The following is a 72089-nucleotide window of genomic DNA, read 5'->3' as shown; positions in this document are numbered from 1 at the left end:
CAAAAGAAATTCATTGTTATTATTTTCACTTCATAGAAAATGAACATGCTGAGATATTCCTATAATGATGATTTATTTTAATCATATTTTCAACTTTCATATCTCCTGTCCCGTGGAGTACTGATTTCTGAAAAATAATTTATTTTTTAATTTTATTTTATAATTGACTAAAATGTTTCTCTTATGTAAGGTGTTTGAATATACTTTTTGAAATTTTAAATGCCTAAAATACAGGGAATATATGACTTAGCTTTACAAAGAATGAGGAAATCTTTTAATATAGCATTGAAAGAAAGATTTGGGCAATGCAGTCTGACAATAGTCAATTTCCCAGAACTTCAACTTTAATTTCTATAATAAGGAAACAATGTCCTAATATACACTGTCTGTGTTGATGATTATAATCAATAATAAAGGCATTGTGTATGTATGTGTGTGTGTGTGTGTGTGGTTTGTTACATGTATGACAACAAATAATTAGAAATGTTAATTATCTGTGATTTTCATTCACTTCTCTACTTCTACATGTGCCTTTCAGTTTACTTTCTAAATTGATTTAAGACCATTTTAAAACAGGATCTACTAATCTGTTCCTCCATTACATCTACATTTTGGATGTCTCTCTGTTTTAATAAGATTGAGCTTATTCAATACGTATTTTTTTAAATGCCCTTATTTCCAAGAAACTAATTTTGGATCCTACCATTATATGGTATTCTATTCCAATCCTGTCACTAAATCAAATTCCTTTCAACTTTCAGATAATAACTAAGTTGGATCATCCTTTTTTCTCATTCCTGCATGCTTGGCATTTCAGCATTTGAAATATAATTCAGATAATGATGAACTTACTCTAGAAATGAATAAAATGGTCATATGTAGGTCTTTTATTTCTAAACTTTTAGATATATATCAAAATGATACTTGATATTTCCTCCTTGATACTATTCTATAAAATCATGTTGTTCCTGCAAAACTTTTCTAATATTCATAATTTTAATAAAGTTAAAATTTACATAATTTTAACATCTAAGCATATCACATTTATGTAGGTACTGCTGTAATCACTTCTATAATATGAGGAATATTTTTCTTTGTAATCATCTTATTTTGAAACTTTTTAACCATGTCACATAGCATAAACAAATTCTGTCAATATACAAATAAGAGCATGTTAAAATACACATAAGAGCATGTTAAAATACTGACTATATAATAAAGATTTTACCAAGAGTACTGATTTTTAAGAAGTTATTTTTATATAACATATATAAAATATTTGCAAGAAATTATTAAAATATTTTATTGGTATTCACATTTAACAGATACTATGTAACCAAAAGCTAATCAAATCAGAAACACACAGTTCGTTTATAGTTAGTGTTACTTACATGTAGTGTATATATTTATGTATTGTTAAATATATTATGTATATGAATTCCCATTTCCATGTTTTGAATTTTATTTCTTATTTCTAATTATGGGTATTTTTAAATACAATAAAAATGGTAATGTTTTCCAACTATATATGCAAAACACTAAGATCCAACATAAATTTGATTAACAGCTAATAGGAGAAATGAAACAGCAGTCCCATTGCTGAAGTACAACATAACAAAACTTTTTATCATGTCAGTTTCCATTTCAATATTGCTTTAATTTTATATCCAATTCTATATGTATATTTTAATACATATTTATTTCTCCTTTTCTTTAAATATATGTACATATATACACACATACATATATATGTATACATACATATATATGTATGTATATATATGTATATATATACATATATATACATGTATATATACATATACATACATACATATATATATACATACATATATATATATGTATGTATATATATATACATATATATATATATATATGTGTGTGTGTGTGTGTTTATAGCTAATCTTACTAAGGTTGTAATCCAGGTATCACTAGCTCTTTCATCATTTCTCTGAAGCAGTTTGAACTAGAAAGAAAATTTATTTTGCTTGTATCTGTTACCTGTTTCTCATAGGTTGGCATGTTGTCTGAATTAGTGAATAAACAGACCAACACTTGGAATTTTATCTTAACAGCTCAAACTTCTCAAACTTCTCAAACTTCTTAATGTGCTTCTTTCATATTTGCTATTCATTAAACTTTTTATTCTTTTTTTTTACAAAGACTTTATATTCTCCTTATAAACAAAGAAAAATTACCTACTTGGGAGCAAAAATGACATGAATCTTTATGCAAAATATTATATTGAAAAACACAAACATAATATTCAAGAACTATTCCTAACTCCATTGGCTGTGAACTATTAGAGCCTATTTAACTAAAGTTTTAGTTAAAATGTGTAATGATTAAGAATATTTCTTTTAATTTAATCCCCTTCCAAGGTTAATATGACAAACATTTTTAAATGAAAATGTTGAAACCAATTGCTCACAGAAACATTATTCATAATCATAATGCAAGCTAATTACTCCATATTATACATTACAGCCAGTTCTTATATTGTTATCCTTCTTCCAGGTCTAAGATTATAGAGTTAGGATTTTGCTAATCCTTCTGTAGTTTCATCAAAATAAAACAATGTACAGACTTAAGAAGCATTAAATCCATGTCTCTGGTCTTGATGAATACAAGATCTATAACATTTCTCAAGTTTTTTTTTCAAATAACTTTTTATTTGACAATCTTTTCATTAGATTTGTTTTATTTTTTACTTGATTTTCAAAAAACAGAGGTAAGAAGAGATGAACAGAGATCAAAGCCAAAATACCCTTTCTAAGCACTTTTATCCCTTCTGACCTCATCTTTTCATTGATTTATTTACTTATGTATTTTATGGGTGAGATTGAACTCAGAGGCACTCAACCACTGAGCCACATCACCAGCCCTATTTTGTATTTTATTTAGAGACAGAGTCTCACTGAGCTGCTTAGCACTTCACATTTGCTGAGACTGGGTTTGAACTTGTGATACTCCTGTCTCAGCTTTCCCAGCTGCTGGGATTACAGGCATGGGCCACAGCAGCGGGCTCCATATCTTTAGTTAAATCAGGTTGCATGTGCAGGATGGTCCTACATTTTAGAGAGGGGTGTTAAGGACTTGAAATTTGACCTAAAGCATTAAAAATGAATCTGGATTGTAAAAATGGGTATCTCTGAAAGCCATTTGTTGTCTTCTTATTTCTTTCAAACTGTCAAAAATATTTCTCAGAGAAATTATAAGACCGAGATACTTTGTTGTTTTTCTGGAACACATAGGATAATATCAACTGTATAGTTAAAGAGTCAATAAATAAATAAAAATAATAATTAATTATTTTTTTAGAAAGTCAACAAACTGAAACAGGCATGTGCTGACAGAAAAAGCTTCAATGATGATGGGGCACAATTGTAATCCCAGCTACATGGGAGGATGAGACCGGAGTTGCACAAATTTGAGACTAGCCTCAGGAACCTGTTAGAAAGTAATTTTTTTAAGCAAGCTTTTATTGTTGTTGTTGTTTATTTTTATGTGGTGCTGGAGATCAAAACATGCCTCACACATGTCAGGAAGTGCTCTATCACTGAGCCACAAACCTGGTCCCTCAAAGTAATTTTTGTAATAGGGGATAGGGGTAACTCAGTCATAGTGTCCCTAGGAGAAGAACCACTGATACGTAAGTTTTATTCATCAAAATGAAGAGTGGTAAGTTGAGAAAGTGGTAAGAAATCCAGATGGAACTTCAAAAAATGACACATAGAAACAACTAAAGTAGGGTAATGGAGTATGAGACAAAATGAAGGAGAAAACAGTAAGAAAGAAAAAACTTCCCATTATTCATATTAGTATTTCATGTGGTGTTATTCTTCTGAATTCTTCTTCTTCTTCTGAATTATTTAATTTTTACTATCCATGGATTAACTAAATCTGATGCTCTTCCTTATAGGCACCAACTAAAGCAGACATCTATCTTTCACTAGTCTGGCATAATTTCTAATAACCATTGATGTTACACCAAAAATACTGCCACTTTTTTTCAAGTATTATCTGTATATGCATATATCACTGAATGTGGACATTTCAGAAACTGTAAATCTTAGAAATTATTGCTTTACTTTTTGGATAAAGAATAAGCACAAAATTTTATTATTTTTACCCATTTGTTCATATATTGAACTAAAATGTTGAGTTTATCATCACACAATGAGTATACAAAATCATTTAAATTGTAAGTAATAGTAATTTTTTCTTTCTTTTTTTTTTTTTTTTTGAGAAAGAGTGAGTGGAAGACAGTGGCCATATTACAAGACTGGGGGAAGTCTCTCTGAAGTGATGGCATTTTAACTGAGGAGACCCATGGTATTTAAAGAAGAAAATGATGTAAGCAACATTGCAAAATAATACAAATGTAAAAAAAAGGTGGGGAAAGAATTTGGCATCTTCCAGAAGTCAAACCAAAAGAGAGAAAGGGGCTGAATGAATACAAATTGTCTGGTCACAATCAGATGTTAAAATGCATCCTATGTGAAATAGGAAGCCTTTGGAGGTTCACAGTGAAATAGTAACTGTATCTGATTATCATATTTCAAAGGTTTTAAGGTAGACTCTGTTTTACAAGTTAAAGTATTAAAGCCAAACATTATGGTGCATACCTGTCATCTCAGTGACTCAGGAGTCTGAGGCAGGAGTACAGCACGTTCAAGACCAGTCTCAGATACTGAGTCAGCTTCTGTCTCAAAACAAAATCTAAAAAGAACTTAGGGTGTAGTGCACTGTAAGAGTGTCCCTGGGTTTGATTACTAATACTATCTTAAAAAAATATTTTAAGAGACCAACTAATGGTGATAGTAATGGAAATGGGGAGAAAACTTAGAGATATAATAGCAATAAAAATCATGGATAAATATTGGCAATGGTAAGAAATCTGTACAAAAGCATCCATGTTAGGTGAATTGTCTATGAATAATCCAAACTGCATATCCCATTTATTTTTTATTGCATAATACATTGATGAATAAATGTCATAAAGATTGCATCTACTATAGAGGTTCTGGAACACATAAATATTTTTTCTACCTCTTAAAAATCTTTAAATACAAATACCAGTACAAATTTCACGATTCAGGAGCCTACAGAAAAGAAATACTAATGACATATTTTCTGTATGCTTAACCAAGCAAATATTTTGTTATAGTAAATAAACTTTTCTCAAGATCTGATCAATATTCTAAGATTAAATATATTATCTTCCTGTTTACAGAAATTCAAAATAATTGTGTTTTATTCACATAGAATAATATAACTGACTAATAATGGGGAACTTAACTACAACCCTTCAAAAAATAGTACATGTTTCTTGTCCCTCACCAAGAGTCTGATTCAGACACAGCTTTTACAAAGCACTTTACCTCAAAGGCACAGATTAGGCCTCTTCATTTCCATTTGAAACTGTTTTCTTGAGGATTCCCAAAGGAATGCCCCAAGGCAAACACCTCCCTGACATTCAGGGGAACAGAACAATAGGGAAGAAAGAAGCCTGGAGAAAAACTTGGCTTTAATTGAACACTGTGGCACTGACAGCTCCTAATCATGCAACTTGGGTTGCCATCTATCCAAGCAGGGATTCTCCAGAGAGATCCTTACCAGTCATGCTAATTTTTGAGTTTTCTGAGATGCTTGGCATTCCCTTCAGCAATCCAGTCCATGGGCAGGTCACACAGCTTGAAGGTGGTACACATCTTGGACACAAAACCACGAACCCCTTCAGAGAGTGGTCAAAATTCAGGAAGAATACAGGAACTTAGGATCTTGGTAGGTGTTGCCCATCTGCAAGGCAAGCAGCAGTCCATTCATTAATTGGCCATGAGAAGTCCTGCAAAGATTTCCACTAGAAAGGACACATTCATGGCTGCATTCTTCTCTCTACTCTCTGTAAACACAAACCCAGTGGGATCCACTGACATAGAAAGACTCACTAGTCTACAGCCCATTTTAAACCAACAACAACAACAACAGAAAAACTTTTTTCCTTCATGTTCTCAGAACATGAGACAAAATGACAAATTGCAACACACACCCACTAAGACACACAAACTGCCCCTGTATTTGGTCTGCATCTATCCACTCTGTCCTCTGAGTGGTGGGTGAAAATATGTTCCCCAGCTGTGGCCTGCCCTTTCTTAGCTCTGGTCTCCTTGGCCATCTCTGTGTAGTTGTCAGGAGCCAGCAATGAGCCAACACTTCTTTCTCAGGAAAGGTCCCTGTTCAGACCATTTAAGGCATTTGGCTCTCCGCACATCACTAGGTGCCAAGAAAGGATGACTCTGGCCTTGGTACAGACAAACAAGTGAGCCCACTGAGACTGGAACTGCCTCTGGGTGCCTTGCCTTCTGGATCCCAAGTTCAGAGAGTTCCATCACCAAGGAAGTGAGGTGAGGTCACTTCTTCAGGGAAGTGAATGAGGTCACTGCCTTGGCAACCACTTTGTCCTAACAATTGTTTTCAAGGGTCCCATGATATGGAGGCTGCCCCACCTTCCTGTGACATTTTCACAAGACATAAAGCTCTATGTACCCTAGGAGCCTGGGATCAGCAATCCACACAGGCCTGATTGTGTCCATCTTCCCTGCATTGAGAAGAGAGAGGCTGATTCAGCCACATCCCTTCATCCTGACTGGGTTGTTGGCCATGGAAGAGACCTCACAGGTCCTACCTAGCTGCCTACATTTGCTCCAGGAAGCATTTCGGCATCTACCTTTGAGCTTCTCAGCAGCTGTAGGATTCCCTACATACCCGTGTGGCAAGATCAACTCAGGACCTGCTGTTATGTGAAAATAGATTGAGGGAACAGAGTATGGTTAAGGGTCATATCATGTTCGATTTGGGTTAGGAGTCATTCTGCTGGATGAATACGGGTATTGGGCAACTGGGATATTTGTAAGAATGTAAGGTGAAATGTAAGTATGAAAATAGAAAAGTAGGTAAGATCTGAAGCACAAAAGGGTGTTGGGCCCTTGATTTGGATACATAGTTTTTAATTATGTTCTGCAGAGATGAATCCTGTAAATCCATATACAATGGCATAAGATCTTGTACCTGGGACTACTGAATGTAAAAGAGAACTTCCAGTGAAATAGAGAGAGTAGGCAGGATTCCAGACTAGGGTAAGGAAGAAGAGTGAGTTTTGGATTTGGACTAAAGGCCCTTTTTGCAATCCAATGAATTTCCATTGGAGTGTAAATGGGAATGTCAGCACACAAGAAGAGTCAGTCACAACAAGGCACTTGGGGAAATAGATATCCATAGGGATGTTAGGAGATCGGGCAACGTATAAAATGAGTGATGAGATCAGGGATATTTTCAACAGGGAGATGGGTGAATACACTATTCTAGGAAGAAACAAGTGTATACTCACCGTAGGATTGAAATTTGAAAACAATAGGCAATGCAGATGTAGATGATTTTAGTAATTCATGCCTTCATTAAAATTAGGCTTTAGTAGAAATATAAGTGTGAGTTTTGCATTTTGTGTCCAGAAGATGATGTGATGAAAAGAATACATGGAGCAGGTGACATGCATATTTCTTCCACCATTTCTGGGAGCATGTTTTGATACCCTATCATTCAGAGTTCGGGGATAAAAATAGGTGTACCCTGGGTCTACGTATATAGAGATGATGCATGAATAGACCATATGGTGAATAAAAAGTATAATAGTTTACTATTTTAAATAATGGATTGAAATGATATTTTCAAAAATACATGAAATCTGGTATTCACATACAAACATTCAATCCAAGTAGTCATACATCTACTGGTAATATTAGGGTTACTAATTACAACAAACTGTGTTTGAGTTTTGCTTCGAAAATGATATTAGGACAGTACGTGGCACATCAAAAATGCTCACAAGTGTTAGCTATTTCTTATTTACATAGCAATTGCATGTGGAAGAACATTTCTTCTGATCTTTGCTCTAGATCTGTGAGCAGATGATCTAGCTGGAATAGCACAGTTTACACTGGATTGTGTGTAGTGATTTCTTTCTTATCCTTGTTAGTCTTTAGATTTTATGAATTTACTTGACTTGTTCTCATATTACACTATGAAATTGGATATGTTAATTCTTCACTTAGAAATCTTCCTTTTAATGCATTGGCTCAATTTACAACTATCATGGTTTTATCTTTGATGCAAAAACATGCAACCTTTTTCATCTAACCTGGGAGCTATAGATGGTATGGTATTATTTTAGTATTTGATCTTCTTTTATGTTTATTATTTCTTCACTCATTGATATAGATTCTCTAGCCATTTGTTTACTAGAGCATGATAACCACTAGAACTGGAAATTCAGTCATTCATTCAATAAAATATTTCTTCAACAAAGATCTGTTTATTCCTTGTGCATACTACAAAAGGAACAGTTCCCACATCTTTCAGTATGCTTATTGTGTAGTCAGCAAGACAGAGCCAAAAGCACATGATTATGATTAGAGATGTGCACCAATGTCATAGGTTGGCAAAATGAAGGGCTGAGGGAGTTCAATAAATCTAGCCAGATTTAGGACTCACTGAGTATGTAGAATGTTGACCATGCAGAGAGAGAGAGCACATCATAGACCATTCTGAAACACCTTAAATAGGCACCTTTCTATGTAATCTATGATCTTAATTATAGTCAGCTTCCTTCATCATGGAGCACAATATTTGACATTCTACCTTGAATTAAACAAGAAATTCAGACTTGCAACCACTGCCTCCATATTAAATTATTCGAAGCATAATGATTACATTAAACCTTACTGTGTAGTCTCAGGCAAAAAGATTGTTGGTAAGGAATGTAGCATCAGCCCTACCATTTCAACTGAAAGATCTAGATGATCACAGGTTATAAAATTGACTCACCCCAAAGTAACAACAAGTTTAATATCAACTTGGAAACAAATAATCTTAACATCAAAAAGACTTTGAAAGCTGTAAAGCAATCGTCTTTTGACTGTCAAAAAAAAGGGTAGTAAAGAGGTAAGACATAAAAGAGGTAACATTCTTGGGGGTTTTGGGGGGTGGGGTAGGGTGGGTTCTTTTTTTGTCTTTTTTGGAACTAGGGGTCGAATCCAGGATTTTGCAAATGCAAGGCAGACACTTTGCCACTGAGCTACATCCCAACCCAACATTCTTAATATATAAAGAAAAATTTTAATTGTAATAACCAAAGCGGAATACATGAGAGGAACAGACAACATGAGTGAGTGTGCACGTGTGTGCACACACACACACATACACACACACACACACACACACACACAAACATTTAAAAATACCCGTTAAACATATAAAAAGATACTCAACTTTATTTTTAATAAAAAACATAAATTAAAGCTACTGTTGGTGAGTCTTAGGGGAAATAGGTACTTATTAATCACTGGTGGAAATAGAAAAATGGTACAGTTCCTTTGGAGGGAAATTGAGCATTCTCTAAGAATATATAAGTACATATTTTTTCCTTAGCAATCCCATTCCTGAGAATTTACTCTGAAGATGCACCCGCAAAATACAGGAAAAAGAGGGGGAAACACTTGCATATATACCAGATTCTCTGTTGAGGTGTTTTTTATAATGATAAAAAGTTAGAAATAATGTAACTGCCATATGAAGATTGACTGAATAAACTATGATACATAGGATGCTGTAGAAAATAATTCAGAAAATCTCCATGAACTAATGAGTGATTTTTCAAAATATATTATTAGCAGAATTTATCAAGGTAGTTCACATTAGCAGATTAAGGGGAAAGATTTCATAATGTTGTCAACAATGCAGGAAAAGTTCCCAGTTAAGTTTGAAATACAGCCTTGATTTTAAACAATTCTTGGCAAAGAACAGAAAAACATCCTTAACTTGATAAAACATGGCTACATGACATTTACAGCCCAAAATCATTTAATGATGAATTTGAACAAAACAAGAGTGTCTATTACTTCTTTTCATCAGAATTGTTTTGGAAGCCCTAGCTACTGCACTAGGATAAGAAAAATGAAATATAAAAGGGGGATGTTCTTTATTTGCATATTTATGAATATATAGAGAATATGCAAAAAAAAAACCTATTCATAACTCATTAATAAGATAATGCGGTTTCTGGATATAAAATCTGTACAGACAAATCAATTCTATCTCAAACAAGTAATAGTTGCTTAGAAAATGTACTATTATAATATTTACAGTAGTATTAAATAATATCAAGGACCTTATTATAAATTCAACAAAATAAATATAAGAATTTTATGTAGAAAATAAACCTTTGTTGAAAGAAAGAAAAGAATATCAAAAGGAAAAGGAAACTGAAGTAATCTTGAAATTAGGGAAAAAGATGAAAGAGTGACTTAATAATTGTTATGGTTGGTGAGATGTTTAATTGTACGTTCTCTTTTACTTTTTTCATTTCTCTTGATTGAATTGTTTATGGGAATGCATTTTATAAAAAACAGTGAAGTCATTATTCTTTTTTTCATTTGTTCATAATAGTTATTCTTGACATTAGATTCATTTGGACTAATTATAAATGCATGGAATATAATTTGCTCCAATTCAGTCCCTTCACCCTCCCCATCCTCCCTCCCACTGTTCCCTTTGATCCACTTTACTGATCTATTTATTTACATTTTTAAGAATTAGTATCTTATAGATATTCAAAATGATGAGTTTCATTATAGTATATTCACATATGTGCATTGGAAAGTTAGTTTGGGTTCATTCCACAGTTTTTCCCTACCCATTCCCCATTCCCTTCTTTTTCTTTGATTTTATTTTTTTTTAAATACACGACAATGGAGTGTATTACAATTCTTATTACACATATAGAGCACAATTTCTTATATCTTTGTATAAAGCATATTCATGCCAATTCACGTTATACATGTACTTGTTTTTTTTTTGCATTACAATTCTTATTACACATATATACCACAATTTTTCATATCTCTGTTTGTATATATAGTAGGTTGACAGCCAATTTGTGTCTTCAGACATGTACTTTGGATAATGATGTCCATCACATTCATTCCACATTCATTAGGAGGCTAATCCCCTGCCTCCTCCCTTTCCCTCACTCCCCCCTTCCCTATCTAGAATCCATCTATTCATCCCATGTTCCTCCTCCCTACCCTATTATGAGTGAGCCTCCTTATATCAGAGAAAACATTTGGCATTTGTTTTTTGGGGATTGGCTAACTTCACTTAGCATTATCTTCTCCAATGCCATCCATTTACCTGCAAATGCCATGATTTTATTCTCTTTTAAAAAAGTTCATTGTGTATATATGCCACATTTTTAAAAATCCATTCATCCACTGAAGGGCATGTAGGTTGGCTCCACAGTTTAGCTATTGTGAATTGTGCTGCTATAAACATTGATGTGGCTGTGTCCCTGTAGTATGTTGTTTTTAAGTCCTTTGAGTATAGTCCAAGGAGAGCAATAGCTCAGTCAAATGGTGGTTCCATTCCCAGATTTCCAAAGAATCTCCATACTTCTTTCCAGATTGGCTACACCAATTTGCAGTCCCACCAGCAACGTATGAGTATGCCTTTTTCCCCACATCCTTGCCAACACTTATTGTTGTTTGTCTTCATAATAGCTGCCATTCTGATTAGAGTTGTATCTTAGTTTTGATTTGCATTTCTCTGATTGCTAGAGATGTTGAAAATTTTTTCATATATTTGTTGATTGATTGTATATCCTCTTCTGAGAAGTGTTTGTTCAAGTCCTTGGCCCATTTTTTGATTGGGTTACTTGTTTTTTCAGTGCTTAGCTTTTTGAGTTCTTTATATACCCTAGAGATTAGTGCTCTATCTGATGTGTGAAGGGTAAAGATTTTCTCCCAGGATGTAGGCTCTCTGTTCACCTCACGGATTGTTTCTTTTGCTGAGAAAAAACTTTTTCGTTTGAATCCATCCCATTTATTGATTCCTGGTTTTAATTCTTGTGCCATAGGAGTCTTATTAAGGAAGTTGGGGCCTAACCCATATGATGAACATTAGGGCCTACCTTTTTCTTCTGTTAGACACAGAGTCTCTGGCTTAATTCCTAGGTCCTTGATCCATTTTAAGTTAAGTTTTGTGCATTGTGAGAGTTATGAGTTTAATTTCATTTTGTTGCATATGGATTTCCAGTTTTCCCAGCACCATTTGTTGAAAATGCTATCTTTTTTCCAGTGCATGTTTTTGGCACCTTTGTCTAAAATAAGATGATTGTAATTTTGTGGGTTAATCTCTGTGTCCTCAATTCTGTAACATTGGTCTACCAGTCTGTTTTAGTGCCAATACCATGCTGTTTTTGTTACTATTGCTCTGTAGTATAGTTTAAGGTCTCATATAGCGATACTCCCTGCTTCACTCTTCTTGCTAAGGATTTCTTTAGCTATTCTTGGTCTCTTATTTTTCCAGATGAATTTCATGATTGCTTTTTCTATTTTTATGAGGAATGCCATTGAGATTTTGATTGGAATTGCATTAAATCTATATAGTGCTTTTGGTAGTATGGTCATTTTGATAATATTAATTCTGCCTATCCCAAGAGCAAGGTAGATCTTTCCAGAAATAGTAAATGAATTCGGCAAAGGAGCAGGATATAAATCAACACCCATAAATCAAAGGCATTTCTGTATATCAGTGAAAAAGCCTCTGAGAAGGAAATGAGGAAAACTGCCCCATTTACAGTAACCTCAAAAAAAAAATAAGATACTTGAGAATCAACGAAAGAAGTCAAAGATCTATACAATGAAAACTACAAAACCCTAAACAGAGAAATCAAAGAAGATCTTAGAAAATGGAAAGATCTACACATTCCCTTCTTAAAAGGAGAAAGGGAGGGGGAGGAAGGGAGAGGGGGAAAATATGATAGCCCAAAGGGTGGTGTTTTGGCTTGCTGAGAACTTCTAACTGAAGGAGATTGGAATCCCGAAAGCAACCTCAGAAGCAAAGTCTCTGCCCTCCTCCTGCTCTCCTGTCCTTCACCCTTCTCTCCCAAAGCCTTCTCTCATAAAACCTAGAAAGCTCTCTCTCTCTCTCTCTCTCTCTCTCTCTCCTCTACCCTCCCTGCTATTCCCTTTCTGTCCCCTTACCCTCCCTTCCCCCCTCCCTTAAAAACCCTCATTCCAGACAGGACCTGCCTTAGGTCCAGAAGGAAAGAAGGCTATACAGAGAGGCCAAGAAGAATCTGACCAGACAGGGCTTGCTAGGACCCTGGCAGCCTTTTACCATTAGCTCACACCCCTTTCCAGTCATTTCTACATGGCCATCCATTCTTCATGGAACATAAACATAAAAACAGGAGTTTTCCCTGGATCTGTAGGTCTTTATTTCTGAAGGCTTTTAGGTCAAATAAACTTCTATTAAATAAATGTTGTGATTTTTAAAATGTAAACACATATACTAGCTCATAAATTAGAAGAAGTAATTTATAAAGATAGACTCTTTCTGAAACTCATCTGAATTTTTATTGCAGTTCCTGGACCTTTTATACAGCTATAGAATTAAGATACTGTATTAGTGATAAGAGGATAAACAGTTCGGTAAGACAGAAAACTCAGAAAGTGATTGCCACATGATTTATGATTGAGATGGGACTGCAGATCAGTGGTGGAAAATGTCAGTCTTTTTAATAAGTAGTGCTGAGACAATTGAGTATTTATGTGAAATTGAATGAAATTAAAGCTCCTACTATACACCATAGACAATAATTCTGTGTGACATATAGAATTAAGTGTGAATGGCAAAACAATAAAATGCTTTCAAGATAATACCTTTATGATTTTGGAGTGGGGTAAGTTTTCTTAAATATAACATAAAAAGCACTGATTGTAAAGGAAGATATTAAGAAATTTGATATTACTAGCAGTAAGTATTTATCATAATCAGAAGACACCATGGCAGACAAAAGTCATTCTTAACATTCAAAACTAATACTTGGTGTTAGAAGTTAGCAACCGTTGCTATCTTTTGGAAGAGTGAATTGGATAGGGTGTGGGGAAGGACACTCCCAGGAGGCTGATCATATCTTTCCTAGATCTGATGCTAGTTATACAGGTGTATTCACTTTGTGAAAGTTCAGCAAACTGTGCTGACAATTTGTACATTTTAAAATGTATATGCTCTACTTCAACAAAAAGTCTTTATAAAAGAAAACTACTAAGAAGCTATTTGTAAAACATTTGTCTAGCAAAAAAAATAGAGACCTCCTACAGCTGAATAAGATAGACATCTCAATAAAAAATCAAGCAAAATATTTGAACACACTTCAGAAAAGAGGAAATCATTTATTTGATTTATTCAAAAAGGTGCTCAACCTTATTAATCTTCAGAGGAATGCAAATTAAAATGATTGATCTCTTTATACCAAAATTGGCTAACATGAAGAATCTGAGAAAACAGTACCTAATGAGGAAGTGGAGCAATGGGAACACTACTGCACTTGGGCTAGGAATAAAAATTGGCACAACCACCTTGGGAAATGGATTGTTGTTACATAGTAGGTATGGAGGTAACATGCCAGGTGACTTAGTGATTCCTCTGTTTCAGAAATGGGTGCTTATGGGCACCAGAAGATGTTCAGAAGAGTATTTATAATAGCCTTGTTAACTATATCCAAACAGTTGAAGTAATTCAAATATCTATCAACACAAGAATTTGTACATAAACTGTAGCATATTTATACAGCCATGTACTACATAATAGAATGAACTTTTCTGCAGAAAAATTCATATATAATATACATACATGTGAATATGTATGTATATAAATATAAATGTATACATATTCACATTTTTCATAAAATTTCAGAGGTGTTTCTTAGCTCTCTGAAGTTCATCCCAGATGTCCAGGTACAAGCCCCTCTTGGAAAAGTACCCTCATTTGTCAATCAAAGAAGATGCATAAAAGGTATTATGCATATATTTAATGATATCAGCCTGAGCCCATTTAGGTTTGTTAATGCAACAGTGGAATGCAGCCTCCAGGCCTTCCCATTCTTGCATTTGTCTGTATTGTCTTCATATTTGTTTAAATTAGAAAGTAATATATTTTTAACAGCATTGTTGAGGTATAATTTGTATATCATAACATTTCCCTTCTGTAAGAATAAAATTCATTGATTTTTGACACCTCTATAGAGTTTTGCATCTGTCATCACTATACAAGTTCAGAACATTCCCATCACCTCCCAAAATTTCCTCAAGCCACATTTGCCATCAATCAAATGTGTATTTTCAAATATAGTGTGTTGATTGCTTCCTTTATTTCAAATAACTCATCATTAAAAGTAGCATAACACATTGATGAATAGAAACTTGAAAAACATTAACCAAAATCTTTTGTTAAATGTATTTTGAGGTTCTGTATACATACTTGATTAAAATCAGCTTATTTGCATCTGTCCTCTATTGGTAGTTTCGAAAAAGGGAACATACTGAACAGTTGATTTCTTTCTTCATATGTTCTTGGTGGGTGAATGTTGTCATGTTGTTCTGGGTGGGTTTTTAGTTTTAAAAATTTTAGTTGGTTTTGGGGAAAATGTTCAGTTATACAAATGGCCCTTTTATATGGCAGTCTGTATAGTACTAATTTCTGAGAATAAATCATACAAAATAGAATGAAGAATAGAAGTTAGACTATATAGTTAAATTAAAACATAAATATCAAATTGTAAATTATTCTTTATTAGGAGTAACTAAAGGAAAGAATGTATTGATCAACTCTGATATTAAATGTCTCAGACTTTAGAATAGAATAACAAGTATTTTAAAAGCTTTTCTTGTCTTTGTTCTACCACTTCATATTAAGATGCTGAGTATAATATAGAAGTACATATGGAATATAAATATTATGTGAGCATATTATACTATTATGTATAATTGGGCTTCCTCAAGCGATTTTTTTTTTTTTTTAATTTTTTTTATTGTTGGTTGTTCAAAACATTACATAGTTCTTGATACATCATATTTCACACTTTGATTCAAGTGGGTTATGAACTCCCATTTTTACTCCGTATACAAATTACAGAATCACATCAGTTACACTTCCATTGATTTATATATTGCCATACTAGGGTCTGTTGTATTCTGCTGCCTTTCCTATCCATTACTACCCCCCTCCCCTCCCCTCCCCTCCCCTCTTCTCTCTCTACCCACTCTACTGCAGTTCATATCTCCCCCTTGTATTATTTTTCCCTTTCCCCTCGCTACCTCTTGTATGTAATTTTGTATAACCCTGAGGGTCTCCTTCCATTTCCATGCAATTGAAGGGAAATTGCATCAAGCGATGTTTTTAACAAACTTTTATTATACATACTATACACTATTATTATAGAAATTATTATTTCTGCTTAAAGGTGATTGTATGGTTGGGAAATGCAGATATATTATGTGTAAAATTAAATATTTTTCTAAAAAAGTATAAATCAGATGTTCATGAATTTTGGAAATAAAAATACATAATGCCTAGCTAGTTCTTAAGAGGTAGGCTATATCTTCTGTTTGTCAAAGTATTTACTCTGAATTATTGGTGGAGCTAACTTTTATTGAGGTTTCTCTGTTGCCAGGTACTTTATTACCAAGGTTGCCATCAGAACCGGGAATGACATTACTCACTATCAGGATTGAGAAAATTGGTCTGAAAGACGCTGGACAGTGCATTGATCCCTATATTACAGTTAGTGTAAAGGGTAAATAACTGGCAAATTGCATTATGCTTTTTCTTATATGGGACAAAGTTTTTGACAGGGGATGGTGTTTTATATGTGACAACTTACTTTAATGCATTCTATAATGAGGCAAAATCCTAGAAGAGATCATAACAGAACACAGTTCTGAAAGACTTACAAAATATATTTCCTACTTGCTTTTGAGTTTGTATAGATTTTTGCTCTTCAGATTCCAGCTAATGCACAGACTAAACATACACATTGCCCTTAACAGCAGCTACAGCCTTCAGGATGTAGATTAACAATAGCACTTCTCACCTTCCATGGGTGTGTAGTTTTCTACACAAAGCCTCATGTCCTGTTTTCCCATCTCTCCTGCTTCAGCCCCTCTTCTTCCTGTGCTACTGAGGTATCTACATAGGTGAGTCCTACAGAGGCAGATGAAAATCAGGGGACAGGGAAGTAGGGTGCATCCATAACATCCATGCCCTGAAAGCAATCCCGTGGGATGATGATATGATTAAGGAATAAATTATACCATTTTACAGAAATAACTATAATTAGTACAAATGGCTTATTTTAATCTGTAGTTTTGCACCAAAGGAACAGATCGGTGCTGAAATTAAATGGAGGAACTTTTATCAATTGCAGAAATAAAGTCAGATCCATGGGTTAATTAGTGCTAATTAAAAGAAAATGTGACCACAAAGAAAAAGATTTATTTAAAGAACATAATCCACAGCACTAATACTGGTACACTTTTAAATTCCGATGTTACCACTTATCAAATATATAGTATACTGGAAAATATTTACATTGTTTGATAGACCATTTGTAAAACTGCATACTCATTCAGAAAGTATACTTAAAACACAAAAATATTTAATGATGTTGTAAATGTTAAGTTACCTTTGCATATGTTAAACTGAAATATTTTTATGTAAATATTTTTTAACTATTAAATGTACTAAATTGTTTTTGAGCTTTTTGAGACACATAAATGAATAACACATAAACATTGAGGAGTTATTAAATGAGTCCATGTTGAATTTCATTAAACTGAGATTTTAAAACCCAGAAAATTAAAACTATATATAACGTACCATCTGGTTGTTGTAAATTCAGGGTATGTTGTAAACAGTATAACCAGAATTTAGATAATATATATGAAAAATTATTCATTAACAAAAGGGTTTTTGTTGGCTGTTCTCATCCATTTTTGGTTCTTAACAGGGAAATTATGATAAGGTTAGGTTTAAAGGCTTTTCTAAATAAGCCATATACTTGATCAAAGTTAGAAATTGGTGGCAGAGCTCCATTGTGGCAAATTATATTCCCTAAGGAAAACATGTTTGTTCTTTTTACCACTTCATTATGAAGATCAAGTTTTGTCCACTTGGCCATGTAAAGGCTTCCTTGTCCCCTTCATGAGGACTCCTATCCAGTCTATATTCATTTCTCTCCACATACCCCATGAACTTCAACAACTCTCACATACTTGCTCACACCAAATAGGAATTTCTTAGCCTGAGAATCTCCTCTCAGCTCTTTCCATGCCTCTTTAGAAACTGTAACCTTTGCAGTTTCTAGATTTTCCGTCTGTATATGTGAATGCTCATAAGCAGAAACTTATTTGTTTCTCCAGATCTGAATGGCATAGATTTAACTCCTGTGCAAGATACTCCTGTGGCTTCAAGAAGATAAGATAAATATGTTCATTTTAATGTGGACATTGAGCTCCAGAAGCATATTGAAAAATTAACCAAAGGTTTGTAATTATCAGTTACTGACTTCTTAAGGACTTCTTAAGGAAAGTACTTATCTGGGTTTGTGTTGATAGTGTACTTAAAACAAGATCTTATTTCACATAGTTATGAATATTGACTTAAAGTCAAATCAACAATTTTTTTTAAAATATGAGAATTAGCATTTGCATTATCTAGTTGTGTAATAATGTGGTTAAATATTATTTGACAGGGAAGTATTTCTCATAATACAGAGTTAAGGAAAGCAGGTTCTCTAATAATTACCTTAAGTCCTTTTAGGAACCTAATGATTACTTTCTAACAGTTAAGGAATTATTTTTTTTCTTTCAATAAGATGCATTGGGTAAAAAGATACTATAACTGGCAGTTAGTTTGTAAGAATATGGAAAGGACAATCTGGGCATGGTGGTTTCAGGAGGGAGAGAAATAAAATATCAAAGGAACTCTTTTAAATTTCTATTGTAATATAGGTGCTTATTGAAACCATTTCTATAGGTACTGCTGATACTTAAGTAACTTCTGTTTTTCTTGTGGTATTTAATATTTTATATTCTTTGGTAGTTTATGATTCTACCTGTGTACATAACTTACATTCTTGCTATACAATTTTGTTGTACTTTGTAGAATTAAATGATATGGAGAAATGTCACTCAGACATGGTAGAAGAGCTTGGAGTGACAGCCACAGTGAGTTATCAACAGTTGTGTCATCAGACTGTTTGACACATGTTACTTTGTAAAATCATAGGCTTCTGGTGACACATAAGAAATGTGTAGTCTCTGGCTTATGTGGTTTGTTTTAATTCCTTAGGTGCAGCTATCTTCTTTGAATTCAAACACTACAAGCCTAAAAAAAGGTTTACCAGCACCAAGTGTTTTGCTTTCATGGAGATGGATGAGATTAAACCTGGGCCAATTGTAATAGAACTGTAAGTGACATACATATAGGATTCATACTGTACTAATGGTTACTAGTTCATGTTTCTTCTTAGTCCCTCTTATCTAGAATGTAACATTGGAGTAAATCAATCATCAAAGTATTTTAAACAATCATCTTTCTATTGTGGTTACAGATACAAGAAACCCACTGACTTTAAAAGAAAGAAATTGCAGTTATTGACCAAGAAACCACTTTATCTTCATCTACATCAAACTTTGCACAAGGAATGATTCTGACATGAGTAATGTGGAATTTCTGTGAATTATACCACTCAGTAGAAACCATCATAGCTCTGGGTAGCATATTCATCCTTCAGGAGGCAGGAAGTGAGCCGTACCTATAGGCCAGTGAGTCCATTGCAAAGCTGTACCACAGAACTAAAGTCCTGCACCTCATTGTTATGACTCCTTTGGATACAAGGTTTATTGTAGATTTTGAAACATGTTTTTACTTTTCTATTAATTCTGCAATTAATAGTCTTTTTCCTAATTTACCACTGTTCCTACCCTGCTTCCTGGAACAATACTGCTGTAGTAGGTATGCTCATCTTCAAACTTTAAAATACAGCAATAAGAATGTGCTAGAGTTTACACATTTGCTCACTTTTGCTCCAATATGGTCTTTTGATTTGAATTAACTTCAAACTTTTGAATTGAATTGGGTAGGATAGTTCCAGATTGCTTTGAAAGGAAATTGGATCAGTTATGGTCTGTCTTATAGGCTGTTCCTTAGAGCTGGACTAAATTCACCCTTATCTGATAGATCTACTTAGAAATAGTGTGCCTTGACCAGATCAATATCTTATAGGGGAGTGACCCCCAGATTGTAGCTGTGATTTTTTTCCAGATGACCAGATTGTTTTTCTGAAAGTAAGCATATTTTTAGTCATGTTGATTAGTTGTTCTACATCACATTGCTATTGTTTCTAGGGTTAACATTAATGATTCTAGGGTTAACATTAAAACCATCTCTCTCAGAATAATTACAAATTTTTGGGTGGGTTTAAATCATGTCATCTAAATATAATTGAGTCAGATGCTAATGAGATACTGCAGGAACAACTGCTGTTTTTCTGACAACTGATAGTGAAACCTTAAAACCTGCATACCTTGTCTTTATAAAGTGATGGGTATGCAAAATCTGGAAAGATATTCTATTTTTTTTAAATATAGGTAGATACAACTGCCATTTATTTCCTATTTAGATATATTGACATTCATATGAAAATATGCAGATCATTAGCCTATTGTAATTTCACCATTTACATTACTTTTAACTTAATGATGAGACATAAATAAATCTTTCATAGTACACAAGGTGGATATTTGATACACAGAACATAAAAGTTTTGTGAGGAGCTTTTTTGTGGGTTACATGTAGAACCCATGTATTTTAATATTCACTATTTTAAATGAACAATGCATGAAGGGAATGCAATACTTGGCCTATTTTTAAACTAGTGTAAACCCTAATCATACCATCTGTTTGCTTTTTAAAACGAATAACAGTTATTTTAGCCCTTGCACTTCAAGACATCTAGTCTTTAATTTTTCAGTTGTCTGTTAGGTCAATTTTGTTTACTAGATGAATGTTAATAAAACTATATGAGGCTGAAAAAATTCTCAACCAAATTTAGTCTTTTCTTTCATCTGGATTGGGTTAATTTCACAAGTGCAAAAATAGTTCAGTTTACAGTAGTTCTAGGAAATGAAGAATTTGCCTTAATAAAATGTTCACTCAACTGAAACTCTGAGTAGTCAAAATTTCCAGACTGTAAACTTCTCAAGAGAAGGGCCTCATCTTCTCCATGTCATGCTTTCCAAGGTGCTTGGCAGCAATCTGTACCCTGTGGAGTATTCAGTACCTTTTTGTTTGATGTTACTGATGTTGAAGTTGCTCCCGTAAAATCTACTATTAAAATGTAGCAAAACTGATACATTGTTCTTTCTGTTTTTTCATAGACTATAAAACATGTATATCAAAGTGATAATTAAAAAAAAACACCTTTTTTTTGGTTGTAGATGGACACAGTACCTTTATATTTATATGTGGTGCTGAGGATCAAACCCAGTGCCTCACAGGCAACCCCAGCCCCTCAAAGTGATAATTTATATGAAGAAACATTTAGCATCCTTCACATAAGAATGCTTTTTTTAACCTCTATTTATTTATGTGATGCTGAGGATTAAACCCAGGGCCTTGCCTGTGCTAGGCAAGTACTCTACCACTGAGCCACAACCCCAGCTGCCACTAAAGAATGGGGTTATATGAAAAAAAAGAGGATGCTTTGTAGGAATGTCTTTCATCAGCATTAAACAAACTTAAATTGAACATTGTCATTAGCTTAGCTTTAATTCAGACCTGAATGACCAAACCTCCCCCGCCAAAAAAGGTGGTTTTATCTTGAAGCAATTAACACAAAACAATCTGTATCTCACAAATTAGTTGTTTAAATTTACTTTCTAGTGTGGGAGGGGATGAGTCACTGGACAATAATTACAACTATAGCAGTAATACTTTCAGGTTGAAACACTACTGCTTCACAAATGAAATGATTTTAGTAACTAAACTCAAACACAATTTGCTGGAGAGGACTTCTAAAACTTTTGAGATACAAAAGTATAATTGAATCAAGGGACAGTATTCTCTCACAACTGGTATATGGGCAGCTACCTTGGGCTTTGCTACAGAAGTGGTACAATCAGATGGATGTAAGGAGAGGCAACTATGGGTGGGTTCAGAACTGCTCAGATAAACTATGTAGAATGCATTATAGCTTACTAATAGAATAAATACAAAAAAGGCTTTAGAGGGAAAACTACTGTTGCTTTGAATAAAAAAATAAATCTGGCTTTCCTTGAAAATCTATCTTCCTAGCTGACATCACCTTTATTTAAATGCTATTTTAAAATTAGAAGTTATAGTAACTTCAGCATTGCCTTGTGTCCTGTAGAGGTTGAAAGATACATTCAAAATTGGTGTTTGTGACTTAAATTTTATTTTACATGGTTAAAAATGGCATAAGCTATTATATGGTTTTCCTCTTACACACAGCTGCTGCTTCTGATATTAAATGGAGGCTATGTAGATTGAATTCTTCCTAACGGACTCATTCTTTCTGATTCTGAGTCATCTTCAGAAGTTTAGAGATTTTGTTTCACAGAGATTTTGTTTCACACTGAAGCTTTTTCCCCTATTTTGAGAATACTTAGGGGACATAAAAAGAACAATGATATATTCTAGGTTTCAACAATCCTATTACTTTCTAGTAAAGAATAGAAGAATATGGTCTAGCAGTAAACAGAAGTACCAGGCTTTTATAATTTTATTTAAATCTTAAACCTCTTAAAATGTACTGTTAAAATTGCTGTAATTAAAATTACAGCTCTGGAGAGCTAGTTGTTAGGAACATTGTTTTAAAGACAGTAGTTACAGATTCAGGACTTGCTTTAATTGATTTTTAAATAAAATATATTTGAGTATCTGTTAAAAAAAAAGAATTTATTTCAGCCCATAGTTGCTGATTAAAGACATTATAAGCCTTAGAGTTTCATTCATTCTTTCTCAGAGGATTATACTTTTCTAATTTTTTTTATCATATTCCTTGAAAATCAGTGGCAAGGTATGGGAAAGAGAAGAGTGTGTGTGTACATTTTTTTTAAAGAAATTTCCTTATTATTTTTTTTAAATTAATTTTTATTGTTGGTTAATTTCCTTACTTTTTATAGACACAACATACCACCCTATATTTTACTGTTATAATGCAATAATGGCAAAAGCAGTAGAACTTCAGGCCAAACAACTCTTGCTACTAATGTAAACTCATTTTCAGAAAACCATTCTCACATGAACAGTGGTTAGAAAAAAGTACATGAATGTGCTACAAAAATAGAGCCACAAGACTTCTCACAAGTAAAAGAAATTCCTCTGTATAAGTCCACAGTTGACCAAGGTTCAGCCTCCTTAACAGTGAGCAACAGGAAATATGCTGCCAAGTCACCATCTTCAGTTCTGAGAGTGAGTTTACATGCTTCCCCAATGGCACAAAGTCTCATGACGATCCAATGAATCAACAGACACTTGGGAAATATTAATAAACAATTTTTTATGAACTATTACAACAAAGAACTTCAGCAAGAAGGAAAATGAAGTTTATGATCTTTGAGTAAACATTTTTAGCGTAACAGTCTCTGTGACCAGATATTTAAAGAGAAAAATCAAGGTTATAAAACACCATTTCTCTGTTATCAACTGGAATACACTAAAAATAGGATAATGGAAATACATGTTCTTAAAGCATTTCCACAGGAAATGTCCATAATTATGACATTCTAAATCATTTAGCAATTGTATATGCTACATTAACTAAAACAAAGGTATTCCTTATTGCATGTTTTAAAGTTGGAAGGATACTCTAGTTTAAGTGGGGGATATTTAGGGGGAAAATATTTTGGCTCCAAATGTATACTGCGCCAAGGCAGCTTCATTCTAAAAACATAAGGCATTTAAAATAAACTTTTATATTTTCAAGCCAATAATCCTTCAACACAATGAATAGTTCATAGTCCACTTTCTGACTAAGTGTCAGAGGTTAATTTTATGGGCCCTGTTTTAAGGCCTGTGAACAGCCCTCACTACTCTGAGAATCGGGTGTAGGTGGAGGTTCATCTTTAAAGCCTGAAGACATTAAGTCTTTTGAAGCAGGTGGTGGCCCATAGTCTTGGGGACCATGAGTTGGAGGTGGTAATGGGGCACCAGGAATGAAGTACTCTCTTGGGCCAAATGAGCCTAAAGGTCTAAATGGTGCAGGTCCTGGAAAAAAATCACGAGGGTCAAAAGGCAAATCCCATTGTCCAGGTGGAACACCTGGTGCATATTCTCTGAAGCCTATTGGTGGACGCATACAAGGACCTGGAAAATAAAAAGGAAGTGATGTAAATACCCAGAAATTTCTGAACTTGGGTGATTCCAAGTATGTTAATATAGTCTTTAATTTCTCCCAAGCCTAGAACATCAACTGGTGAACATCCTGACTTGCCAGATGAGGCAAACTGAAATAGAACAAGTTTAGGTTATAGCCTGGCCAACCAGCCATGAAGCAACATATTAAGGATTTAAACATGGCTCTACCTAGCTCCAGGCTTATCTTTTTTCTTTCCCTACTATATAATTGCAGAATTATTTCTATCTCAAAAGAGCTCCATTTATATTTGGAAGTACTATATTACCATGACAAGATGATAGATTATGAAATAAGAACTTGACTACATCAAAGAAATTTTGATAAAAGGAAATCCCACTATTTATTATTGTATCCATTAAAAATTCATGAAGTATTTCAGCATGGACTTTACACATGCCATCAGAATCAAGGTGCATGCCCCCCTGGAAAAGGCCTTCCACAGCCACCTAATTAAATCAGCAACATTTATTAGGTCACTGTTAAATCCTCCTCTTTAACACTTCCCTCTGACTTTTCTCAAGGTAAGGAGGGTTTGACTTTTCCTTTTCTATATTCTATAACCTACTGCTTATGCTTCCATTATGGGTGATTACAAACTTTATGTTATAGGATTTTCATATCTGTGACAAAATTTTAAGTTATGGCATGTGTCTCATCCACCTTTCCATCTATTGCAGTGCATATCAACATATTTTCAACAAACATCTGCAGAAGTAATATTTGTGGCTTTTCGCTATATAGCCCCTTATCCTTGTCTATGAGATAGCTATTGCCTATCTCAGTATAAGATTATGTAGTGTCCCATATATCCCAGAAAACTGGAGGAAAAGTTAAAATGTACTCAGTTGTATCCTTTCATTGTTAAGACCTGAGATAGCAACCAACTGTTTTAGCAAGCAATAGAAATGAAAGATGAATGTGATTTATAAGTCAATCACTACTGTTCAGATCATCATACCAAATGGTGGAGGAATTGGCCGAGGCCCAAAAGGCCCACCGAGCTGAAATGGTGGTCCATACCAAAAGGGAGGTGGTGGAGGCCGTCTCATTGGGGGTTCCATAGGGGGGCCCATGAAGGGTACCCCTGAGAAAGGAGGGGGCCCTTTCATAGCCATATTAACCTGCAATTTAAGATTTGAAAGCAGTTAAAAGTTTTAAAATTCCTATGTATTAAGACAAAGTACCAACACCGATAAAAGCTAAAACCCAAAACAGGCACCTGTCCAGAGAATACCATCAGTGCAACAAAACTCTACCCACCCCTCCTGTGTATTCCCACTGACAGCTTACAGAAGTTAGAAGGATTCCACAAGAGGGAGCAGTTTGTTAGTGATTATATCTGCACAGGAAAGGGAAAGGCAAGAGGACTGGCAGAGGTTATTAACAGAGGTGATTTCTGACCAGTATGTCATGCTGTATTCACTACAACCTATTTCAAAGGGAGTCCCCCCCCTCCCCATCACTTCCCTTTCATCACAGTAGCTCATTACTTCCATATTAAGAATGAACAGAATAAAATGAAAAATACATTCTGTACCCATGTAATAATAGCTACTATTCAGAGTATCTTCAGTAAGTCTTTCATAATTATTCAACCTCTGAGATCTTTAAGTAGACTGTCTTGTTTTAAATAAGAGGGAACAAAAGCAAATAGATTATCATAATTTGTTGAAGGCCACACTGCATATTAAAGGGTCTCAATCCCAGGTTTGCCTCCAAGCCATGCTTTTCCCACCTCTACTCCTCTATAACAACGGGTGTTTGCTCTCTTTTAAATCTTCTACTACAAAGGGGTTTGGGGGTCTTATCTAAGCTGCCCTTAGATTTCTCCAGAAATGTATATTCCTGGAATATGTATACACTGGAACTTGAGAAGTATTTTCCAACACAATGCTATATACACAAATTAGGAAGACAAGGCTTTAATATTTACTTTCATTTTACTGTACACCATTTGAGGTATTGATTTATCATTTCCTATGAGTAGTGAGTTTGAAACTAAACAATTAAAATTTATTTTATTATAGAGCTGCAGAAGACCTACCAGATATAATAGCAACACAGTTACAAGAGAATGCACTTATGTGAACAAATGAGACCATTGCTTGGGACTGGCTCAAGAGGTCATTTCAGATTATCATTGTTGCACTGAAAGAGTATTTCACTTTCAGAAAATCTGATACCAATCTAATTCAAATCACTCAAAATAGGGTTTGCACAAATGGAGGAATTCTTAAATAGCATTCTTCCAAACAAAAATAAAAATGATGAATTATATAATTTATAATGAATTTACTTTGCCTTAGAACATTCAACACAAAACACCATATAAAGTTAGAGTGATAACTTTTCACATTCTGTAGTTCATTATAGTTGTACACACTTAAGCCACATTTCCAAGGAGAAAAGTAAGCTCAATATTGCATGCAGTTTAAAGCAAACAAGATCAGTGTCATGCTCTGAATATCCTTCCCAGAAATGCACCGAATAAAACCCAATTCAGTTCTCAACCTCTAAGTACTTACTCCAACTGGATGCTCAGTTAAAGAAGTAATGGTAGAAACTGAGGGGGTCTCAGGTTCTTGGGGAACAGTTTGCTTTTTAAAAAACAAATGGGATAGTACAAATAGAACACAAAGAAGGATAAAGCAAAGAGCAAGTACTGTAGGAAAGCAACATGTTCCTGCACGACCACGTGATTCACAGTAACTACAGAACTTACCTTGCCCTCATCCATCACCTTAGCTGGAGAAGAACTTTTGGAGCTGCTGTTCATGTGAGCTGGACCACATCCTGGGTCTGTTAGAGATCAAAGAATGGATTCAGACTTATTCTAACATGAAGAGAATAAAAATCCTGCATCCACAATTACAGATTCTTTAAAATTACTTGGTCTCTTTACCAGAGGCAACGGGTTTCCCAGATGCCTCAGAAGACCATTGAGTACGAGGTAAAGGTCCATCCATTGACCCTTGGGAAAAAAGATCAGAGCCCTTGTATGTATTTTTCAGAAGAAATAAACCACTGGTGGTGGACAGGTCAGGGTTCAACAATAACTAGAAAGCAACATTAAAAATGGGTTGCTCAGGGGTTGGGGTTGTAGCTCAGCTGCAGAGTGTTTGCCTAGCATGTGTGAGGCACTGGGTTTGATTCTCAGCACCACACCATCTACAATTAAAAATATTTTTAAAAAATGGGTTGCCCAATACATAAATCACAATTTATGAAGAGACTTAAGTAAAATAAAGAACTGCCTTGGGTTGATAGAACAGCAAATTAATACGTACTGGTCCTAAACTTTAAGCTACAGACTTGAAGTATGTGTAAGTTGGCTTTTCTTTAGTCTGTATAACCTGACTTCCAATCTTACCAAGACTACAGTCCTATTTAGAATTGGAAATAAGACTCAGTATTTCATATTGGAAATATGTATGCTACATAAAGTTTAAGGCTACTTTTATAATATTTGGAAAAGGAACACCATAGAGATTTAATTTAAAGATAAAGGTTTACACTTCACAGTGTAAAATTTAAAAGAAAAAAACAATACAGGGACCTCGAGGAAAAAAAATGTTTTCTATTCTAGAACAGATTTTACAGAAAACATTCATTAAGATAAAGTAAGAAATTATCTTCTATATATTGTACAGGCCCAAATTCTATGTTTTCATTAGAATATTCAAAAGGGGAAAAAAAACCAAAACCTTGAAGTAGTTTACTATAAAGCAACATGTGAATGCTCACAAAATCCATTTCTAGGCATATCTCTTTGATTAATAGTAGCAGAAGGAGGTCTCCCAGCTGGCTCTGCTGTCAGTGAAGGGGAACAGTCTCCACCACTCACGGGGGATGGACCAAAAGAGCCATTATGGTTCAGTGGACCTAAAGACAACAATGCCGTGTTACTACTTTAAGGCAGCCTTCTCCCTGACACCAACCCCCACACCTCCCGCTTTAGCAAATCATGCAGATTATTTCATAACCATTACACACAGAAATAAAAAGTAATTTACATACATTCTGCACCAAGAAATAAAATAGCTCCTTTTACAAAGTGCCCCCTACCTCTCCGAGGAGGATTTTGTAAATTTAGTCTCCCTGGCATTGGTTTTACAATCACAGGTTCATCTTGCCGCATTGCCATCTTTTGGGTCATTTCCAGTAGTCTTGAATATTGAGAAAGAATGGGCTGAATTATGAAACAGCAATCATAGATAATATCTAGCATAACCTTAAAACACTATAAAACATACAGTAATATACCAAAAATCACATACTTCTGTCTCAAATTAGCAGCTTCCCTTTTCTCTTCAGCTATAGCTCTTTCTGCAGAACGAGCTTTGAGCTATTAAAGAGAAAATATTCAAATTCAGTTGCGGTAGGCTATGCAAAAAATAAAGAAAAGGGGAAAAAAATCTTACCCAATTATCGTGAGCTTTCTTCTCATGCATAGCAATCTGAAAAAGACAACACATTAAAAAAATGTTTTTAGGAATTCATTATTATAGCCTATAATTGTCTGTATTAGATATCAAAGAATTCTGCAACTACAGGACAGTATTAATTACTACCTGGTTTTTAAATGAGCGCTCGGTTTTCTGTAATTCTTCTTCCATCTCTTCAATTCTCTGCCTAAGAATTACAACAATTGAATAAAATTTGAAACATTCTGACCATTTTCCCTTTATTCCATCAGCTATACTTTTAAAGACTTTTATCATACATAAGAAAAACATTTCTATAGTTATATGAATCCAGTGTGATCAAAACTAATACTACAGGCCAGGTGCAATGCCACATGCCAGTAGTCCCAATGATTGGGAAGCTGAGGCAGGAGGATCACAAGTTCGAGGTCAGTCTCAGCAATTAAGTGGGAACCTATGCAACTGAGACCCTGTGTCTCAAAGTAAAAAAAAGGTCTAAGGATGTAGCTTAGTAGTAAAGCACCAAAAATAAATAAATAAAATAAAAACCTAATACTAATAACTTCTTTATCATTTAATTGCTAGAGATTCTGAATTGATAAATTGTAATTTCCTTAACTGTTCATCAGTGTGTTCTCAAGTAATTCTGCTAGAAATATCTTCCTCCTTAAAACTTTTTCTTTTTTTCAAATTATATCCATAGAAGATTTCCAAGGTCTATCAAATGCCACACTTTTGTGGGTCTTGATATAACACACAGCAAACTGATTTCTTAAAGAATTACTACAACATACAAAACCCCCAGAACTGTTTGCATTGACCAAGTTCCCTATGGTCTTGCCCACTGGGTACAAGTAAATTTTTGTTAACATTTTTCATTTGTTAAGTTGAAATTTATTTTTTCTCCTGTGTGAATTGAATGTGTTCATATCCTCTTGTTATTTATACTTCCATGCTATTTTCTTCTATCTACATAATGTAAAAAAAAAGATTAAAAAGAAAGCTAACACTAATTCATTAGACACTGACACCCTCCTTTAGAAACTGAACTCACTTGTAATTTTTAACTTCCTGTACAGCGGAAACCACCTTTTCATCTGCAGCTGACAGCTGCTGCTCTTTTTCTAGTCTCTCACATTCTTCTTGACTCTGTTTCCTAAAATAAAACCAGTTATCAAATCAAAAGTTTCTCTTTGTGAATATCACTTCCCACAATTCTATAAAATGCTTAGGCACATAAAATAGGAATTCAAACCTGCAATTTCATAAATCAAACTCTGGCAAATCACTTACATTTTCTAACTTCTCCTCTTAATTCTCTACTTACCAGTAAATAAAATAAATGTGAAAACAACATGTGCCCCAAGGGCAAGTCTCCTGTGTGTAAGATAATAAAAACTCACTTTACTTCAATGTGGAAGATCAGGACTGATCAACCTAACATAATTAAACATATTAGGATAAAGCAGGGGATAATTCTTTTCTCGTTTCTGCCATGGGTAGGACACTAAGTATATCTTTGTCATGGAGGAACTCTTTTCTCAATCCAAGACTGGTACCATAATAAACATATAGTCAGTCAAAGAAAAAATCTTCTAGAATATATCTTTTAGCTATGCAATTAACCACAGAACATTTTTCACACTTTAGATATCTATTTCAAAAGAATTGTAAATTAAGCAAAAAGACAAATCTGAGTTTTGATAATGTCTATCAACCAGAAAAAGAAGCTAAACTGACCCACTATCAGAGTATTATCTACTGACAAGTTTTAACTCTGATCATGAAACTCAAGATGTTCATCTACTGACACAAAGGTAGCCACATTTAAGGATTTAAAAAATACTATTTTCTGCTATCCTTGTACTACTTTAGCCATAGTTCCAATTCAAAAGATAATTAACTTGAAACTTAATTTTCCATAAATCAGAACTACAGTAAAAAAGGATTACTGATACCAAATAGAAAAAGGGGATTATATATTCTTATATAGCTTCTCATTTAATTCTTCAGCAAGTATTTTATGAGTGGCTATAATATACTAGTTACCTTGTAAGATGCTAAAGAATAAAAGAGCTCACTGTTTCAGGTATAAATGATGCCTAAAGGAATATAATAATTTTCCCCACTGGCTTAAGAAAGAATATGGAGAAAACTGAATCTTGAAGGACAGAGAGAATTTTGTTTCCAATTATCAAAGAGTTAGTCTGAGAGCACTAAGAACAATCAAAACATCTTTATAAGAATATAAAACTGTGTTTGAAGGGATCCAAGCTAAAAAGTCAGTGAAGATATACGTATGTGGCCAAGATCCATTAGAAAAAGGAAACTCAGAATTACAAGTAAGGCTGGCACTTTAAGGTACTTTTCTCCTATTAAAGATAACACAAAGATATGAGTCTGAACCAAGCCTTCATTAAATTCCTGGGCTTAGAGGAAAAAAGAGGCTACCAATAAAGGGACCCTTAATAAAAGCCCTAGTCTTTGAGTTTAGATTAGAAAGTACTGCACACTTAAGTGATGAACAGGCAAAAAATCCAAAAGGAACAATACTGAAACATTGAAAAGACAAGTCATTTTTGAATTATCTTAATTGCTGACTAAGTTTAAAGTGACAAACTTACTCAAGTAACCTCAACACTTTTCTATAAGAAGATAACTTCATCTTAGTCCTCAAATTTCATCTATAATTATCACAACAATGTTGGCCAATCAAAACTGACCAGGCACTCCATAAGACAAAATTCTGTGAGAAAAAATGCCACAGAAAAGGAAACCAGCTAATGGGGTTATCCGCACATGTTTTAAAATCACTGCACTTTATATAGTAAAAAAAGTAAAGTCAAGAATATGAATTTCAGGGCTGGGAATATAGTTTAGTTGGTAGAGTGCTGCCTTGCATGCACAAGGCTCTGGGTTCAAACCCCAGCACCACAAAAGAGGAAAAAAAAAAGATTATGAATTTTGTCAAAGGATTAGAAACTATAAAACCAATAAATAGTTGGGTGTGGTGACCTACCTACAGTCGAAGATACTCAGGAGGCAGAGGCAGAATTATGAGATTAAAGATAGCTTGGAAAGCAGTAAGACCCTAGTCCCTTATGAGAAAGAGCAAGGAGTCTGGGGAGGTAGCTCAATAGTAGAGCACATGGCTCAAGGTCCTGGGTTTGAGCTGTAGTACTGAAATAGGACTGGGGTTGTGGCTCAGTGGTGAAGCACAGGCCCCACATGTGTGGGGCACTGGGATCAGTCCTCAACACCACATAAAATAAATAAAATATTGTGTCGGGCTGGGGATGTGGCTCAAGCGGTAGCGTGCTCGCCTGGCATGCATGCGGCCCGGGTTCAATCCTCAGTACCCCATGCAAACAAAGATGTTGTGTCTGCCAAAAACTAAAAAATAAATATTAAAATTCTCTTTCTCTCTCTCTTAAAAAAATCCTATAAAAAATAATATATTGTGTCCATCTACAACTAAAATAATATTTTAAACCCTGAATTTTTTAAAATCCTAAACTCAATGAATGATTTTAGCAGCAGATTTGGGAAGTAAAATAAATCCTAGCACTTTTAAGACAGTTCAGAAGAAAATATCCAGAAGAAGTAAATCCAGAATGTAGGAGGCAGGGGAAATCAAATTCTAATATGCATTATTATAATCAGAAGAGAGAATGAGGTAAAATCAACATTTAGAAAAAGACTCAAAAATTCATCCCAAGCAACATAACTGCAAGAGGAAAAGTGGGTGGGGTGGGGAAAACTACACCTAGGCACTTCCCAATACAACTGTTAAAAAAAAGAGAAAGGACTACAGAAACTAGAAGAGGGATAAGACCAAACAACAATGATAATGGACTCCTTAAAGATAAAATTTAAAACAGATGGTAATTAATTGGATATTTTAAAATTGCTAAAACTAAGTAACAGTCAAAATTCAGTAGCCAAAAGAAAGATCCTTTAAAAATGGAAACTGGTTTTAACTCTAATCATGAAGTTCATGTCAACCTAATACAGATTATAGCAATATTTAGTGAATAAAATACTATTCTCTGTTTATCCTTGTACTACCTTTGATACACTAATCAAATCTATCATTAAAGGACAATGTTCAAATAGAATGAAAATAATTTCAAATAAGAAACCAACAGTGTAGAATGCAGAACTACAGAAACTTTAAATATGTGTATAAATTGAATGAATGTCTTGTGGAGTTCACAGTATATGAAGTACTAACATACAATGCCACAACAGTTATCTGATTCAGGAGCTACTTAAAGCCCATAAAAAAAATAATAAACCTATTAATCTATGTCAGGTTTTTATTAAATCCAGAATATATACCATGGCCTTTAAAATATGAGAAGATGAATAAAATTATAATTATATAATTATAATTCCATTATAATATATGATTACATCAAGCTTATACAGGGGATGAGGAATATAATTAAAAATATTTAAACTATTAGAAAGATACAAGGAAGAAAAAAAGAACAGGTCATCAAATAGAAAGCAAATTCTTCATAAACCACAGGCACATATTGACATGAACAGACTTATATTTTAGAAAGTCCACTCAAGCAGCTATAGAGAAAACTACTACGAATTTGAAATAAGTTATATACAAATATAAAAAATGGAGAATGAAGACAGATGATCTAGGTTAGAAACAGAAAAGATGACAGAGGCATGAACTAACATAGTACCTGGGGATGAGTAAAAAGAGTACAAACCACAGATGATGACTGAATAAATTTTGGAGGAGTTGAGAAAAATAGTGCTACAATTTAATTGCATTACAAAGAAAATTAATTGCCATTTAGGTCATTCAGATTACTAGTAGGGACAGAGAAAACAAGTGTTCTTTTAAAAAAAAGTGATAAAATGAGAAATGTTTCTTTGAAACAGGCCAAGAATTTAGAACTGGCCTGAACAAAAATTTGAGATTCTAAAAAGGTCGCTTGGAGATCACAGAATTTTAGAAAAGTTAATGGAAAGGTTTCAATATTTAATGCATTAATTAGGCAACAGAAGTCAAAATACCTAAAAATAGTTAGGTCTGTAAGAAGGTCTGTCTTTGCTTTACAAGATTATATATATATACATACATATACATATACATATATATATGCCAAAGAGTAAAATCAGGTGCAAACAAATAAAATCTGACACAACCTATTTTTAGAGAATCCAAGTATTTTTGTGGATTAAAAACTTCAAATGAACTTTCAAAAAATAACTAGCTCCACACTGAGAAGATTAATATATAAATACATACTACAAACAAGTACTTCTGTAATCATAACTCCTAAGGTCCTTGCCACAGTTCAATTTTGTGTGAACATCTGAGATATTCAAGTACAAAACTTGTACAATCAATAAGTAAATATTATTCCTTTTTGAAGTTTTTATTCTACTAAAACATGTCATTCCAAATCACTCAGTATTTTTAAAGGTCCAGAGTTAGAGATCCAAGTTCAAAACATTAGAATTACATAACTGATCACAATGAAAGGTAATTAAAATAAATAGGGGGATCATAGAAAGGGTCTAGAACTTTGAGAGGTATTTCCACATCAGTGACTGTTAATACCATTTTACCACTTCCTGCCTTCATATGAATTTGACAATTGATTACGATGTCCTCACAGCCTTAGTTTATGGTTCCAACTACCTCAGGACTCTTAAGACTGACGATGGAAAGAAAAATGCAACTTATAGGAAACAAAACACAAAGGAAAAAGACAAATCTCTACTTATTACAACTAGAAGAAATTGTAAATAATCTTAAGAAAAGATAAAATTATCTATTAGTTCACACAGTGATAACAATAACAAACAATGAAAATCTTACTTTTGTATTGCCATCTCATCTTTCTGGTAGAGTTCATTTAAAATCTCCACTTTCTGCCTTAGAGTTTTGCATTCCTCTTCCAGTCCAACTTTAGAAGACTGTAGTGAATTGCAGTCACCTTCTTCTAATTTCTTTATTTGGTCTGTAAAGGATAAAACAGCTTATCTCTATATGTGTACAAGGACTTAAGAACTTGTTTGAGGGAGTAGTGCCAAGAAAAGTAAGAAGCGTGAAAGCAAGAAGCCATTCTTTATCTTTCCAATAAAATTTTAAGTCTTTCCAACATGGCAATTTCTTCTCAAGAAGAACCCACCTTCTAGATTACATTTTGTGGACATCGAGGCTCTTAGCTTAGGTTGTAAAAGTTTTAGATCCTCTTCAACTACTGATATTGTAGTTTGTGTCTAAAAATTGCAGAAAAGAGAGGTATTCTTAAAAGTGAGGCACAGGAAGAATTCACAGGCACTATGGGACTCTTACAAAGAACTATACCCGAGAGACATCCATCATCTGCTTAATTTGATCTTTGATCTTCTCATTCCGATCACCTAAAAAACAAAAGACTTTAGCTTTTTCTTTCCTTACTTTTAACTCTATATTCTCCTAACTTCCCCAAACTAAATAATGATTGTGTTCAAACACCAGAAGAAAAAAAAAATCAATTGAATACCTAAACTGATTAGACTAATGACTTTTAAGAGAATTGCAAGCTTAGATTTAAAAAAAAAAACAAGAGAGAGAGGTGAATTTCAGGCTGGGGTTGTGGCTCAGTGGTAGAGTGCTCACCTAGTATGTGTGAGGCACCGAGTTTGATCCTCAGCATAAAAATAAATAAAAGTACTGTGTCTGTCTTAAAAACAAAACAAAAAAAAAGTGAATTTCTAGTTTGCACAACTAAAATGTTATCTATGCTATTCTTGTAAGATAAAAGCTTTTCTTCTCTCTCAGATCTATCTTCACCTGGACAAGTAAGTCTTATTTAGAAAGATTCAATCCTCTATTTTCTCCCTGAATCTACTACCAGGTGTGGTTTGAAATACTTGCTATGTAAGCAATATCCAACTTGGGAGAAAACATCTGGAAATATTTTCCTCATCAGTAAACACTGTTACACTCCCTCTCTCTAGCTTTCTGATAGTCTCTAGCCTCTGTTCTCACAGCCTTAGTTTATGGTTCCAACTACCTCCAGACTCTTAAGACTGACTGTGGACCTTAAAACCACAGAGCCATAGAGATGATGATTATCAAAATCAACTATCATCTGCATAAGTTAAGAAACAAATTTCTCTTACTGTACAATGTTCAATACTCTAAGTATTGTATAGGATATGACTATTGTAGCTTCAGTGTACTTACTAATTTTCAATGGGATAGAAAAAGTCAGTGTTCTTCACATGCCTATTGCTACATTATACCCCAGCAACCCACCTCTGCCAATGCAACAGACATATCTATAGATCTAGTGATATGTGTCTACAACCCTGAAGCTTAAGAAGAAAATCAGCCAGCTGAAAAGTGGCATCTGTATAAATGCTTAATTAAAGACAGGAAAGCAAAAAAAGGATTCAACCTCCCTGAGACTGATCTTACCTGCTACCTCTCCGTTGGTTAATTCATCTGACTCATCTTCTCTATTTTGATCCTCAGATTCAGATTCACATCGTAACCGATTCAACTGTGTAATATAATTAGTCAAAACCTAGAAAAGAAGCAAAAGGTTGGAAGACTCTCGATTTTAATTCAGAAGATTTCAGGAGAATTCATGAGAGGAAACATGTAATGTGATTCTGAAATCTTTGTAATGTTTTGAATAAAAAATAAATAAATAAATAAATAAATAAATAAATAAAAAGAAACATGTATTTGGAGTATAAACTTACATTAATAGTATCATCTTTGTGATTAAGAGCTACAAGTAAATCTTTCTGGGACTTCTCAAATGATTTGATTTGTTCACTGAGTTCAGCATGTGATGTACTCCAGTCTTTGACTTCCTGCTGCAACTGAAAAGTCAAAACACATGAATTCCTGTGGGTTAGGGAGGGGTTTTGCACTGGATACATCAGGACTACAAGACTTAGACAAAGAAATAGAGAACCATACTCCTCGGTGGCCTGCCTCAATCGAGGGGGTTGAGACCTTGGTTAAGGAAGAGGGCGGAGTGGCCCCAACTCTCACAGCTGCAGTAAGAACATCAGAGCTCTCAGGAAGTTGACCCTGTTTATTGCATTCCCCAGAAAATTGCTGCCAATTCAAATAATTTACCTCCAGCAGGAATGGCTGGGCACATATGACTGTCTCCTAAATTTAGATTCCTTATTATGTAATCTTCCCTTGGCCAGTGAATCAGTAACTACTCAAAAGAGGATCATAAAATACTTAATTTTCTGGTTTAAAAAGTTTCATTGAGGCTATGCAAGTAAATAACTGATTGACATTTGATAAGAAAAGCAATAATCCAAAAATCCAAAACAGATGGAGAACATATATATGCACTCAATTTAGGGAGCATGTTTAAACTTTGCATATCTAGAAAAGGTCCTACATGAATATTCCTTACCTCAGAAACAGATCCAAGAAAGATACAAGATAATGATATTCACTTCTCTAGTTTACATTATGTATGACATCAAATTTTCTTTACCTGCTCTTTCGTCTTCTTAAGTATGGCATTTTCTTTCTGAAGCTGACAGCATTCCAACTTCACCTTCTCTTCACGAAGCTTAGCTTCATTAAAGACAATTTGAAGCTAATGCAAAACACTAGAGTTAGTGAATTAATTCCAAAGAAAAAACAAAGTTATACTTTCCCAAACCAGACATCATATAGTTCTCATTTTTTGCACATTTTAGCACACTTCAAATTTTTGGTCCGCAACAAAACTAAGATGTACTATTAATATCCCATTATGCCAACTATCCCATTAGCAAGAGTTGGCAGCTTTACCTCTGAAAATTCAGAAGTATTCACTGAAATGACATCTTCAAGCTTCTCTATAGATTTCTTATTTTCCATTATCTGCCAGGTGAAAACAGAACACAAAATATACATTAGGATTTCAGTAGAAATAGTGATATGTGTGTGTGTGTGTGTGTGTGTGTGTGTGTACACACACATATATATACTAAAAAAGATAAACACAACAAAATATTTGTCAAGCCATCCCATTACATTTCAGGTAAATGCAGGGGATCCAGCTTTGGACTAAGCAAAAAATCAAGAACTGAAAGAGATGAGGGAAAATGAAGTCATAAATATTTCATGGCATCCACAACCTTACTGTTTATGAGATAACCAGAAAAAAAGGTCAAAGTATAGAAAATCATAATGCAATAATAAAATGTTTTAAAGCATAGAAAATTAATTAATTACTGTTTCAAATAAACCAGTTCAAATTGGTAATTTTTTTCTAGTGATAGAGAAAAAAACTTCCCAAGATAATTTTTAAAATTTTCTTATCTGAAGTAAAAAATGATAAAATTTAAGGGAGAATAGACTAATCTCACATACAGAAGAATTCCCAAAAATTTATAAAGATATTCGCTCCTTAAGGAAGTGGACATAACTCCCCAATCTTTGTTTGCAATGCCTGGGATTGAATCCTGGGCCTCATGCATGCTAGGCAAGTGCTCTACCATGAGCTGCATCCTGAGCTCGTAACTCTTCATACTTTAACTGTGGGCTATGCATGGTAACTTCCAAAGAATATAATATGAAAAGGATTGGAAAGAATTTTTACAGTGAAGAAATCTGATAAATACTACCTCAGCTAGGTGATCAAGCTTACTTGGGGGTAGGATATTTCAGAGCACACTCCCTACTATCTTTTGCAACTTTTATGTAATTACAGAAACTTATAGGAATTGAAAATGAAATATGTAAGTAAAATTTTTTTAAGTACAGAAAATTGATTAATTCATTACTTTTTCAAGTAAAAAGTAAACAAATACTGTTCAATTGGACAATAGTTTTTAGTTGATCTGCATGTTTCCAAGAGCAGAGCAAAGCAATATGAAAATTATCCAAGGTTCAGAATAAAAATATTTCCTAGGCCCATAAAAATAATTTGTTGTATCAGTACTTAAAAGTTCCACAAAATGGGCACAGATGTGGGTTCAACTTCCTTGACTCCTAATCTTACTTTAGTTAACAGCTGGACTAATTTCAACTTAACCAATTTTACAAAATATTTCAAAAGCCAAATTAAAGCAACACTTAGCAGCAAAACTCTTACCAAGTCATGATTCTTAGCATTCTGTTCTCTTTCAGATTCTAACATAACATGAAGACTTTTAGCTCTCTCATCCAGAAATTCTTTAGCTTTTTCAAGAAGCTTTATTTTATCCTGGGAAAAAAGGTGTCAAGATTACTCACTCATTACATTTACTTTTGAGTTTAGAATGTAATTCCCCCCAAAGAAGGGATTTTTACCTTATATTTAGTTGCTTCACCAGAAAGAATCATATTTTGTTTCATGGTTTCTTGGATCTGTTTCTCTGATTCCTTCATCTATGTAAATAAAGCACTCAGAATTAAGATACACAAATTATAGTGCTACTATACAAGTTACTTCCAGACAAGTGACCCTTTCCAGAAGAAAGCAGTACTTAATACATATGACTGCTTAGAATTTGGATGATTTGTAGGAAATAATGAAATAAAAATTTTAAAATATGATTTTTAAATTAAAACAGGTAGAAATGATTCAAGCTAGAACCAAGGGAGAAAGAAACAAAAAAATAATTATACCTTCTCTTCATACTTTGAAAATTTCTGTATCAGTTGTTCATCTTCTTTCATGAAATTGATTATCTTTTGGGCAATTTGCTGTTCAGTGACTAAAAGGGGGAAATACACAAGATTATTACAATCACTAAATGAAATTCAATTACTCAATCTACTAAAAGCAAAGACATGCTATATGGTACTATGAGGAAATACTTCTTAGCATAACTATTATGCTTTTAAAAAGCAATCTATGCTTATTAGCAATAAGAGTATAAAATTATTAAAATTTAAGAAAAATATAAGAACAATGATATTTTGCTGGGCACGGTGGTGCACACCTGTAATCCCAGTGGCTCAGGAGGCTGAGCTAGAAGGATACCAAGTTCAAAGCCAGCCTCAGCAAGAGCGAGACACTAAGCAACTAAGTGAGACTTGGTCTCTAAATATAGGGGGTTGGGGATGTGGCTCAGTAGAGTGCCCCAGAGTTCAATCCCAGGTACCCCTCCCATCCAAAATGATATTTCAATTTAAGCTTATTTCACAGATGGGAAATACAGTAAAGTGTTGTAGCTTGATATTCCTCCCTTCTCAAAACACTTTCTTTTCAGAAAATGGAATCATTTAATTCTTTGCAAAGAAAAACGGAAACGAAAGCATACTGATTCACATTACCATTCTTTAAATTATCTACTCAATTACTTAATGCATGATTAAAACATTAGCATAGAAATACTCTTCAAATGTAATACATCTGCATTACATCAACATTCAAAGTTAATCTGCCCCAAATTAAAACTTATCATCTCCCTATCCACAATTTGTTCCTCCTCTTTATCTCCTATCTCAGAGTTGGAACCATCATCATCTACTCAGTTATCCATGCTAGCAACCTAGGAATAGTAAAATTTTCAGGAGGTAAAAAAGTAATAGACATTAAAAGTCACTGTATCTACTTGTAACATACATAAAACACACATCAAACACCAATACAATACAAGTTTAAGAAACCTAAAAATTTACCTTGATATACGCTATCTTTTACCTAGAAGAGATAAAAAAGATTAAATTTGATGTCAAACATCTGCTCAATAGAAACAGCATTCCTAAAACAACAGTCAGAATCATAACCAAGTGAGAATTTAATAACATTCTGGTTCAGAATAATAAATTTATAGGATTAAAAATAAGTAAAAGTTAACAAGCATTTTAAATTTAATTGGTAGTTATATTTCATAAATAGGCTCTGACATAAAAACACTAAGATATGTACCTTATTTCACAGTAAAGATGTGTGTGTGTATGTGTGTGTGTGTGTGTGTGTACTCAAAATCATTTACTTGAGAATTCTAAATAACCAGGATAAAGTCTAGAAACAATGACTATTCAAAAGGAATCTGAGGAAACGATATTAAGGCATAATCTTTGTACTAAGATATGCCACTTTCACTCACCAGAAAACATCTTAGAACTCCAATTTAAATTTGGCTATTGGCTGAATTTAGAAACTAATAGGCTACATCATCTTATTTCTACAAACCACTAAATATATAGCAAGAAATCTGAAAGGGAAGACTGCTAGAAGAAAATGCACAAGCAACAAGAGAAATGACAATTAACATATTCTGGAAAGGACAAAAACAATAATTTCCTAAAGACAGCAATAAACTGCCTGATAATAAAACCTAAGCAGAAATTTTTTTAAAAACATCACTAAATTTCTTTGTAACTTAGCATATACTTGTCCTTTCAAATGTTATAAATGGTGATGGGATACTCAGATGTGTCCATGGATCATCCATGGGATCTTTGTAATAGGAAATTGCATTCAGAAAACTCCAACACAGAAAGAAATGGCATTTCTTTAATGTCATAGCCTTGCTAACCTTTTACTCAAAATGACAACAGAAGAAAATGGGAAGTAGCATAAAAGCAGTCATCTAAGGAAGAGACTAAAGCTCCAAAGTCAAATGCTGAAACTGAGGAGCAACAGCTAGGAACCAGATCCCACATAACCTAGTGAAAAGAGAAACAGGTACTGGGGTTCTTGAAATGAAAGAAACAAGAGAGAAATATAAAGCGTTTTCATGTTTTTCCCTTCTCTTTATCCTTCTATTTCCTTTTTCCTTTTAGCTGAGAAAAAGTTCAATGAGATTGAACTGTGAAAATTCCTCACAGGAATCCAGGCAAACGATTCTTCTATTTAAGAAGGGAATGCTTTTTAAGAGATTTTACACTCAATTGTACAAGGAGAGGAAACTTATCTTAACAATGATATGTCTGATATAATTAAGAAATCAGAAAAAGAACACTCAGATTTGAAAAGATTTGTATCCAATGCTTTTGGCCTCTTTAACTGTTAGGCTTTTCATATGCAAAGTCCATTTACCTAAAATAATTTTCTTCCAATTATGTTAAATAACTATGAAACAGAATGACCTACAGTACAAACATATGTATGTATAAGCTTATATATATACGCTTATACATATATGTACACACATACACAGAGATAGACTAATTCTGCTCAGAAAAAAAAGACTTAATGAACAAAACATTTAATGGATTTTTGGATAACACATAATCTATACTTCCAAATAAAAAGGTATTTTCCGAACATATGATCAAATCATAAAATCTGGGAAAAATATATATAAAAGACTGGAAAAATCATCTTATCTCCTTTTTCTCATTTTACTGTATTTCTTTGTAGCATTTCCCCCTGTTTATATGTGTTTATATTAACATACAGTTCATCAACATTTAAATCTTAGTTTCTGCTTTTTTTTCCACTTCACATTTAATTGTGAGCATTTTCTGTACCTCAAAGCTTTGAAATAGATAAATCTGCCTACTATTCCATTAAGCGAACATACAATATCCCCTAAATGAATTATGTTGTGTTAAGTCTTCAATCTAATACACTGTTCCACTGAAAAACATTACCAAAATCTTCAAAGCATAGTTATTTCTTTAATATAGACTACTAGACATATATGCTACATAAAAGGATATCTAACCTATCCCATCTTTTATCCCACTTTTAAGACTTCTGATACATATGAAACTACTGGTCAGGATGGCTTTAAGAATTACCAGTTCTACCAACTGCACCCACACTAAATTATTTTATAAGGTTAGTTTGACTTAAACCACTAATTTGTGTTTTAGCAACTGAAAAGGAAAAAAGGGGGGGCAGTGACTATATAAAATAATCCTTGTGCTTATGTGCTAAGGTATAAGTAAGTTAATTTACTCACAACAAGAACAGTTCTCCAAAAGAAAATGACAAAGGATACCAATCCAAAGAAAACAGTGAAAACTACAGGCTCCCATGGTAGTCCATAAAAATCAGGCCCAGGTTGATACTCATCAGGCAATATAGTAAACAGCTGAAACAGACAAATTAGAAGAAATGGGAAACCTTAAATTTATAACAAAACAGTCACAAAGAATCATGGCAATTCTAAACCAACCTCCTCGTCAGAAATCCACCTCCTCAATATTTTCCAATAGTTTCTTCAAGAGAAAGGATACTGACAGTCTCATATTTTTTGTTCACTTGCAGTGTTTTCAAGTATAATGAATCTAAATACTTTTTTAAAAAATTTATTTATGTATCTTTAGTTTCAGGTGGACACATTATTTTGTTTTTATATGGTGCTAAGGATCGAATCCCTAACCCTAACCATCTAACCCTAACCCTAACCCTAACCCTAACCCTGTGCCTCATGCATGCTAGGCAAGCGCTCTACCACTGAACCACAACCCCAGCCTGAATCTAAATACTTTAAATTGAGCATACTTTAAATTTTCCAGTTTGTAACAGGCCCTATATCATCACATTGTCTAACACCTGGCTAGAATCCCTCTGGATCATTCTTTTCTTTTAGATAACCTGGTTTTTATAATTTAAAAAATTTATTTAAGACAAAAACTTAAATATATGAAAGAACTAATTAATTTTATGGCAACAAATAAAAACAATGAAACAATAAAAAGATTTCAAGCCCCTTTGGGTATCATTTGATAAGCTAGAAGAATACCTTACTATTCTGAAAAGTGTTTAAATAAAGAAAAGGAATCAAATATTTATCTCCTGCCTTAACTATACAATCCAAATAACTGTGTAAAGAATAATCAATCATAGCCAGGCGCCGTGGCACACACTTGTAATCCCAGTAGCTAGGGAGGCTGAGGAGGGAGGATAGCAAGTTCAAAGTCAGCCTCAGCAAAAGGGAATTGCTAAGCAACTCAGTGAAACACTGTATATAAATAAAATACAAAATAGGGCTGGGGATATGGCTCACTAGCCAAATGCCCCTGAGTTTAATTCCCAATACCACCCCCCCAAAAAAAAGAATAATCAAATTTTTATTTGTGTAGGCATCCCATCCTTTAAATGAAGAAAGAAAAATCCAGCAACTCAGACCATTGCTATTTTGCAACCTATAATATATTAGCAAATCTCACCAACGTCACTGTTGACTAGTAGTCAACATCAAAGGAGAGGATATGCATATGTCAATGCAATATTTCCTATTAAGTTTTCATAAGAAAAAGAATTGAACCTAAACCTGACTATGAATTTCCAAGAAATATAAAGCAACAGAGAGAAGCTGAGGTTGTTAGCTCTGCACTTGCCTAGAATGCATGGAGCCCGAGGTTCAATCCCAGCACCACCAAAAAAAAAAAAAAAGGCAATAGAGAAAACAGGTTAAATTGTTGTACCAGGGGGATGTCATTTATTCATCCAAACTACAATATATCCTAGAAGTCCCACAAACATATTTTTTTCAATTATTGCAAAAAGTTACAACAAAAGGAGAAATCAATTAACTTATATGAGACTTGTTCTCCCACTGAAAGCAACCAAAAAGTTGGAATATATATATATATATATTTGGTACCAGGGATTGAACTCAGGAGCACTTGATCACTGAGCCACATCCCCAGTCTCAGCCCCATTTTGTATTTTATTTAGAGACAGGGTCTCACTGAGTTACTTAGAACCTCACTTTTGCTAAGGCTGGCTTTGAACTCATGATTCTCTCTCAGCTTCCTGAGCCACTAGGATATTAAGGCATGTGCCACCATGCACAGTCAAAATATATTTTTAAAGAGCTATTTTTCAGATAGAAAGCCACAAGGGACATGCAACTGTCACCCCTAAGAGAAGGAGAACAAATAGGTGAGCATTCTACCTTGAGGCACCCTCTAGACCTCAGTTTGGGAAGGGGAACCCAAATGGGGCCTAACAGTCTCACTGAGGAGAAAGAGACCAGAGTTCCAGGAGATTAAGCAGCCAAAAACATGTAGAGAAAACTACCAGAAAGATGGGAGCCACAAAGAAAGAGAGTTCCAGAAATTTGCATGGAGGTGGTCTTGAGTTTGGGGCTACATTCTAAGCAGTACCTGCGAGGGCCAAGAACAACTATAAGCTAACCAATCCCACAGTTGGCACTGAGCTGGGAGAAGTCTGGATTCCAGCTAGCCAGAGAGAGTTGACATACAAAAACAGTATGGTCAACAAGCTCATGAAGAAGTATTTGATCCAGGCATGATGGCACATGTCTGTAATCCCAGCAGCTCAGAAGGTTGAGGTAGGAGGATCCCAAGTTTGAGGCTGGCAACTTATCAAGAGCCTAAGCAAGTTAGTGAGACCCTATCTCAAAAAAAAAGTTCACTCAATATCATTAATTATCAGGAAATAAACTCACAAAGACATACCCACTAGAATGGCCCAAGTGCTAGTGAAGATGAAGTCAAGTGGAAGTCTCCTAAATTGCTGGTGGAAGTATAAAATGATTGTGGTCATTTATTAGCATGGCTTGACAGTATCACATAAGATAAAAACATACATTAAACGTAGGAGGCAATTGCACTCCTAGATATGAGTCCACTTATAGGGGCATATATATGAAATAGTACTGTAGGAAAAATGAATCTATAGTTTAAAAAAAAAAAAGTTATCAGTGGTTGCCTGGAACAGGTGGTGAAGGAACTCACTGGGAAGGATCCCAAGGAAACCACTTTTCTAGTGAAAAAACTGTTCTATATCTTAATTATGGTAGTTTTTACATGGGTATCTACATTTGTTAAAACTCAGAGTGTGATTGCTTTGGCAGCACATATACTAAAATTAGGACAATACAGAAAAAATTAGCATGGTCCCTGAGCAAGGATGACACCCACATTTGTGAAGCATTCCATAGTTTTGTGGAAACAACCCTTCAACAGATGAATGGATAAAGAAACTGTGGTACATATACAAAATGAAATGTTACTTATAGCATTAAAAGAGAAAAAAATTATGGCATCTGCGGGTGAATGGGAATATCAGGCTAAGGGAAGTAAGCCAATCCCAAAAACCAAAAGCTGTATGTTCTCTCTGAAAGTGGATGCTGACCCATAATGGGGGTGAGGTGGGTGGCAAGGGGCATGGAAAGAATGGAGGAACTGTGATTGGGCAAAGGGGAGGTAGGACAGGCGAGAGGGCATAGGGATAGGAAAGATGGTGGAATGAGATGAACCTCATTACCCGAGGTACATGTAGGACTACTACACGTGTTGTGTACAACTAGAAAAAGTTTTGTTCCATTTATGTACAATGAATCAAAATGCATTCTGCTATCATGTATAACCAATTAGAACAAATTTAAAAAAAACTCACTGATATTGGCTATCAAGGAATTACTGTTAAGTTGGGTGATGGCCCGTGGGTTCATTATACTATTCTCTACGCTTTTCTTTAAAGCTTTTCTAATTACATTTATTTTTTAATTAGTACATAGAAATAAACGTTATAATTATTGAAGTAGGTAACATGACATTTTGATGCATGTATACACTATGTAAAGTTTAAATCAGGTTAAATATATCTACCTCCTCAAACATCATTTATGGTAAAACTTTCACAATCTTTTCTTCTAGTATTCTGAAATGTACAGTATGTTATGGTTGCCTATAGTCCCCTACTATTCTCTCTGCTCTTATTTGAAAGTTTCCATGATAAAAATACTAAAAATAATTTTTAAATTAAGATATAACTTCAAATATTTAAAGGATTTCTATGTAGAAAAGAATTCAATTTTATAGAGGAAATCATGTGGAGGAAAATTTGGAGTCAATACAAGGATGAACTAGACAACAGAAGAACATATAGCCTTGTAAGAGAGTGACTCATGCTAGGAAATACTGGTGTAGAGGCCTCATAACTACTCGTCAGGGCCACAGTAAAGAAAATTACACCAATGAGTGAGAAACTAGACTAACAGCCTTCCAAGGTTTCTTCTAACACTAAGATTCTACTAAGATTCCATTGATCAATGAATCTGATTGGTGCACATCTCCCAAACACATCAGAGCCTATTACTCTCCAGTCCTATCAGATATCATACAACTTGTTTAAGATTTTACATTGACTTGTTCATAATTTTTGCATATATTTGTTAAGTCCTTTTCTTAAGACTTTCAAAAATCACAATCATGCCTTACACCTGTTAGACTCTTTTAGTCCTCGCACAATGTCCTGTACATACTGGGACATCAAAATGCCTTTTTGAAGGCTCCTTTCAAATCAGTCTCATAACATTGTGCCTCTTCTTTGCCACTCACGTCAATGTCTTACCTATCACTGCAAAATCACTGAGCATACCTGCACCACATTCGTGTACCCTGACCTAGACCTAGAGGAGGGCTCTGTGCATACCTAAAAATATGAATAAAGAAATCCTTCCCATATCGTGAGGCTGTAAACTTTCCAAGTGATGTTGATTCATTCTGATAATCAAATTATGACTGTGGAAGACTGGGCTTTAATCACTGGAAATATCATTATTCTAACTGCCTGGCTTGTACATACTCCTTACCCAGGTGGCTGCCACCACCATGAACAAACATGGAGCCAACTGAAAAATGATTCATTTCTCCCCATCACATCTTTTCCACCCTGGTGGTCTTTCCTCCCCAGGTATTCATTGTCTTTATACCACCTCTGACTGCCTACATGAGAATTAGGGGGTGTGTGGGGGTAAAACCCTACAAAATGCCAGACACCTCACCAGACACTTTACCTTGTCAAATCATTTAATTCTTATGATTGGAGTAAGCATTATCTACATTTTTCAGATGGGGAATCTGATATTCAAAAGTTTAGTTATTTGCCCAAACTTCTAAATGATAACCTTGGGATTTGAAACCAGATCTACCTGGCTACAAAATCTATACATTTTACAAGGAAAACAACAACATCACTTTTCTTACACAAGTCTTGAAATAACACAACCTACAGGGAACAACTTCAGTTGAGAAGGATTACTGTCACAATGGCCCTAGGACCATCTTCACCTCCAAGCTCTAAAAGCTTTCTCATTCCTATAATTAAACTCTAAAAGTCCAACATCAACAAATACCATGAGGGGGAGGTAAGTCCTAAAATGCTTAGATAAGCTTCTAGGCAGATTAAATGTCTTGTTTGGATCCTGATTTTCTTTAGAAAGGTCAGCCTTAAGTGACTCTTTCTAAGAAACAGATCTAACCTAATTCCTTTCATTCTTAAAACTTTCTAAGGATCCCCAATATTAATGGTCTAATGCTACTTTGGCTCATGACTTCCTTTAAGATTTGCTGGCCTCTCCAACAGACCATTCCCCTCCAACTTCACACTTTATACAACACCAACTATTCACCTTCTCCTGGCCTCCCCAAATATCCTTTTCTTCATGTTTCCATTTCTCTGAACACATTTCTTCTGACTGCCAGCTTCCCCCACCATCCTCCACCCCAGCCTGACTAATCAACAACAAACCACATGTCACACTCCTGTTTGCCCTTTGCCTGTGCTTCAAACACATCTCAACTACTTTCTGACCTTATTGATCACCCTTCCAACCATAATAAATGCATTTATGGACAATAATGTTCTACCATCAAATAAATACCTCTGTTTCTGCCATTATCTTACTGTGTTTCAAGAACGAAAGGTTCTGAGGGGAAGAACCAAGTTTTTACAGGTGTACAAATGTCCAGCCTTGGTAGACAGCAAATCTTCCTCATATGCTAAACTAAGTAGCCATTAAGTCACACCCCTATGGCTTTTGTTTTAGGAGCTATCTACTCAAAGGGTCAGGAATCTTTTTCATAAAGACATTTTAAGTTCTTCACTTCATGACCAGAAGCCACTTAAAAACTAATAAATAATCAACATTCTAACTGAAGAAACTATGTCAAACTTACCATCTTAGTGAAATAAAGCAAGTATGAATATAACAAGGAAAGCATGTTGTCCAAAAGGGTGGCATCTGGTGGCTCTTCCACCTTTATCTCCTTTAGTTTTTCTTCTGTATCAGCATCATCAACAGGAGTACCTTCTGTTATAAGTAGCTCTAAAATTGAAAGGGGAAATGGCTATTTTATTTTATGCTATAGAATAAGAATTGTCTCTCTTCAGTTTCAATATTCATCGAGTGTTTCACTAAATATATGAGTCACAGTGCCTGGAATATGTGGCTCTCCTAAAGACAATTAACACAGAGAAAAAAACTTCAAAATCCTAATTAGAGCTGTCAGACCCTTCAATTATAAAATGAACAATCTCCAGTCTACTCTCCACTACTTCCATGGCCATACAACTGCTACCAGAACAGTATTTACTAAAGGAAAATTTTTAAAACCAGAGATATATAGACAGGGTCACATTCAACAAACATGGATTTAGTGCTGGTGAAACTTTGTGTTAAAAATTTTAGGAAAGCTGAAAGAGAGGGAGTCTTCGTTTGCAGATTTACAGGTGGAATGAGCCAAGGCTTAACACAGCATCTGGCACCTGGCAGAGATACTCAACAACTATTTATTGAGTGGACAGATGACAGCTATTTAAAAAGAACACAGTAATACCAAGAGAGACTAAAGAGAATTGGGTACAGACCTGCCTTGAGGCTCTGTGAATGAGGTAGAATTCCAGTTAGACCTGAGAGCTTGTAGGGGTGGAATTTCAGTATGAGTTACATGAGCCTGGAGTATGTTTGATTAAACAGCTAGGAGTCCAACATGCAGTTATTAAGAAGTTGGACCAGTTGGGCTGGGGATGTGGCTCAAGCGGTAATGCGCTCGTCTGGCCGTGCGGCCAGGGTTCGATCCTCAGCACCACATACAAAAAAAAAAAAAAAGATGTTGTGTCCGCCGATTCCATTCACCACTATTTTTTTAAGCTTTTGCCTACTTTTTAAATTTTTTTTTTAGTTTTTGATGGACCTTTATTTTATTTATTTGTATGCAGTGCTGAGAATCAAACCCAGTGCCTCACATGTTAGACAAGCACTCTACTACTGAGCTACAACCCCAGGCCCTCCATTCACTATTGGTCTATGAATTTGACTGCTGGTGAAGTCTGCCCATTGGCTCAGCATCTCAGCACCTGAGACACATTAAATGACATTTGGGAAGATTTTACCTATAAAGGTGATTGACATCATTTTGTGGTGGAACCTAAAAGGCCAGGGAAATAATTCATGCTTAATTTTGTAAGCCAAGTTTTCCCTAATCTTGAAAGTTTTGGAGCATGAAAATAACAAATCTTAATGATGCGTTATTCATTTTCAGAACCTTATGGAGTTAAACACAGTTCATAAGTCAGTAGTGTTCATATATGGATGCAATGTCTTCTGGAAAATGGGAGAACTGATATGTTATTCCTTCTCAAATTAACTGAATCCCCCCCTGCTATGAGTTCTCCTACACTCTGTGTGCAGATGTGGGGGGGTCAGGATCAGTGCTGCTAAGCCCTGCACTGGTGCAGGATAATGCTATAGCTATGCTTACAGACCAGAACCTTTAAAAATACAAAATACAGTAATTATGGCTTCATAGCACCATACTGGATGGATAAAATAAAACAATTAGTCATCATCTAATTTACTGATAAAATGAGAGTGAGCAACACAAAAGTAGAATGCTGTTGATGCCATTATTGGGGATTTTTTTAAAAAAATTGTTTCTCATCTCCCACTGGATACTGTGCGCTATGATGAAGTATTCATAAGTGTCAGTCTAAAATGGATTGCAGTTCTGTACTGTTTCCTGTAAGTATATAGTATAAAGATCTGGACGATTGACTGCATTTGAAAAAGTTTAATTACCATGTCCAGGAAGCAAGTCAAAACAGGACTTGAGCTATATTACATTCCATTTAGAAGAAAAGGAAAAAAACACAGAATTTATGAGACTATGAACAGTGATTCTCAAGCTAACTTGTACCAGGCCAGACTTTCCTGGAAGGCCTGCTAAACACAGAATGTGGGTCCCACCCCCAGAGTTTCTGGTGCTGTTGGTCTGGTTGAAAATTAGTTTTAGAGCATAAGGCCTTTGAAGAATAATATTTTAGTTGTAAATGGTTTACACAAGCTAGTCATAGCTAAACATTTGCTTTTAGGTGAGTTACAGTCTCTGGCCTATTTTTGATTTCTAGTCATCTTTATTCTTTATTTTCTCTCACTTAAGAGATTTTTTTTTTGAACTCACATGTACCTAGATCACTCTCTGCTCTATTTTGTACCTTTGGCAACAAATATCCTTGAAAGCCTTCATTATGATAATGCCTCTACTTTGTAGAGAAAAATTGACAAGCTTTACCTGGGTCTACTTTCTCAGTATTTGGGATCTGAGACACTTCTAAGACACCCATTTCCTCAGTCACAGGTTGACTCAAGAGGCTGGGCTCTTCAGGATGGTTCATCATATTTAAATGATGACTCAGGAGGCGAGGCTCTTCATGAAGATTTCTATTAAGATTATTTGTGTTCTCTTTAGGAAAATCATCTTCATGGGGTGGCTGCATCTCTACAGGGGAGAAGAATGCATTGAGCCAGCTGTATGACACTATCTACCCCCACTTAAGCCCAATGATCAGCACTCCCCCTCAGCACAAAGCTCCAGAAACCTCAACACTGCCCTCCATGTCCTGGCATGCGCCCATGAGAACAACTGGGCAAGGATATGGGAGGGTTAATTGTTTTCATCCCATTTAAAGGATGACTAAACTATACAGTCAAATTTATAAAGAAGCCTTTAATCCAAAGTATTTTATAAACAAATACATTTATGATAGAGGCTTCAATAACTTACCTTCCCTTGGCAAACCAACATATAGCCACATGAATAAATGTGCAGAAGAGAATTCTGGTCCAGAACAAAAATGTGAAATGTCTATTCTGCTCAGAAATAACAAGAACTCTTTCATTTACAAGTGTGCTGGTCTCACCGAGCCAGTATAGAGAAGGGAATTCCATAAGTCTAGCTTGCTAATGTGCCTTTCAAATATGTTCAAAGTAACCTAGGAGCCAAATGGTGAACCTATCTCCTTCCTGAGCTCAGGACATAGACCAATAGGATCCAGAGCAAAGATTATCTCTTTACAGCTTCATATTCTACCCTGAACATTCACTTGTACTTTGCATTCTTATCCAAAATATATCTGCTTTGATTAAATGTACAACTGTTTTCTTCCCCAAATTATCAGGTAAAAATAGCATTCTTGGGAAGTAAATTTTTCCAATGGCTTTATGTCCTTCTGAAATTGTTATCATATACTCTCAGTTGAAATATTTCATTTTGAAAAACAATAGATAGAGATGATCAAATATGAAACCAGGAAACAGAAAGCTTTCATCAGGATATTGGCTCATTGTCAGTTTGTCGAATATTTAATTGAAAGGCTTCTATGTGTCAAGCACTACATTATAAGGCTTGTCATCCTGGTTCCATCCTTGATTAATATGCATGCAAGGACCTTAGAACCCAGTGGAGTAAAACCAGAATAAGTGACCTCTCCCCCAAGAGACTGGAAATAGCATGGTATCCACAAAAAATAAATGCTGGGGAGGGGAATTCAGGCAAGCTATCCATTAAAAGTTATTCTAGGGCTAGGGTTGAGTGACAGAGCACTTGCCTAGTGCAGGTGAGGCACTGGGTTCGATCCTCAGCACCACATAAAAAGAGATTAAATTATAAAAAAAAAAAAAGTTATGCTAGTCACTCCACACCCACATGATCTAGTACAGATATTTTATGATTAAGAAATTATGTTTAATAAAGCCCTTTTATAATTTTAACATAAAATCTGTACTGTTAACAGGTCTACTTTTGTGCATTAGTTTCTCATTTATATCTTTCTCTTTAGCTTTTTATAAAATTTCTCTTTGAACATGCTAACCAATCCCAACTGTCCTAAAGGAAAAAAAGAATAAGCAATGTCCTTTCATGCTCTAGCCCCAAAGAATGAATAAAGGAACATATGGGGCTCCTGAGTCAGCCTTCTTTCTCCTTTAGGCACATGGAAACTGAACAGAACTTTACAATAATACACAAAACACCTGGATGGAACAACTCCTTTTCTCCAGCTCAAGCCGCAGGCAGTTATTTACCTTCAGCTTTAGCCCAGATTTCCTCTAGAGGCGGCGCTGTTATCAATGAAGCAGTCTCCTCCACTGTGGAGTGCTTGTACCTCACAAAATAGATCAAGTATTGGATATCATCCAGCACGGCAGCCTCTTCAAATATGTTACTTTCCTTTATTCCTATGTCTCTAATATCATTCACACGATTATCAAGCATTTGCTCTGCTATGCTCAAAATGTGTGACTCAGAGGCACGGAAGACCTTATCTAGAACTTTTTCCACATTATAGGGCAGGCTCTCCTGCTGTGCCGACTTCAGCTTTAATGACATTTCCTGCAACATGGCTTCCAGTTCTTGGCCATCAAAGTACTTCAGGAAGCGTTGCAAGGACTTTTGTTCTGTAAAGAAGCTGCGGATTATGGGCAAGTTTTCCTCCTGATCGCAAAGCTCTGGCTTTAGGGCTATATGTGGACTCTGTGGAAGTATATCATCTTCAAGGCCTGCAGAAGCAGGACCCTGGCTTTCTGTGTCTGTGATATGCCCTATGTCCTCAAGGTCCTCTTTTGAGATTTCTTTTCCAGTAGCCTTTTCTGTAGACCCTGAAGTGTTCAGATGTTCCTTAGGGTTGTCTTTTTCAAGATCGTCAGAATCTTTATCCTGAAATACTTCACTTATCCCTGAAGTCTGAGTGTTTTCCTCATCACTTCCATCAAAGAGTCCCTGGGCTTCCTCATCTGCCAGAGGACTTTCCTCCTTTCCCATTTCCATATCACCTCGTTCCTTGTCCATCATGTCTACCCTTTTGGCTGTGGTTTCACTTTTCTTAAAAATCTCCCAAATTATACTCGTTTCTTGTTTGTTTTCTTTGGTTTCTAGATCAGGATTGATAGTCTCTAAAATTGCTTTCTCAAGAACATGCTGGTTAACATTCTGAATCCCAGAATGTTTTTCTTTTGACTGTTTTGCACTTACAGCATTTTCATCCTCCAGTAGCTCTTCAGGGGGATAATAATCCTCCTCTACTGCTGCTGGCCTTTTGGTATGGAGACCCGGTACTTCTACCTCGTCAGTTTGCTCTGTTTTTTTAATTTCCTGTGTCCCCTGTGTTGCCTTATGCTGAATCAATTCTTCAGCCGAGGACTGCTCTTTACCCTCGTCCTTGAAAAGCCCTATCTTCTCATTTACATGACTAACTGTAACAATCACATCTCTTTCTTGTTGCCAAGAAAGATTTTTTCCGGGACTGGGGACCTCTTCTTCCGGTTCTCTTAACAAACCAATTCCATCTGGAGAGGAGAATCCAGATTGATTTTCAGTTTTCAGAACTAGTCCCTCTTTAATTTCCTGAGGTTGATGCTCCACTGAGTCTATGTGCAGGGTTGGTGTACTTACTGAACCTGGCTCCTCCATTCCATCTTTGGATGCATCATTTTGATTATCTCCCAGGAATGTTGCAATGCCCAAGGATTCTGGTGGTTTACTCTGTTCTTGGGTCATCAGACTCCCTACAGCTTTATGTAGAGATTTATTCTCTAAGCTATCTTCCAAAATCTTCTCTCCAGGTGAAGAGAGTTCTTCATTCACTTCTTTTGAGATATGGATAACTGCTTCTTTTAGGTCATTCTCGTTGTTTTCAAAGGCTGATTTTAATGTGTCCTTGCCCTTTTCAACAGCTGGCAATGAGCTGAGCTTATTGCTTTGGGGAGAAGTATATGCAATCATCCCTTCTATCTTCTCATCCTCTAATTCTGAAACATCTTGCATCAGGTGCTTCTTAGGCTCCTGAACATCTGTCTCTTTTCCTTTAATATGAAGTTCGATGTCCACTTTTGGCTCTTCATCATTATCTGTCTTAGAGGTTTCCACAAAAAGACCATATTTTGCACTTTCAGGATAAATATAATCTGTTGCTGCTTGTGGTTTCTTCTGTTTTCTGTCTGGAACTAAAGCTTCCTCATCTTCTTTTTCTTCTTCTGAATAAGAATTCCACAAATCCATCATATCTGTTTTCTCATCACCACCTGTGCCAATATATAAAGTATCCTCCAAGGTTGTCAGTATATTTTTATCATCCTTGATGCCTGGGGGCAGAGTTACCTCAACCTTATCTTCTTCATTTGAATTTTGCTCTTCACCTATTGAATATTTCTTCACTCCAAACTCCACTGAGAATTTCATGCCTTCTTCACTTATAAAGGTTAGTAATGGGAGCTCCCCAAAGATTTCCTCATTCTCCTCTTCTTCCTTATCAAATGCATAATAATCAGCATCCAATTCCTCATCATCAAAATCTTCGTCTAATGAAGTCACCAGTCTGGTCGTCTCATAATCAGACACAAGTGCATCAGCAGTATAGCCAAATTTGGTTTTCAAGTCTAATGTCATTTCTTTTTTCAAAAGTGTATAAGCATTAGTCTTCTGTTCGTTTGAGACCTGAGAACTGTTGCTGGTTTTGTTGTTTTCACTTTCTTGCACTTTCAATTCATCTTGTAGTATTTCTTCAAAGGGTTCAAATGAAGTTTGTTCACCTTGAGCATTATCTGTTTGACTATCTGCATGAGGATGGTTCTTCTGAGCCAGAAATTGTTCCTCAAGATCCATAGTGTTTTCTGAGAATGCACTTTCAATTTGCTCTGAGTTTGCTACTACTGGTTTAGGTTCAGGTTCAACATCCTGGGAGACTTCAGGAAATTGTTCCACTTTTTCTATAGCTTTCTCAGAATCTTCATCTGCAGAATCATACAATTCCAAAAATCCTAGAAGTTCTTCTACACTATAATTATCAAAATCATGTCTTCCACCATCAAAACAGACAAAATCTGTCTCCTGTAAGGAAAAGGAAAACATTAGTGTGTCAATAACAAAGTGTCACAAAAGCAAACTCATCCATGCTCCCAAATTCAGGATTGGTTCTAAAGAATCTTTGGGGTCAACCAGATTACCCTCCTCCAACCCCCATTGGCTAACTCCTTCTATGGCTGAGTAAATCTATCTTTTTCTAGACTACAGTGTTAGAAAGTCTATTCTTTCTTTCTTTCTTTTTTTAACATGGGTCATATTCTTTAAAAAGCATAATGAGTAAAAATGGTGACAATTTGGTCTCCAACAGCCTGACTCTTGGGTCTCTCTCAATTTGCTCTGAGCATAAGTAGGGAAAGGCAAGGTATCACTTGTAGGATCCTCCAGCTCTAAAATCTACACCTATGTTTCAGGAATTTAATTCTTAATCATTTGCTCAGGAGAAGCTGGAAGATCCTGCAGCATTGAGAAAGATGAATCAGTTTTAAAGTATCTTACTGAGATACAAGTACATTTGATGGAATAAAGAATGATATTAAGGAGGCTCCTCACATTATTATTACCACAAGAACAAACTGAAAACAAGATTCAACAAGTTATACACCTTCCTCTTCATCAGGGTTTCACAGTCACTAAGACCTCTCTCAGGACTATCTATATATTTATTTAGTCTTCCTTCTTGCCACTAGTAAGCAAATTGACATATAAATGGAGCCATAGTATGAATGGAATTTTTTTTAAAAATTTCCATCTCCTAATTAAATCTTCATAATATTCTGTGGGGGTTCTGGGGGTGGGGGAGGCAGTTCAATGTAGTAGGGATGATTGATTTCCTCTCCCCATCACATGCATTTCTAAGCCATGAGGGATGCATGTAATGGGAAACATAATGAAAAGGCAGAGTTCAAAACAAATGAGTTCTCTGTAATCAGTGAACTGCTGTCACAGCTTAAATCCCAAGAACTAACTCTCTTTACCAACAATGAAATCCAACAAGCAACAGAAGTGATTTTATGGCCCCTGAGATTATGAAGAAATTTTAGGAACAGCAACAACAAACAGGATGGTTTTATCCATTCACCCCATCTAATCTAAGAACTATCCTAGCCTAGCAGCTTGCATATTCTACAGCCACTACAAAGAGCTGCCCAAAGATGTTTCAATGTTGGTGGGCATCAATTACTACACAATTTAAAACTCTAGAAAATAATCAGCTGAAGTGAGAATTCTAGAACACGAAATACTTTCAGTCACAAAATCAATTTAAGTCAGAGCACAATACAGGAATGCTGTATAAAGGAAGCAGTTGGGGCCTTAAAAGATCTGAGACTGAACATCACCTGAAACGCTCAGGTCCCCTTTTCCAAATCTATAACATGACTACGATCCCATATATGACTAAGAATAAGAAAACCTTTGTAAGTACGTATTTCTAGCCTAGTATAAAAGTTAGAGTTTATTAATTTAACCTAAATATACTTAAAATGTCTAATAACTATCCAATGAGTAGTTTTCAAGTTGGAATACCTCCTTTTGCCTGTAAAATGAAATTATTTACCTCTTAAATTTAATAGCCAAGTACAAATATATTATATTATTTATTTTTCACATATAAAACAGAAGAGAAAAGCCCTATAGTTGAGTAAACAGCCTTCTATAAGAATATCTGTTTCAATATATTAGAAAACTCTCAGATTATAATATAATCACCCTTGAATGCCTTTCAAACTTTTTTTATAGGTAGTCTGATTTCAAATGAAAATCTGATACACAAATGTTATAAACACATTATAAAACTTTCAGAAGCAGTTAACTGAATATAATGGGTGGATTTATAAGCCAGTTTACAATTGAGAACAAAAAAGAAATCCATAACTTACAACTGTTGAAATTTGTAGCTCTTCTTTAGTATATTCACGAACTACCTTGATGAAATCTTTTGGAAAATATCGAAAAATATGGCCAACCTATAGTGCAAAGGAGACAAATATAAAATAAATTCTGTACAAGGAATATAAATAAGAGATTCTCAGAAGTGGCAGGAAATATACACATAATAGATAGGTATATGGTATAACCAAGAAAGAAAGTTCTATAACAATTACACTGAGATTATTATTCCAAATAAAAATTAAGTACAGAACTGTTAAAACAACATTTGCAACCACTGAAGTTTTCTTTTTTACATTTAGCTTAATTCTCAACACAGATCATATAAAGTTAAGACTTCTGAAGTAAATAAAAGATCTGCATAGGAGATTATTGTATATTATATGGTTAAAACTATATAAATCAAAGCTGGTTATAAATGCAATTCCAAATAACCTCTAGCAAGAATTTACCTGTACATTTTGTAGCATTGCTCATAAACCAATATTTATGTCTTTCTTAACCAATACACAACAGTCATAAAAATTAATAAGTAAAAACAATACAAAATCTCTAAAATGTATTACCACTATAGCAAATGTATTGATAGTATATGTTTTCCTAGCTTTTTCCAAATCTACTTTTACAAGTACTTGGCGAGAAAATAATATTCAATATAATGCATACTAAACCACATATCAAGCTTCAGTTTCACCCAAAATAAATCCTCTGCAGAAAAGAACCCCATTTATTTTCAGCACCAACAGCTAAATTATATGAAGTTACATAAAGTGTACAAAAGGTATATAAAGTTCCCCTTGAGAAAGACACTCTTATTACTAACTACTGACTAAAAGGAACAGAAGATTCTTGCCAATAATTAAAGGAAACTGATAGGCAAATCAAACGCCCAAAAAAGAAAATTAAAAAAGGCATCTTATCACTAACTCTAAAATATCCCCATTCATGAATGTTCTTGTTATATCTAGAAACCATCTGAGAGCCAGTATTAGTGGTAGAATACTGCCATGAAGATTAGATAAGACAAGACGGAGCAATTAAAAGCTTCATCACTGGCAGATAAAGTCTGAGAATCTAGAAAATCAACAACATTGCAGAATGAAAACTAAAAACTCAAAAGGAGAATCATTTTGAAAACTAAAGAGTTTTTAATTTCCTAAGTATAACATTCATGACATGAGAGGCGAGTCTGAGGGGAAATACACTTTTCCCTTCTGATGAAAATTCTATTAAGGTTAAATTTGGAAAAGGAAAAAAAACCAGAGATGTATGGAGAAAGGAAACACATTTATCTCTTCTTATTCTGTGTCAATTGAGACCATAGATTATATAAAGCTCCATAATTACACACTGGGTGGTATCCCATTTCTTGTGATATGAAAAAAAATGATGCAGAATCATGGAGGCTCATGACTGGAAATAATTTTTATACCTAATTTTTCATCCATACATCATCCCTGCCGAGGTGCTGCTGATTTGATTTGTGGGTGGGGAGCAAAGAACTGCCACAAGAGAACAAATTCTGCATAAGCTACTATCAGAACAAATGTACTTAAGTGCCACTGCCCTGAAAGGAAATATTCAAAAGGAAGATGGATTAGACAGGGGTCCTTTCCTAATGGAGTTTTTCACTTTATAGGGAGCTAAGATAAAACACAACCTGACTGAAGGCAAAGAAGACAAATGAATGCCACAGGAGCAATGCAAAGAAAGTGCCACCCAAACACTCATCAGTCGGCAAAGATCCTTTCTGGTCAGGTGCTGAAAGCAGGGCTCCTCAGGAAGACAGGATGAGTGCTGCCACCCAGAATGGCAAGAGTCCTAGGGATGAACATAGTTAACAGGCTACAATGTGACAGGAGAAAATGTAAATCAAGCCCATTTATCCAAAAGTTCAAAGAAGGGGAGAAAGACGACTACTGTATGAAAAATGCCACTTAGGTACATGGAAAAACAGTTCCAAGTTTAAAGATTACGAATCCTATTTGGTATACTTGAAAGAAACAATAGATGGTTCTTTATATGGAGTACTGCAACTGGGACTCTGTCTAAATATAAAGTTTGTACCTAAAGGCACCAAGTTTCAAGATCATTCCCTAAGAATCAGAAATGGCAACAAAATGAAACTAGTTTTCCCATAGGGATTACTCTTATTTTCTGCTGTGTGGTATTTTATTTAGGGTGAGAACTTTCAGGGATGCAACCCGGAATGTCTCTGGAACATTCCTACAGTCATCAAAGACCCTTGCTACTATTTTAAGTAAACAATCCACATATCACATTTAAATGAAAAGGACAATACTCATAAGTCTCTCAATGAGGTCACTCCTAGTGAATCTCCGCATTTAAAATATCAAAGCATGATATAAACAATGTCATGTCTTTCATCAGAAGATCCATACAACTGGCTAGAAGTAGAACCCCTGGGGGAACCTTCAGGCATAGATTATAGGAAAAGCAGGAAATGGATGACCCAGAAGTTGCAAAAAAGAAAAAAAAAAGCACATAATGAACATAATATTCTGCTTTTTTAGAGTAAAAACAGCACAAATGATTAGGTAAAATACACAAAAAATCAACTTTAAATATGCATGCCTGAGTTACTATCTCAGACTTAATTTACAGGATTAACTCTAATGTCCTTGAATCCTTCCTTTTTGAAGCAACAAAGCTAAGAATTGTCAGGTTTTCACCATGACAACCTTTATGATGTGTAGAGCCTTCTGGAACTTGATGTGAGGGGTAGCAACCACAACCAGTTCAGTTCTGTTTCAGAAAGTCTACTGACTTTCTATGCTGTGCCAGGCCTAAGGCATGTTAGGAGCACAAGGCCTGGCAGAGAGGTTAGGTTAACTCTACAAAGACCCCAAGAAATCAGTCATTTAAATCTACACTGCTGAAAAACCCATCAAAAGTAAGAATATAACACCTGTCAAACTTTTACTTACACTTCTGGCCCAAAGTTCTGGTGATACCTCTGCCAGTTTATAGTAGACATATACAGGGTCACCTTTTTTAAAATTCACAAAACGACAATCTGGGCCTCTGAAATCTTCAAGAGCTTCACCTCGGTACATTAACACTGTATATGAACATTGAAAAAAGAAAAACAAACATTAGAATTTGATTTTTCACAATCCACATTGACCCATCAGGAAATATGAATCCCACTATGAACAAAAATCAAGTTTTTCCAGTACTGGAATCACTTTTAATTCACCTGCTCAAAGTATCTAAAATTCTTCAAGATTTTATTGCTATAAAATACAATATTCCCTGCAATTAGACAAGGGAAAAGGAAGCTTCTCTATTTTTCTCTGTGCTGAGAAATAAAAAGCAATGTGGCTACCACCAATCATGGCTGGTTTCAGTGAAACTCTTCGTTCTTGCAGGCCTCAATTTTTTTCTGATTCATAATCATAAAAAGCTTCATTTTGCAAATATGTAAATCCAAGTGTAGACACGGACAGGCTTAAGTATGGCTTCATGCAGAGGTAATAGGGAGGGAAGGGGGAAGAATATCCAGGAACCCCCAAGGGGTTAATTAACTTGAACTAACCGCTAAAAGATATTACCTTTAAGTGGCTGCAAGTGCTACCATGCAGCCATAAACACTGTCAATTTCATTTGCAGCAGAGTTGCTGTCTCTGTGTTCAGGATCTGGGTAAATTACCAGGAAATGTATTTTCTCTGAGCAAATATTGTTGACTATATCCAACATTAAGATTGTTTCAAAACATCCTCATTCGTATTTTTTTTTAATAAACAAAATCAAAAGTGGGTATCCTGTCTGACAAGGAACAAGTTTAACCATGAGAAAAGGTCAGGCAATACCTTCATGCTTAAAATGCAGGACTAGAATCACAATTGATCTAGAAACTGGTAGAAGCAACATTTTTCTTTTGGTTGACCAAATACACAGTTTCTGATTTAAGATGAAATGGACAATAGATGTATGTACAAAGAAGAAATGGAAATAACACTTTTTCTAAAGGCCAATTAGCAGTAAAATACACAAGAATGTGTGTTTTATAAAAATATATGTCTGAGGAACAAACACAGATTTGGAGAGGGTAACTTGTTATTTTGAAGCTAAAATAGGACTATTTTCAAAACTGTCAGCATCCTAATTCATATATAATTAAGAGGCCAACTTGAAGGTGAGAGACACTTTAAGGTGGGGAATTCTCATCACAAGTGGAAATGGCAATGTTTCTCTTGTTCCCCCTTAGGTCATAGAGGATTTACAAATCAGTAATATATTAGGTGACAACATAATGCATACTATGGAGCACCTATTTAATTATTTTTTTTTTTTGGAGCACTTATTTGGAAGGCACACAAGGACACCTGACATACACACCTCACTACTTCCTACAACACAACACAGACCCACCTGTTGTGTTTGGTCACATCTGTTTGGACACAGGCCATTTCTCAAGTTATGTTACCCCACTGAACCTTACCAACACCATGTCTTAGTACCGAGGAAGCATCAGTGATGAGATTGTCCAGGTAGCCCACGTAGGATAGCGCTTGATAGCCAAGAATAGCAAACATTCTACCATGCTGGAAGCCTGATTTTGTTCACCCAAAACTGAAAGGAAATATCATGGCAGCTGCTTTGCTTTTCTGAGTGTTTATTTACTCCAGCCTTAGGGTTACCTCTAAGAACTGCTTAACATATATTGGAGACATCTTTTTTCTTTATTGGAGTGGAACAAACAATTCAAATTATAAAATTTGTTTTTGGTAACACCAATTTAGGCATAAAGAGCTCAATGGTAAACTTCTTGGCCTTTTTAGCATGAATATTTTAAAATATGTACTGCTTACAATTTATGGACAACACGGTCATCAAGTTACAAGGTTACTAGAAACCAAGCGGGAGGCCATAAGAAGTATTCTGGGCCAGTAAATATATAGAGGAAAGAGGTTCCAACAACACTAGCGACTGAGTCTAAAACTGAATTGGCTTATAAAAATCTTGGAGTATTTATTATTGTTATTGCAACAAACCTCTTCATCTGAATCTGAATGGCTACATCCTCCCCACCGCCCACCTCCAATCCAGGACTGGGAAGCAATTCTGTCCGCTTCCTGCGCACAGAAAAGGCTGCAGTTCCCAGGTGGCCAGTGCAGATCCTTGGCCTCTTTCAAAAGCAAAAGATTACTGGCCCACCTGCTACCCTACCTCAAATATGAAGGGAGGCTTCTATGCACAGAAATGACAGGATTGAAGCAGAGTCGGGGCCGAGACCTCGGAACACAATGCATGCCTGGACTCAGTGCTCTTCCCAAGCCTAAACTCTAGTCCCTGTTAAAAGGCAAAACCAGCCCAATCCCCAGTGCAGCAAAAGGACAAAGGGGCCAGTGAGCCTTTCCCAAGGAGCCCCACCATCAACCTGCCGCTGGGATTAGGGCCACCGAGCCCTGGAGAGCATCTGCCCTGATACTGCACCGGCCCAGGTCCCTGTGGCGGGGGCAGAAAAGTGCTCTGCTACAGCGTGGGGAGCCCCAGGCGCGTGGCGCGCAACCCCGTCTCCCACTGAGATCCTAGGCGAATCCTGGAAAGCAATAAACTGAGAGCTGTCCCTGGGGAATCCTGTTTCCCAAACCGCCTCAATCAGTAGAGAAAAATAAAACGCTGGCAACAAGTGGGAGTCGAAGCCCCCGCAACCCGAGCAGGCTGGCCGGGGTGCCGGCAGAGTCGGAGGGGACACACTCAGGGTCCCGAGGCTCTTGTCACTCCTGCGCCCCACCGATCGTCCTGCGACCCCCTAGCCCAGCCTGCGGGGCTGGGGACTGGGGGGGATCGGAGCCCCATGCAGCCCCGAAGAGCCACCGCGGAGACCCCGGGCCGCCCGCCCGCCTGCGCACTCACTGCTGCATTCGTCGTCTGCACAGAATTTGTGCTTCCAGAAGCGCTGGCCGGTGCTCGGGTCCAGTTGGCCCAGCACTCGCCAGGTGGGACAGAGCACGAACAGCCAGAAGAGCAGCCCCGGTGCTGCAGCCATGTTGTGGTCACATCGGGGAGCCGGTGACGCTGTGGAGTAGGCTGCTGCGGCGTCGGGGCTCAGGGGGCGGGTGGGTAGCGAGGCGCGGAGGGGCGGTGCCCGGGAAGGCCTCAGCCTTTCCCGGTTGACACGTCAGCAGGGATATATGGGGGTCGATGCACTGGCTCTACTGGGGAACGCACGGAGCCAGAGCTCCCCGTCCTTCTCTAGTGGAGACCTTCTCCTCAACTGAAGACCTTCTCCTCTAGTCGCTGCCATGGCAACTAGGGACTCTCTTTCTCGTCCAATCACCTGCCTTTGCTTCTGTGCCCTCAGAAGCCACCCTCTGCGTGATTCCATTTGTCACCCACCCATCCCCCGCCACTCCGCCAACTGGTCCTTTCTGGCTTTCCTCAACGTCTCATTTCTGGTCCATCCTGAACTAGCCTACTCCACTTCACCATCACTCCCATCCCCCATTCCAGGTCTGGTACCTCCTTTTCTGAACTACCAAATCCCACCCATGACTTGTGAGAGCTAGTCTATGGTTCCAAGCTCCCTCCCCTTCAAACTCCTAGAGGTTCCTTGAAGCCCCACCCCAAGATCCCTCTGATTAGGAAAGGGGAAAGTAGGAAAGTGAATGGAACTGTGAGTGAGGGTGTAAATTGGAGACTATGGCCTGCTTTTTTTAAGGCGGGGACAAGTGAGGGCAGAGAGATGGACAGTAGTCTTCGGGCTAAGATCTTGAGATTCTTATCTTTATCCATAAGGGAAGAAATCATTTAATTCAACAGCATATTTTTAACTTTCATTTTGTGCTACCATTCTTGCCAGATGCTGGACAAAGCCCTAGCATGGTGTGGGAGTGGATGAAAATCAAAAGACAAGATATCTGGTCCTGGTCCGAAAAAGTCCACAACTTAGTGGGAACCAACTGTCAAAACCGAGTGTCAGAGAAGAAAGCTATTAGCTAACATTTCTTGAACACTTTCTTTATCTCCAGTTGTTATTCTGAAGGTTTTATACATATCAATTCATTTAATCTTCATAACAATAGTACCTTACAGTAGTAGTAGGTCCTATTCCAATCCTTATTTTAGAGTAAATTGAGGCAGTCACACATCCAGTGAGTAATGGAGCTAAGTTTCAAACCCAAGGAGTAGACTCCATTTCATCACAACCCATCAACTAACAAGCAAATGTTGTACTTTCTGACAAAAGGAGCAAAATCTGATTTAAATCATAATATAGCTGAATTACTGATATGTACAGTTAAGAGGGGGAAAGGCACAAGCTAGCCAGCCCAAGGAAGAGTGTCTGCAATGCTCCCATCCTTGGTGGAGCCATTCTCATTTGTCTGTGACCAAGGGCTTGTTACTATAGTCTCTGCTAAAGTTATTCATCAACCTGCAACAATGAACCCATCAGTTGTTTCCCCAAATTAACTGAATCTTTAAAACTTAGAGAAAAGAATGTAGTCCACCATGTTCATAATGTTAAATAAAGAAAACAATGGAAAAAAGGTGTGCACAAACATTTGTCTACAGGGGCCATGAGAAGTCCCCGTTGGTCCAGTGTACTTCTGTGCTTTCTGGAGAACCAGTGGATCATAGAGAGGAACTGAGTCATTCTTCATTTCTTTTCTACCATGTATTTATTATGTTATAAAATGTATCTAGTAGGCATCTCTAACAACATGTTGAAAACTGAACTCATTTTTCTCTCAAAATCTGCTCCTTTCAGTCTTCCCTATCTCAGAAATAAGAATGACAATTTAATTCCCATTATCCAGGTGCTCAAAGCCCAAAACTTACAAACCATCTTTGATCTCTTTTCTCTCACATTCCAACTCCAGTCCATTAGACAATATTATGTCTTTATTTTTATAATTTTATTGAGATATAGTTGACCTACAGTAAATTGCAAATGTTTAAGGTGTACAATTTGATAAGTTTTGACATGAATATACCCATGAGACTATCACCAAAATCAAAAGAGTCTTTCATCCTTCTTTGTAATCCCTCCCCTCTCCTTTTATGGCTGTCTCCAAACATCTCCTGTCATTATAGATTGTTTTGCATTTTCTAGAATTTGATATAAATTATACAGCATTTTATTTATTTATTTTTCTGACTTCCTTCTTTCCAAATAAGCATTTGAAACAGGCCCAGAATCTGACCACTCCTCTGCATCTGCTAAGCCAATATACAGGCTAAACCCACATCATAAGTTACCTGAATGATTTCCATAGCCTTCTTCTGTCCTTGCTTCTGCCCTCATTTTCCCCCAATATCTATTGTCCTGATGGCAACTAGAGTGATATTTTTAAATATAAATTTGATTGTCTCTCTCTCTCTTCAAAATCTTCCTGTAGCTTCCATTTCCAAATAAAAGGCAATGAATTTAGCCAGGCCTGGTTGTACTCATCTGTAATCCCAGAAGCTCAGGAGGCTGTCAGGAGGATCCTGAGTTCAAAGCCAGCCTCAGAAATGTAGTGATTCCCTAAGCAACTCTGTGAGACCCTATCTCTAAATAAAATATTTTTAAACAAGACTGTGGGTGTTGCTCAGTGTTTAAGTGCCTCTGGGGGTTCAATCTCTGGTATCAGGGAAAAAAAAAGGAAAAAAAATCCATGACTTTATTATGGACTGCCCTGCCTTATTATGGACTGCTCTTAATCAATGTGACTCCCCTCATCCTTTTCTCCCCATTTCCTAACATTCTTCTCTTGCTCTGTTAGTTCCATTTAAATACACCAAGCCCACCCCTGCTTCAGAGCATTTACACTTGCAACTTTGCCTCAACCTTAACTCCCCAAATCATCTGACTAGCTAACTACCCCCTCACTTTATCATGTCTTTGTAACAGTGGCATTTCATGTGATAAAGGCCTTCCCTGGCCACCCTACACAAAATAGAGCCTCTTGCCATGACTATCAAGCCCATCACCCTGCCTTTCTTTCTCTTCAGACTTGCCTTACCACTTTAGACTTCTCTTACTACTTGCCTTACATTTGTTTATCTACTTGACTGCTCCAACCCAACCTCAAACACAATTTCCAACACGAGCAGGAAATTAGTTGTTTTGTTCACTACTGTTACATCAGTGACTAGGGAAATGCCTAGAATGTATGAGAGAGTTAACAAATGATTTGTTGGATAAACTCATGGTTCCAATGATATTATAAATATACTACACTATTAACCTAAACACATATATTAACTATTAAGCCCCCATATATAAATAGTACTGAGAGGACATAAGCTATGGGAACAAGGCATTTAAGGCATTTATCCCAATTTACTCCTTGGAAAGAATTTTTCAGGCCACATTCAGAGAAGGGAAACTCAAATAGAAAATCTCCTGAGTTGAAGAGATGGATTTTAAAGTCTGAAGAGACCGATGCAGCTAGAAGTCACAGATCAGAGTAAAGGAGAGAGTAGAGAACTGCAGAGGGAGAGAGAGTGTGTACATGTACTAGCTCTCTAGACATCTATGGAGAGTTCCCCTGAAGTCTGTGGCTAAGCAACAATGGGCACACATGTAAGGCCAGAGAAAGAATCTTCAGAAAGGAACAGGATAGAAGGTGGTGGTGATTGTTGGCATCGAGATCAATTTTTGTAATCACCAGCTGGAATGAAAAATCTATAATAAAAGGGCATCAAGTAACACAGTCAGTAAAAGGCAAAAATTAGCCCAAAATTGAAGGTAATTCCTGTCTAGCAGAATCTTAAAAAGATAAAAATGTTTCCAAGATAGTTCAGAAAAAAGCTGTACACAGCTCAAGAATATTTAAAAGAATACAAAATATGTTTCCAAGATAGTTCAGCAAAAAGCTGTACACAGCTCAAGAATATTTAAAAGAATACAAAATATCCAATACTCAACAAGGTAAATTCACAATGTTTGGAATCCAATAAAAATGTATGAGGCATGCAAAGAGGTAGGAAAATATAACCCATGTTGAAAAGAAAATTAATAGAAATGATCATTAATTACATTGTGATAGAGTTATTATACAAGGACATTAATACAGTTGTATACCATATGTTCAAGATGCTATGGAAAAGCATAAGCATGTAAAGGAGAAAAAAGAAGATATAAAAGTGATCTAATTCAAACTCAGATAAAACAATGGCTAAGGTGAAAATTACACTGAATGAGATTAACAGCAAATTCTACATTGAAGAAGTCAATATCAGCAAACTGAATATGCAGTGATAAAGACTCTCCAAAATGAAACACGGAGAAAGAGACTGAACTGAACAGAGCATCAGTATGCACAGCTTCAACCAGTCCAATATATGTGTTATGGTAGTTCCTAAAAGAGGTGAGAAAAACACATTTGAAGAAATAATAAATAAAAATGTTCCATATCTGATGAACACTCAGATTCACAAAGCTCAATGAACAAGAAAAATGATAAAGATGACACAAATATACACTAAATGCTTAAAACCAGTGCTAAGAAAAAAATTGAAAAGCATCTACAGAAAACAGATACCATTATGTACAAAGGAGTGAGAGTAAAATCTCAAAATTCATTCATGAACCATGCAAACCAGAAAACAGTACATCAATATTTTCAAGTGCTGAAAGAAAAAAACACTGACATCCTAGAATTGCATTCCAAATGAAAATATATTTCAAAATGATGTAGTCTTTAATGCAAAAGAATTAAGTTGAACCCTACCCCACATAAAAATTACCTCAAAATGGACCACAGACATAAATGTAAGAACTCAAAATGGACAACACATATATATGTAAGAACCAAAACCAAATGTAAGAAAGCATAAGTAAATCTTGGAGTAGACAATGACTTCGTAGTTAAGACACCAAAGGCCCAAGCAACAAAAGAAAAAATAATAAAGTAATAAACTTCATCAAATTTAAAACTTTTAAAGGCTACCATCGAAGAAAGTGAAAATACAATCATAGAAGAAAATATTTACAATTCATGTAGTTAGAATATAACTACCTAGAATATATAAGCAATTCTTATTGTTCAATATGAAAAGACAAATGGCAAGAAATTAGAATAGACATTTCTCCCAAGAAAATAAGCAAAAGCCAATAAGCAAATGAAAGGATACCCAGCACCATTAGGGAAATGTACAACCTCAGTGAGATACTACTTCACATCTATTAAGATGGTTATAATCAAAAAGGTAATAATAAGTTGGCAAGGATGTGGATCAATGGGAGCCCTCACACACTACTGGTAGGGATAGACTACAGACCTAAATGTAGCAGCTAAACCTCTACAACTTCTGGAAGAAAATATAAAAAGCTGCTTGGCAGAGACTCTCTCAGCCTCATGCTCTCTTTTTTTTCTCTATCTCCTCTCAGAAATAGATCAGACTTAAAAACTTTGTCTCATGCTGGGCGTGGTGGTACATACCTGTAATACCAGTGGCTCAAGAGGCTGAGGCAGGGGGATTGCAAATTCAAAGCCAGCCTCAGCAAAAGTGAGGCACTAAGCAACTCAGTGAGACCCTGTCTCTAAATAAAATACAAAATAGGACTGGGGATGTGGCTCAGTGGTGGTATACCCCTGAGTTCAATCCCCAGTACTAAAAACAACAACAACAACAAACTGTCTATTCTATATTCATTGTTATGGAAATGCAAAGGTAAGCTGACAGACTAGGACAAAGTATTGGCAAAACATATATCTCTCAAGAGAATGATATCTAGAATACACAAATGATTCTTGCAACTTACTAATAAGAAAAATGACCCAATTTGAAAGGATGGGCAGAAGATTTTTTTCTTCACCAAAGTAGATACAAATATGGTGAATGTGCACATGAAAGGATATCCAACATAATTTGAAATGTAAATCAAAACTGCAGTGTTATTACACATACAGTAGGATGGACAAAATTTAAGACTGATCATAACAAATGTTGACAAAGATGAAGACTATGGTATCTCTCTTAGAACTGCAGACTATAACATGTAGTACAAACAATGGCACAAACTGTTAGAAAACTGTTTGGCAGTTGCTTTAAAAATTAAATCACATCTGTCGAGATATTTACTCCAGAGAAATAAAAGCATACATCCACACTGAGACTTGTGCACAACTATTCATGGTGGTTTTATTTGTAATAGTCAAAAAATCCCCAATGTTGGACTGTGGGAACATGTCATGCCTCAGAACCCTTATACTCATATTAACCATATAGTAGACATTTGATTACTAACTATTCCATGGATGTAGAGATTGATTTTTTTACTGTTAATAGAACTTCTCTTTTATTAAACATAACAGCCAAAAGAAAATCACATATAGCACAATGAATTATCACAATGTAAACATATCCACTAAACCCTAACCCAGGTCAAGAAATTGGACATCAAATGCACCTTCATGAGCCCTCTCTCATTGCTCCCCTAATTATTCCCTCCGCTCCCCCAGAGTTAGGCACTATTTTAACTTCTAATAACAAGGATTAGTTTTGCCTGTTTTGTTACTTTATTCAGTGTAATCATACACATGTGTTCTTTGGTGTGTGGCTTTTTTAGCTCCATATGTATTTTTATAAGATTTATCCAAGTTGTTAAATGTGAATGTACTTCTTATTTTCATTGCTTAATAATTTTCCACTGTATAAATATAACCTGGTTTCCTTAAAAAAAAATCCCCAATGTATATCAATAGGAAAATAGATAATAAATTTTGGAAACATACTTAGCAAGAATAAAGAACTATTGATAATAGCAAAAACAGGGAGATTCTGAATGAAATAAACTAGAAAAAAAGTAATATGCATTGAAAAATTTGTTTTTTTTTGTACTCCCTAGTACAAATATCCAAGGGTGCTCTACTGCTGAGCTACATCCCCAGCCCTTTTTTAAATTTATTTATTCATTTATTATTATTATTATTATTATTATTATTATTATTACTATTACTATTATTATTTTTTGCTATCAGAGATGGAACTCTTGGGAATTCAACCACTGAGCCACATCCCCAGCCCTCTTTTGTATTTTATTTAGAGATAGGTCCCACTGAGTTACTCAGGGCCTCGTTAAGTTGCTAAGGTTGGCTTTGAACTCCCAATTCTCCTGTTTCACCATTCTGAGCCACTGGGATTACAGGTGTGTGCCACCATGCCCAGTTTAGTTTTTATTTTGAAACAGAGTCTGGCTCAGTTCCCCAAGTTTACCTCAAACTTGCGATCCTCCAGCCTCAGCCTCCTAAATATCTGGGATTACAGACTCTGCCACCACCTCCCAGCAGATTCAGTTATATTTAAAGGTAGAAAGTTATAAACCAGGTGAATCCTAGTAAAGGTCTTAGTAAAAAATTAATAAAAATAAGAGCACTATGCTTGGTCACAATATGGTAAGTCAGAAAATGACAACAAATATCCATTTTCTTTCAGGTTGACCAGAACAATATCATTTCTCAATGGATTTCAAAGGGTCTCCTTCCTTCTTTCCTTGCCCTCCCTCCCTCCCTCCCTCCCTTCCTTCCTTTCTGAGTTTTGGCGTGTGTGTGTGTGTGTGTGTGTGTGTGTGTACATCATCTTCTGTGCCAGTGTAAGAGGTTTAGGCAATGGATCAACCTTTACACCTGTGCCTAAGGACCCCAATCTTGGATCTATCTCCAAGGGTGGAGGTGACTCTAGATCCTCATTATAATCTCAAGAGTGGGAACTCCTAAAAAATAAACAGGTCTTTCTTGGTAACACCAGTTTCCTCTTTGGTAAGAGTTATTGTAGTGGGAGGGTGGCAAGGGCCCTACCCTGCCACAAAATAAATGCTAAAATGTATTTTGGTACAAATTGTAAACACTAAAGAGTTAAAAGTAAGAGATGAGTCTTGGGATTTGAGTTAGACCTGGATAAGTACATAGGATTCAGATTCTAAAAAGAGAATAAAAGGCAAGTGAATTAAACAGCATAAGAAAGACTCAGCAGAAAGAAATATGTTTAAAGGACAGTAAAGACACCTCATTTTGCTAAGAGGAAAGGATTCTATAAAGGATGACATATTTGTGTGCTTAGGTCAGATTATGAAATTCCTTGAAAATCAAGCATAAGGATTTAGACTTAATAGAATAAAAATGCAGAAAATATTAGACTTTAAGTAAAGGGATCATATAACTTAAGTGGAGTTTAAACAAGTATCTTGTCCTTAAATCCAGGGAAGATGGAGTTTTAGGCTGGGCATGACCAGTAGGGCTGAGGCATTCCCCACAATTAAAAAGTCATATCGAAGTGTACTGTACTAATGGGAGTGAGTCATATACAAGGCAAGGTCTTCTGCCAGCATCTACTGTTTGTCTAGCCCTGACAAATATTATTCCACTTTCAACTGTACAAAGAAAGAAACTCAAACATCTGAAATTGCCACTAATATATGGCATGTATATGAGTTCCTGTTTCTGGTTCTGCCTAATTTACCTTGGCATTCTTTTCATGGAGGTCAAATATTTGGTGTGTTGAAATAAATGCAGAACAGATAATGGGGACATGTGGCCTATACATCTCAATTTCCACAGTGCACTGTTTGGCTTTTTTTTAATATTTATTTTTTAGTTTTCAGCAGACACAACATCTTTGTTTGTATGTGGTGCCGAGGATGGAACCCGGGCCGCACGCATGCCAGGCGAGCACGCTACCACTTGA

At 35.6% G+C, this 72089-nt stretch overlaps 1 protein-coding gene and 1 non-coding gene across 2 annotated transcripts; one reads left to right on the top strand and one right to left on the bottom strand.

Moving 5' to 3' along the window:
• Positions 1-23130: 23130 nt before the first annotated feature.
• Positions 23131-63462, bottom strand: LOC143386178 (transport and Golgi organization protein 1 homolog). The gene is made up of 29 exons (XM_076841446.1): positions 63330-63462; positions 60394-60527; positions 57436-57522; positions 52783-55582; positions 50993-51199; positions 48599-48747; positions 42622-42753; positions 40385-40406; positions 39386-39474; positions 39068-39145; positions 38871-38981; positions 37583-37654; positions 37281-37385; positions 36517-36639; positions 36227-36335; positions 35129-35184; positions 34950-35040; positions 34637-34778; positions 29837-29938; positions 28930-28990; positions 28780-28815; positions 28636-28703; positions 28424-28524; positions 28103-28240; positions 27261-27329; positions 27081-27157; positions 26884-26955; positions 25317-25479; positions 23131-24306 (listed from the first exon to the last, which is right to left on the bottom strand). Exons 1-29 carry the CDS (start codon positions 63460-63462, stop codon positions 23993-23995), a joined length of 5841 nt encoding a protein of 1946 aa, XP_076697561.1. The 3' UTR covers positions 23131-23992.
• LOC143386190 (U6 spliceosomal RNA) lies at positions 45474-45580 on the top strand. The gene has a single exon (XR_013089547.1). It is a non-coding gene; the product is annotated as a U6 spliceosomal RNA (small nuclear RNA).
• Positions 63463-72089: the final 8627 nt, after the last annotated feature.

Source organism: Callospermophilus lateralis, unplaced genomic scaffold (genome assembly GCF_048772815.1).
Source record: "Callospermophilus lateralis isolate mCalLat2 unplaced genomic scaffold, mCalLat2.hap1 Scaffold_98, whole genome shotgun sequence".
Taxonomy (NCBI): Eukaryota; Metazoa; Chordata; class Mammalia; order Rodentia; family Sciuridae; genus Callospermophilus; species Callospermophilus lateralis.
The sequence above is the reverse complement of the archived record's forward strand: the minus strand, read 5'-3'. Positions and strand labels throughout refer to the sequence as shown.

Bases quoted from the DNA above. Each gene is read 5' to 3' on its own strand.
- LOC143386178 (XM_076841446.1), bottom strand. From the start codon at position 63,462: ATGGCTGCAGCACCGGGGCTGCTCTTCTGGCTGTTCGTGCTCTGTCCC. The intron at 48,748-50,992 runs GTAAAGCTTGTC...TTTCAATTTTAG, and splicing joins TACTGAGAAAGTAGACCCAG to AGCTACTTATAACAGAAGGT. The intron at 28,991-29,836 runs GTGAGTTCAGTT...TGTAATTCTTAG, and splicing joins CAGGAAGTTAAAAATTACAA to GCAGAGAATTGAAGAGATGG.